General features: G+C 37.7%; 2 protein-coding genes across 3 annotated transcripts; both read left to right on the forward strand.

Moving 5' to 3' along the window:
- The first annotated feature begins 749 nt into the window (after nt 1-749).
- On the forward strand, nt 750-6934 carry LOC125157338 (SWI/SNF-related matrix-associated actin-dependent regulator of chromatin subfamily E member 1-like). The gene is given in 3 exon segments (XM_047843947.1): nt 750-1020; nt 1023-2087; nt 6922-6934. Coding segments are annotated over 2 exon segments (1233 nt in total). The 5' UTR covers nt 750-833; the 3' UTR covers nt 2069-2087; nt 6922-6934.
- A 2540-nt stretch (nt 6935-9474) lies between these two features.
- On the forward strand, nt 9475-44398 carry FAM199X (family with sequence similarity 199, X-linked). Of its 2 annotated transcripts, none has more exons than XM_047844499.1 (6): nt 9475-9987; nt 23486-23705; nt 33046-33195; nt 33588-33749; nt 36085-36222; nt 37633-44398. In XM_047844499.1, the coding sequence occupies exons 1-6, from the start codon at nt 9791-9793 to the stop codon at nt 37801-37803; spliced, it is 1038 nt and encodes a 345-aa protein (XP_047700455.1). In that variant the 5' UTR covers nt 9475-9790; the 3' UTR covers nt 37804-44398. The 2 variants fall into 2 exon arrangements, with proteins under 2 accessions (XP_047700455.1, XP_047700454.1); XM_047844498.1 differs by having other exon boundaries at nt 36085-36351; nt 37633-44396.
- Nucleotides 44399-72089: the final 27691 nt, after the last annotated feature.

Here is a 72089-nt window from a genome sequence, read left to right on the forward strand (position 1 = left end):
AAAACAACCAGATTAAAAAAAAATAATGTTTATTTATTTTTAGGAGAGAGACAGACAGACAGCATGAGCAGGGAAGGGGCAGAGAGAGAGGGAGACACAGAATTCAAAGCAGGATCCAGGCTCTGAGCTGTCAGCACAGAGCCTGATACAGGGCTCAAACCCACGAACCTCGAGATCATGACCTGAACCAAAGTCGGACACTTAACCGACTGAGCCACCCAGGCGCCCAGAAAATGACCAGATTTTTAAAATTTACATTTGCAAAGATTCAGATTCCATAACCTCTGGCATCTCGTCCAGTGTTTATCCTCCAATATGTATGTCCTATTATATATCCCTTGTATAGCCACCCATAGCCAATCTCAGTTGACTAAATCCACTGTTCTGGCTTACAATAAAAGTGCCAAGACAATAATTTTCACTGAGATTATCTTCTCAATTAACTTCCACCTAAATTAGGACACAAATGTACCTGAAAATCTATTTCTATCTATATTTGAATACTTTCCTTTTGGTGTGACTTCTCATAATTAGTTTCCTTTTTACTTATTTTTTATTGATTTACATATATCTATTTACATGTAATTTTTTATTTTAATTCGTTTCATTTGTTATTTTGCAAAATATGTTGATCATCTCTTCCCTCGAAAAAAATCTAAAGTATGGAGGAACTTTTAAGTGATTGCTTTTGATTTGGCAACTAAAATAAACATTGTCTATTTCATAAGAAGAAAATATCATTGAAAGGAAAACGAGGCCGGAGCTACGGGCGCTTTTTCTGCCCGCGGTGTCTCAGATTCATTCTTAAGGAACTGAGAACTTAACCTCCCAAAATGTCAAAAAGACCATCTTATGCCCCACCTCCCACCCCAGCTCCTGCAACACAAATGCCCAGCACACCAGGGTTTGTGGGATACAATCCATACAGTCATCTCGCCTACAACAACTACAGGCTGGGAGGGAACCCGGGCACCAACAGCCGGGTCACGGCCTCCTCTGGTATTACGATTCCAAAACCCCCAAGCCACCAGATAAGCCGCTGATGCCCTACATGAGGTACAGCAGAAAGGTCTGGGACCAAGTAAAAGCTTCCAACCCCGACCTAAAGTTGTGGGAGATTGGCAAGATTATTGGTGGCATGTGGCGATATCTCACTGATGAAGAAAAACAAGAATATTTAAACGAATACGAAGCAGAAAAGATAGAGTACAATGAATCTATGAAGGCCTATCATAATTCCCCCGCATACCGTGCTTATATAAATGCAAAAAGTCATGCGGAAGCTGCTTTAGAGGAAGAAAGTCGACAGAGACAATCTCGCATGGAGAAAGGAGAACCTTACATGAGCATTCAGCCTGCTGAAGATCCAGATGGTTATGATGATGGCTTTTCAATGAAGCATACAGCCACTGCCCGTTTCCAGAGAAACCACCGCCTCATCAGTGAAATCCTTAGTGAGAGTGTGGTGCCAGACGTTCGGTCAGTTGTCACAACAGCTAGAATGCAGGTCCTCAAACGACAGGTCCAGTCCTTAATGGTTCATCAGCGAAAACTAGAAGCTGAACTTCTTCAAATAGAGGAGAGATACCAGGAAAAGAAGAGGAAATTCGTGGAAAGCACAGATTCATTTAACAATGAGTTTAAAACGTTGTGCAGTTTGAAAGTGGAAGTGGACATGGAAAAAATCGCCGCTGAAATTGTACAGGCAGACGAATAGGCTCGCAAAAAGCAGGAGGAAAGAGAAAAAGAGGCAGCGGAGCAAGCTGAACGCAGTCAGAGCAGCATGGTTCCTGAGGAAGAGCAAGCTGCCAGTAAGACCGAGGACAAGAAGGACGACGAGAGCGTCCCAATGGAGACAGAGGAGACACACCTTGAAGAAGCGACGGAGAGCCAACAGAATGGTGAAGAAGGCACATCTACTCCTGAGGACAAGGAGAGCGGGCAAGAGGGGGTAGACAGTATGGCTGAGGAAGGGACCAGTGATAGTAACACTGGCTCAGAGAGCAACAGTGCAACCGTGGAGGAACCACCAGCAGACCCCACACTGGAAGACGAGAAGAAAGAATAAATGTTGCCTTGTTTTATGTGTTCTAAACACTTTTTTAAATGAAAAAAAGATGTTTTTTGAGTTAAAAAAAAAGAAAATATCATTAATTGAAAATGTGTACTGATCTGAGAAATGTCTGTTGTTTCCAAAAAGTACTTTATACATTAGTCAAATAAATCTCAGTATTTGTAGGACTTATATAGTATTTTAGTTGTGTGCAAGATTTGCAATATAGCATAGGAAAGAATACTACACTTACGTGCTTATCAGAGACATATACTGAAGAGGAGATATGAGTTTCCTAACTTATCTGTAACAATGGTTAAATGAAAGTTTGTTAAGAGCAATTGAAGAATGCAGAATTATCCACTCATTAAAAATTTTAAAGCACTTGAACATTAGGATGTACACAATTATAAAAGAAGATTATAAATTATTTCCTTTTCAAAAATAAGAAGAAAAGTGTATGAGGGAAAATATGTAAATTTTATTGTAATAGTCCCCTTTGTTGGTATTTCTCAAAATATTTCTGGCCATCAACCCTTAAACGTTTCCATGATTATATATGACTAATATCACATCATCCATTTCTAATCAGAAATGTTTTCTAAGTCCGTAATCTCTTTCAAAATTCACCAGTTTCACCACAGAAATGATAGTGAATTTCAGTGCCACATTCTTTCATCTAAAATGTCCATCTTTCCTAGCCTAGTGGGCAGCTACTCATATTCTAAAAGCCCAGGCCAAATGTTATTCCCCCTGCAAAATCCTTACCAATCTTTCTCCCAGACAGAATTCATCCTTTCCTTAAACGTGCATTCATAGGTCTTTTTAGATACCTCTTTTAGACTTTACATCCCAGTGTATTATAATTATGTGTTGCATCAGTTAGGAATTGTTTCGGCTGTCATTAAGAAACCCATGATTTTTCTATCCCGTAAGAGAAATCCAAAGGTAGGCAGTTCAATATTGGTATGGTGGCTGGATGCTTTCATCTTTCTGCTATATTTTCCAAGCTCAAGCTCTGCCTTTGTAGCTTGAAGTTTCCTTAATGTAACAATATGGTTGCTCTATCTCCAGCCATCACATCCATGTCCTAGGCAAGGATAAATAAGAAGGTGATGCAAAATGGCCTCCCACCTTAGCAGCCTCATAAGCACCATCAATCTTCCTCTTCCCACCCCAGTGCATACATGTGCACACACACATATGCATGGACTCAATTATGAAGTTTCCTAGGAAGCCCAACCAATTTCTTCCACCTCCATACAATTGGCCTATATATAGTCACATGGGCTCCTCTATCTGGAAGGAAGGCTGAGAAATTACATTTCGCCCTATTTGAGTGTATAGCCACCCCCCAAAAAATCAGGTTTTGTCACTTAGAATGAGGAGATAGGATATGTGATAGACAACTAGCAATCTGCCACATTTTTCACTTTTTTTTTCTTTTTTACCATATCTGTTTCCTTATCTAGAATGTAAAATTTTGGAAGGTATAGAGTATGTCACATTCACTTTGTATTTCTAGAGTCTAGCACAGTACAAGACATTCAAGACAGTGGTTTACTGTTTATTTCCTTTACCTACAATATGAAGGGTTATTCTGTGTAATTTGCCTAGATAAAAAAAGATTCCATGTTTTATCACAATAATTTTTTGTGCTTTATGTTGACTTCATTGTGTCCTCAGTTATTTAAGAAAACAAAGCTTCTTCACCTATGTAAGGCTAAGGTTCTTGACAATCATGTTACCTTCTATGTTTATCTTTAAATGTTTTATTGTTCCCTTCATACGAATAGCCAAATAATGTTTCTTGGCACTAACTATTCTATTTTAAGTGCTCAAATCTCCTGATAAATTTTCATTTTTTTCTTTCCTAAAATTTAATCCTTAATGTTAAATGAAATAAAATAAATTTCAGGATATCTTTTGCATCTATAGTTATCCTTTGGCATTTCCCCAAGGGTCCCTGGACAATCAAAAACTTGTTCTTTCACCTTGTAAAAAGAGAGGTGCTAGAAACTGTTATGTTTATTCAGTGTTACTACTGATGATTCCATGGGAAAAGTTGTACAATTTGAAGAGATTCTCAGACTTCCCCAAGTTAAGTTTGCATGGGAAAAACATTATATTAATATAAAAATTTCAGAAATTATATGCTATATGGGAAATACATAGAGATTTCTCAATGCCCTCAGTCTCCATGATGTTTCTATTTATCAGAGTACTGGTAGTGCTTTGCCTGAGAATATTAAGCAACAGCAATATAGTGTTATCAGTTATAATTTCAGTTAGTGTTATAAACTTTTACTGGACCACAACTTACATCTTATGAATTTGAATCTAGCATCTCAAGGCCAGTGCTTTTTAATTGAGGATGCACATCAAACTTAATTATGGAGTTCCATTAAAATATAGTTTTTTGTACCTCTTCTAGCCTTAATGAATCTCTTTATTTGATATTGTTCATATTCTATCAACATGTTTCTCCCTGAATGTTTGATATATTCATAGTATAGAATGTACATTGTATCTCTGTATTACTATATGCTATATCTTAAGTTTTTTTCTTTATAAAAGTTATTTTCATTAATTTTTTTGTAAATCAGATGTAATATTCACTATCTTTGCTGAAAATAGGCTCAATAATTATCCTTACAGATATTTCGTCTATAACTTTGGGAATTGGCTTTGTTATTGGGACTGTCTCTGATATCATACATTTGGGCCCATTGGTTTGTCATCTAGCAAAAAGGATCAGCAGATAATTAAATTCAAGAAAGAAAAAAATTTAGGGGTCTCTGACTCAAGAACTGAAACCCTAAGTACTTTAGATGACTTCTGGATTTCTTTTTTCTCCCCTCAGCCCTCCTAAGTTCATGCTTTATAGGAGGTCTAGAAAGTAGAGCAAATCCTACATGCTGTGGTTCAGAGAATAGCAAGTAGTTTTGACAATGCTACTGCAACTGGCTGAATTGTATCCCCCTAATGATATTATTTCCACGTCATCATCCCTGGAACATGTGACTATTACTTAATATGGCAAAAGAGTGAATGTTACTGTAAATGGCAAACAAAAAAACATGTGAGTAAGAATTTTGAGAGAAGGACCTGATCCTGGATTATCTAGGTGGGCCCTAAATCCAAAGACAGGTGTCCTTATAAAAGTGAGGCAGAGGGAGATTTGACAGAGACAGAAGGTAATGTGAAGATGAAGGCTGAGATTGGAGTGATGGAGCTACAAGCCCAGTGCATCACCCAGAAGCTGGAAGAAGCAAGGAACATTTCATCTCTAGAGTTCCCAGAGCAAGTGTGGTCCTGACAGATTTTAGATTTCTAGACTCCAGAACTGTTGTGAGAATAAATGTCTTTCATTTTAAGCCACCATATTTACAGCAATTTGTTACAGCAGCCTTAGGAAACTAACATAGCCACCAAGACTATAGAACTTTTTTTTGAGTTTATTTATTTATTTTTTTGAGAGAGAGAGAGTGGGGGAGGGGCAGAGATAGAGAGGAAGAGAGACTATCCCAAGCAAGCTCCACACTGTCAGTGCAGGGCCTGATGCAGGGCTCGAACCCACAAACTGTGAGATTATGACCTGAGCTGAAATCAGGAATCAGATGCTTATTTGACTGAGCCATCCAGGCACTCCAAGACTATAGAACTTTTTGATCCAAAAGTTCATGAAATTGAACAGGTGGTGGTTCAGAATAGAGCTGCTTAGATATAAGACTGGTTTCTTGAGGAAGAGTGTGGGCAATTTTAACAGTAGAATTTTGTGTTTATATCCCTGAAGACCTCTCTGAGATATTTGATACTACTAAAAATACAGGAAATAAACCAAAAAGTCAGAAATTGCATAATTTGGAGAACAATCTCATACCTGCTTTGACAGACTCTTTCAATTGGGGCCGAGATCTATTCACTTGGTGTAATATGGGCACTTGGCTTTCCTAGCTGAGAAGTAGACCACAAATTGAACTGTGACAAATAATACATTCAAATTTCATTTTATCCGCAGGTTGTGTTGGTGATATTTGGGGAGCTGATTATTTATTTGTATGTGTGTGTGTATATATATATATATATATATATATGTGTGTATAATGTATATACACACACACACACAACTTTATATATCTAGATGTACATGTAGATACAGATACAAATATAGACATAGATACACACATACACATACATATACATCAATCACATGAAAAAATTACAAGGGTTAGACTATAGATCATTGGGTCAAGTCCAATATATTTCTATCCAAAAGTAACCAAAATGATAAAAATTGGTTGACAATTCTCAATCTTGTTCAGTCTCTCCACAACCCTCTTGGAGCCCATCAGCTCTCTGGGAGGTAAATTATGCATCTGAAGAAGGCAGATCACCTTGGAGTTTCTTTGCAGGCCCAAACCCTCACAGAAGGTAGGGAACTACTATATCTATGTTTTCAGAGAAACAGGAATTAGGAAAGATATTGGTGGAGAAAGGAAGGGAGAGATGAACTGGGTAAATTCGTTCAGACTAGATACACCCAAGGGACAATACAAATAAATTAAAGTGGGGCAAGGAGGGAGGATGCACAACAGTCATGAGCTCTTAATGGTTAAGAGCTTGGTAAAGATGTATTAATACATTATTACCATATATTTAAGTAAAAGTTATATACACAAGTGCACATACTCTGTTTACTGCTCTCAATATCTAATTAGTATTTCTCTACTGAGAAATATACTGGAGGGACTTCTTTTAAAGGAAAAACATTCTCTTAGACTCAAGCATTTATGTAAATTCTTTTAATAATATTTCTTAAATGTAAACAAATATAAAACTAAATAGAGACTCTGCTGTTCATAAAGCTCTTATACAAATTTAACACCAAAGGAAATTTAAAAGTTGTGCACAAATAAAAAATATTAATTCACTGTGGTACATGATATTTACTGAGACAAAACTGCTCTTAGAAACCTGAACATACTACTGAGTGGCCAGCGTGCGTTCTTGGCCTTTAACAGGCTTGTATGTGAGTCTTGTGAGGACTCAGCTTTCCCATCACTTTCCTTTTCCAAACTACCAGAAAATCTTCATCTGTATAGTCAGCCATGAAGTAAGAGGTACACCTAATTTATTTTCTCACTAGGCCATGACAATTAAAGTAGTATTGTTGCCAACTTGATTTTGAAAACAGGCTCAAATACATGTCCTAATTATGTGGCAGCTGTTAGTTACCATTCATCATCCAGACTCCAGGAAATGCTTAAAATTAAATGTAAAAGTAAAACATATTTGTAAAAACTTCACAGCTCTGTCATTAGACTCCAGTTTGAAAAACACTGTGCTATTATTACAGTATGTGTAAAAAATATATATGTTTAGACTATTTTGCTAGCTTCTTATTAATAGCTTCTGGTGCTATTACCTGAGTACCTACATTATTTTTTTAAGTTTATTTATTTTTGAGAACGAGAGAGTGGGGGAGGGGCAGAGAGAGAGAGAGAGAGAGAGAGAGAGAGAGAAAGAAAGAATCCCAGGCAGGCTCCACACTGTCAGCACAGAGCCCAACTCAGGGCTCAAACTCAACATCCCTGAGGTTATGACCTGAGCTGAAATCAAGAGTTGGATGCTCAATGGACTGAGCCACCCAGTTGCCCCTTGAGTACCTACATTATTATGCAGCTCTTGACTCCTGCTTCATTTGGACAATTAAGTCTCTTGTTTGTGGGGACTAAGCCATGGCCCATTCAGGCTCACTGGGAATGGTGCTTTGGAGACCACAAGTCAACCCATTATCACCCTCACATGCATGATTTTTAAATTAAATGAAAGAAGACAGGCACACTCAACAGTCAGGTAACCAAATAACTGAAGCAAGACAATATAAAATTTTAAAGGAGTGGTTCAGTTGTTTTCATTTTAAGTTGCATTGGTGGACGTGGCACAAGAAAGACTGTTTGGGGCTTGTGTGTGACAACTACCTATTTCCCCAACTTCTTTTCTCCTTTCCTTCTTTTTGGGTTCTTTCACCTTTCCTCTTTCTTCCACCTACTTTAGTTTTACTTTTCCCCCAGAGTTCAATGTAATGAGTTTTTCCATAAAGCTAAATATATTTAATGTTTTTTTTCAATATATGAAATTTATTGTCTAATTGGTTTCCATACAACACCCAGTGCTCATCCCCAAAGGTGCCCTCCTCAATACCCATCACCCACCCTCCCCTCCCTCCTACCCCCCATCAACCCTCAGTGTTTTTTTTATTAAGAGATTATGCCTTTATCATTTTTATATGAAAATGTGCTTCCTTTTATAAAATAGAGTTTAGGGGCGCCTGGGTGGCTCAGTCGGTTGAGCATCTGACTTGGCTGGGGTCATGATCTCCCGGTTCGTGAGTTCGTGAGCGTTGGGCTGTGTCTGAGCTAACAGCTCAGAGCCTGGAGACTGCTTCAGATTCTATGGCTCCTTCTCTCTGCCCCACCCCTGCTTGCTCTCTCTCTCTTTCAAAATTGAATACACATAAATAAAATAAAATAAAATAAAATAAAATAAAATAAAATAAAATAAAAATGTCTTCATTTGGCAAAATAAGAAATTGGCAATCTTGTGTTTTCCACTGAATATTAAAAAAAAAAATGTTAACATGTCCAAGATCAGCACCCACTTGTCTGGAAAACAGAGAAAAGAGACAGGGAGAAAGAATGGTATGTGATATCTAATAAGTTGACTTAAGTTGAACAAGTTAAGCGCCATAATATACTTTCTACTGGAGCAGGAATATGTAAGACTCATTTGGGAGTCAGGGAAGGCTTCACAGAGGAGGTAACATTTGAGCTGGGGCTTTAAGGATTAGCAGGGGGAGAAAAGGCAGGGCATTCCAAGCAGCATGCATAATGCAAGCAAGAGCACAGAGCACAAAAGAGCACTACGTGTCCAGCAGCTCTGAGTAGCCTGGTGACTGTTGTGTAGAGTTCTCAGGGTTAGAAGATCAGGGGTGAGGCAGGGACTATTTTTTCCTTCTTGGCCCATTTTCCCTATAGCTCATTGCACAGTGCTGGGCACACACTGCAGGGACTCACTATAAATACTTATTGAATTGGGACAGGGTGGTCAAGTACGCTGGGAACCAGGACATCTGGATTCTTTCTCACGCACTCTCAGTGTGACCTTGGCCAAGTCCGTTTTCTCAGGGCCGCTGCTTGCTGCTTAGTAATCAGCCCTGGGTGAGAAAACGGAGGTGGTTGGCCTGAAGTGCCGGGCCTTTCCAGCGCCTGGAATCCCTGATTCCACGCGTCGAGGGCGGGGCGGGCGGAGGTTCAGTTCCTCCTCCGCTCCAGCAGGGGGCGCAGGAAGCGACTTCCCGCCGCCCCTCTCTTCCCGGCGGGCGCCAGGCGGATAGCAGGAGTAGCGAGCTGCGAGCGCAGTGGGCGGGACGGACGGCGGTGGCTCTGTGCTGCGCTACGCTTACTGGGCTGGGCCGGGCAACGGCGGTGACGGAGACGGCTGCAGAGGCCGAGGCGCTGACCGGGTCGTCAGCCGCTTGCTGTGGTCTCTAGCAGCCTCTTCGCGCGGCCAGCATTCCCCGGGCGGCGTGTGGCCGTGGCGCTCAGCCTGCTAGTGAGCTGCGGTGGGCACACCCTGGCGCAGCGGCGGCAGACAGGTTAGAGTGGGGGAAGGGGCAGGCGCGGGAGACGCTTGGGGCTAGAAAGGGAGCCCGAAGTCAGGCAGTCTCCAGCCATGTCCGACGAGACGTCGGCCACCACTTCGTATGAGAAGTTTCTAACCCCCGAGGAACCCTTCCCCCTTCTGGGACCCCCTCGCGGGGTGGGCACCTGCCCGAGCGAGGAGCCAGGTTGCCTGGACATCAGCGACTTTGGCTGCCAGCTGTCCTCTTGTCATCGCACCGATCCACTCCACCGCTTTCACACCAACAGGTACGAACTGCCGCTGAGGGCAGGGGCGAACTGCTCACACCCCTGCCTTAAGCTGGAGAACGCCAGGTCCCTCCGGTGCCTGGATGTCCACCTCGGGTCTGCGCTTCCTTTCCTCCCCTCCCCCACCTTCCTCCGACCAGCGCTCATTCCCTGGCTCCTTCCCTCTCCCCCTCCCTATGTTCACCCCCTGCCCTCCGATTTTCCTTTCTGCTGGCATTTTACTCGCTCTCTTTTCCGATTCTTCTGACCACAGCGACTCCTCCCTTTCCCTTCTTGCCTCATCTGTACCTTGAGAATTCCAAATCCCCACCCACGATTTTAAGATGCATCCCTGTTTCCATCCACCTGAAAAAGTTTAACCCCTTCCATCTCCCATACACTCTAGAGTAGATTTCGGATGACTCAAAGTCAATCTATGGATCTTTTGAAAAATGGCACTTTTAAAACTAGAATCTTCCCTTTCCCGATTTTTAGCCTGTCTCACAGCCCAGTTCCCACCCCCCCCCCCCATTTTTTTGGTGAAGCTCTAGAAAACCAGGCCATTCTTTTTTTCCTGTCCTTATGAACTTTTGCTTTACCACTTTAGGCCCTGCCAAAATGTATAAGCTTAGATCTGGAAGGTTCCTTCATGTAGCCTATCCCTTGGTTTGCTCCCCCAGTGGAGGGATGGAGCTACGCTTAGGATGGGCTTGCTTTTACAAATTTATTTAGAGGGTGCATCTCCTAACTGATTTTATTGGAAGGAAGATTGTTCTGGAGAATTCCATCACACAGGCATTTAAGTATTATACCAAATGTGGGGATTTAAAGATGTTGTACACAGAGGTCCAACCTTTAATAAAGGTGGATATTGGGAGATACATACCAAAGCCTGGGAGGGTGTGTGGGGAACAAGGGAGATGGAGAAGCGTTCAGCTATGGAAAATATTGGAGCTGACTTAAGAAGTCTAGTTCTGATTTCTGACCCACAACATGAGCATGAACATCCTCCCACATTTTGATGTCTTTTGCATACCCCATGCTTCTTAAATCAGTCTGCAGATTTACTGAGTACAAAGAGTGTATAAAACATGAGAAATGTATAGTCTGGAAACGTGTTACATTTGAAGAGTATCATCAGTATAACACATTTGAAAAGGAAGTGGTAGTAAATTTGTTACATCTTTTCCAAATCCTCATTACAAAACTGAGGAAACTGAGGCCCAGGAGGAAAGACTGAGTTCAAGGTCATAAAACTGAGTTAGGCAAAGCCAAGATTATTTCTTTGAAGTCAGTGATGAAACTTGGAACAGAACTAATGGCTCAAATGTTATAAATGGTTGTTACAGTTTCTTAGACGAACTCACAGAAGCCTATTTAACCCAAGATGTGATTATAACATGAATGTAATCTGTTTATGAAATCAAGTGTCTTAGGATTGTTTGCACTGGAAAATGATATAAAAGAATACTTTTGCACATATTTGGTATTTAAGTTTTTGCAGCATTGGAGCAAGTCATATACACAGGAAGTGAAATGATTTTAGAATTGGCCTGCTCTGATGATGAGGGAAAGGGAGTGGAGAAAGAGGCTGAGGGTAAGCACTGCCAAAACGGGTGGGGTGATGAGGAGTGAAACCAGGAGAATAATATATTTCTTACAGCTTGTTCTGTTCTTTCGCCTCCTCCCCATTTTTGTTCTTGTGTTTTTCTATTCCTTTTCTTAGAGACGGAAGTAAGGTCAAGGTTGTTTTCCAGAATGGGGCAGTTATGATAGAGGGAGAGGTTATGGTTCAGCCCCGTTTTTCTAAGTCAGACATTTTTCCTAGTTACTGCCTACTTTTCAGAAATCTCCATCTCATACCCTACTTTTCCAAAGGCTTGGAATGGCAGTACAGGTCTAATGTATTTTGCTCTGTACCCTTTCCAACAGAGATTAGGGCAAGCAGAATTAGCAATGTTTACATCCGATGATGTTTCTGCCCTAGGCTACCATTTATTTATTTATTTATTTATTTATTTATTTATTTATTTCTTAAATCTGTCTTCAGAAAGCCTTCTCTCCATTTATCCTCAACAAAACTGCCAAAGCATTATGTTTTATTTTTTTTTATTTTTTCAATATATGAAATTTATTGTCAAATTGGTTTCCACACAACACCCAGTGCTCATCCCAAAAGATACCCTCCTCAATACCCATCACCCACCCTCCCCTCCCTCCCACCCCCCATCAACCCTCAGTTTGTTCTCAGTTTTTAAGAGTCTCTTATGCTTTGGCTCTCTCCCACTCTAACCTCTTTTTTTCTTTTCCTTCCCCTCCCCCATGGGTTTCTGTTAAGTTTCTCAGGATCCATATAAGAGTGAAAACATATGGTATCTGTCTTTCTCTGTATGGCTTATTTCACTTAGCATCACACTCTCCAGTTCCATCCACGTTGCTACAAAGGGACATATTTCATTCTTTCTCATTGCCATGTAGTACTCCATTGTGTATATAAACCACAATTTCTTTATCCATTCATCAGTTGATGGACATTTAGGCTCTTTCCACAATTTGGCTATTGTTAAGAGTGCTGCTATAAACACTGGGGTACAAGTGCCCCTATGCATCAGTACTCCTTTATCCCTTGGGTAAATTCCTAGCAGTGCTATTGCTGGGTCATAGGGTAGTCTATTTTTAATTTTCTGAGGAACCTCCACACTGCTTTCCAGAGTGGCTGCACTAGTTTGCATTCCCACCAACAGTGCAAGAGGGTTCCCGTTTCTCCACATCCTCTCCAGCATCTATAGTCTCCTGATTTGTTCATTTTGGCCACTCTGAGTGGCGTGAGGTGATATCTGAGTGTGGTTTTGATTTGTATTTCCCTGATGAGGAGCGACGTTGAGCATCTTTTCATGTGCCTGTTGGCCATCCGGATGTCTTCTTAAATTTTTTTTTTTTTTTTTTTTTTTTTTAACGTTTATTTATTTTTGGGACAGAGAGACACAGAGCATGAACGGGGGAGGGGCAGAGAGAGAGGGAGACACAGAATCGGAAACAGGCTCCAGGCTCTGAGCCATCAGCCCAGAGCCTGATGCGGGGCTCAAACTCACGGACCGCGAGATCGTGACCTGGCTGAAGTCGGACGCTTAACCGACTGCGCCACCCAGGCGCCCCATGATTCGGATGTCTTCTTTAGAGAAGTGTCTATTCATGTTTTCTGCCCATTTCTTCACTGGGTTATTTGTTTTTCGGGTGTGGAGTTTGGTGAGTTCTTTATAGATTTTGGATACTAGCCCTTTGTCTGATATGTCATTTGCAAATATCTTTTCCCATTCCGTCGGTTGCTTTATAGTTTTGTTGGTTGTTTCCTTTGTTGTGCAGAAGCTTTTTATCTTCATAAGGACCCAATAGTTCATTTTTGCTGTTAATTCCCTTGCCTTTGGGGATGTGTCAAGTAAGAAATTGCTACAGCTGAGGTCAGAGAGGTCTTTTCCTGCTTTCTCCTCTAGGGTTTTGATGGTTTCCTGTCTCACATTCAGGTCCTTTATCCACTTTGAGTTTACTTTTGTGAATGGTGTGAGAAAGTGGTCTAGTTTCAACCTTCTGCATGTTGCTGTCCAGTTCTCCCAGCACCATTTGTTAAAGAGACTGTCTTTTTTCCATTGGATGTTCTTTCCTGCTTTGTCAGAGATGAGTTGGCCATACGTTTGTGGGTCTAGTTCTGGGGTTTCTATTCTATTCCATTGGTCTATGTGTCTGTTTTTGTGCCAATACCATGCTGTCTTGATGATGACAGCTTTGTAGTAGAGGCTAAAGTCTGGGATTGTGATGCCTCCCGCTTTGGTCTTCTTCTTCAAAATTCCTTTGGCTATTCGGGGCCTTTTGTGTTTCCATATGAATTTTAGGATTGCTTGTTCTAGCTTCGAGAAGAATGCTGGTGCAATGTTGATTGGGATTGCATTGAATGTGTAGATAGCCTTGGGTAGTATTGACATTTTGACAATATTTATTCTTCCAATCCATGAGCAGGGAATGTCTTTACATTTCTTTATATCTTCTTCAATTACCTTCATAAGTTTTCTATAGTTTTAAGCATACAGATCTTTGACATCTTTGGTTAGATTTATTCCTAGGTATTTTATGCTTCTTGGTGCAATTGTGAATGGGATCAGTTTCCTTATTTCTCTTTCTGTTGCTTCATTGTTAGTGTATAAGAATGCAACTGATTTCTGTACATTGATTTTGTATCCTGCAACTTTGCTAAATTCATGTATCAGTTCTAGGAGACTTTTGGTGGAGTCTATCGGATTTTCCATGTATAGTATCATGTCATCTGCAAAAAGCGAAAGCCTGACTTCATCTTTGCCAATTTTGATGCCTTTGATTTCCTTTTGTTGTCTGATTGATGATGCTAGAACTTCCAACACTATGTTAAACAACAGCAGTGAGAGTGGGTACCCCTGTCGTATTCCTGACCTCAGGGAAAAAGCTCTCAGTTTTTCCCCATTGAGGATGATGTTAGCTGTGGGCTTTTCATAAATGGCTTTTATGATGTTTAAGTATGTTCCTTCTATCCCGACTTTCTCAAGGGTTTTTATTAAGAAACGGTGCTGGATTTTGTCGAAGGCCTTTTCTGCATCGATTGACAGGATCATATGGTTCTTCTCTTTTCTTTTATTAATGTGATGTATCACGTTGATTGATTTGCGAATGTTGAACCAGCCCTGCATCCCAGGAATGAATCCCACTTGATCATGGTGAGTCATTCTTTTTATATGCTGTTGAATTCGATTTGCTAGTATCTTATTGAGAATTTTTGCATCCATATTCATCAGGGATATTGGCCTGTAGTTCTCTCTTTTTACTGGGTCTCTGTCTGGTTTAGGAATCAAAGTAATACTGGCTTCATAGAATGAGTCTGGAAGTTTTCCTTCCCTTTCTATTTCTTGGAATAGCTTGAGAAGGATAGGTATTATCTCTGCTTTAAATGTCTGGTAGAACTCCCCTGGGAAGCCATCTGGTCCTGGACTCTTATTTGTTGTGAGATTTTTGATAACCGATTCAATTTCTTCGTTGGTTATGGGTCTGTTCAAGCTTTCTATTTCCTCCTGATTGAGTTTTGGAAGCGTGTGGGTGTTTAGGAATTTGTCCATTTATTCCAGGTTGTCCAGTTTGTTGGCATATAATTTTTCATAGTATTCCCTGATAATTGTTTGTATCTCTGAGGGATTGGTTGTAATAATTCCATTTTCATTCATGATTTTATCTATTTGGGTCATCTCCCTTTTCTTTTTGAGAAGCCCGGCTAGAGGTTTGTCAATTTTGTTTATTTTTTCAAAAAACCAACTCTTGGTTTCGTTGATCTGCTCTACAGTTTTTTTAGATTCTATATTGTTTATTTCTGCTCTGATCTTTATTATTTCTCTTCTTCTGCTGGGTTTAGGCTGCCTTTGCTGTTCTGCTTCTATTTCCTTTAGGTGTGCTGTTAGATTTTGTATTTGGGATTTTTCTTGTTTGTTGAGATAGGCCTGGATTGCAATGTATTTTCCTCTCAGGACTGCCTTCGCTGCATCCCAAAGCGTTTGGATTGTTGTATTTTCATTTTCATTTGTTTCCATATATTTTTTAATTTCTTCTGTAATTGCCTGGTTGACCCATTCATTCTTCAGTAGGGTGTTCTTTAACCTCCATGCTTTTGGAGGTTTTCCAGACTTTTTCCTGTGGTTGATTTCAAGCTTCATGGCATTGTGGTCTGAAAGTATGCATGGTATAATTTCAATTCTTGTATACTTATGAAGGGCTGTTTTGTGACCCAGTATATGATCTATCTTGGAGAATGTTCCATGTGCACTCGAGAAGAAAGTATATTCTCTTGCCTTGGGGTGCAGAGTTCTAAATATATCTGTCAAGTCCATCTGATCCAATGTGTCATTCAGGGCCCTTGTTTCTTTATTGACCGTGTATCTAGATGATCTATCCATTTCTGTAAGTGGGGTGTTAAAGTCCCCTGCAATTACCACATTCTTATCAATAAGGTTGCTTATGTTTATGAGTAATTGTTTTATATATTTGGGGGCTCCGGTATTCGGCGCATAGACATTTATAATTGTTAGCTCTTCCTGATGGATAGACCCTGTAACTATTATATAATGCCCTTCTTCATCTCTTGTTACAGCCTTTAATTTAAAGTCTAGTTTGTCTGATATAAGTGTGGCTACTCCAGCTTTCTTTTGGATTCCAGTAGCATGATAAATAGTTCTCCATCCCCTCACTCTCAATCTAAAGGTGTCCTCAGATCTAAAATGAGTCTCTTGTAGACAGCAAATAGATGGGTCTTGTTTTTTTATCCATTCTGATACCCTATGTCTTTTGGTTGGCGCATTTAATCCATTTACATTCAGTGTTATTATAGAAAGATACGGGTTTAGAGTCATGGTGATGTCTGTATGTTTTATGCTTGTAGCGATGTCTCTGGTACTTTGTCTCACAGGATCCCCCTTAGGATCTCTTGTAGGGCTGGTTTAGTGGTGACAAATTCCTTCAGTTTTTGTTTGGGAAGACCTTTATCTCTCCTTCTATTCTAAATGACAGACCTGCTGGATAAAGGATTCTTGGCTGCATATTTTTTCTGTTCAATTCATTGAAGATTTCGTGCCAATCCTTTCTGGCCTGCCAAGTTTCAAAAGAGAGATCAGTCACGAGTCTTATAGGTCTCCCTTTATAAGTTAGGGCACATTTATCCCTTGCTGCTTTCGGAATTTTCTCTTTATCCTTGTATTTTGCCAGTTTGACTATGATATGTCGTGCAGAAGATCAATTCAAGTTACGTCTGAAGGGAGTTCTCTGTGCCTCATGGATTTCAATGCCTTTTTCCTTCCCCATATCCGGGAAGTTCTCAGCTATTATTTCTTCAAGTACACCTTCAGCACCTTTCCTTCTCTCTTCCTCCTCTGGGATACCAATTATGCGTATATTTTTTCTTTTTAGTGTGTCACTTAGTTCTCTAATTTTCCCCTCATACTCCTGGATTTTTTTTATCTCTCTTTTTCTCAGCTTCCTCTTTTTCCATAACTTTATCTTCTAGTTCACTTATTCTCTCCTCTGCCTCTTCAGTCCGAGCTGTCGTGGTTTCCATTTTGTTTTGCATTTCGTTTAAAGCATTTTTCAGCTCCTCCTGACTGTTCCTTAGTCCCTTGATCTCTGTAGCAAGAGATTCTCTGCTGTCCTCTATACTGTTTTCAAGCCCAGCGATTAATTTTATGACTATTATTCTAAATTCACTTTCTGTTATATTATTTAAATCTTTTTTGATCAGTTCATTAGCTGTTGTTATTTCCTGGAGATTCTTCTGAGGGGAATTCTTCCGTTAGTTAGTTAGTTAGGCAGGTGTAGGTGGAATCTAAGTGATCAGCAGGATGCGGCGTGAACCCAGCGTCCTCCTAAGCCACCATCTTCCCCACACACCCCCCTGGCTACCTTTTAAATCTTTTCTCATTTTGGACTCTTCTGCCTTCCTACCCCTCCTCAAGATGGCATTTGAGAGGACCATATACTTCCAGTCAGTTCTTCTCAGAGAGAAGCAAACAGCTAAGTCATGTATGTAGGCAAAGTTTAGTTTACAGAATTCTTTTATTTTGAATTTGCATGTGTCACTTTTTTTCTTCACATCACCAGTTCAAGCAGCAATTCAAAACAGATATGAATAGTTGAGTACTGATGTTCTGCTTTGGGTTTAGTCATTATAAAACACATTTTATTGGAAATAAAAAGCTTGTCAGTTGTCAGATACTTCATTTACGTTTATTTTGCTTCTTCCTTGTTACCTGATGAGAAAACTGTGGAGATTGTTTGATATCGTTGATAGTATCTGATGATGACAGTTTTGTGCCTGCTCATTTACCTGACTCTGGGCTATATTTGAAATCTTTGTTAGCCAAGGGATTCAAGGCACTATTATTTATTATCCCTAAGTTTGAATGTTTGTAGTGTTCATATTAGAGTCACCTGAGACTTCAAATGGCATGTCACTACTCTACATTCAGTGGAAAATTAAATGAACACAGCCACTTTCCTAAGAAATCACACTTTCCTGGGAGTATCTTTTAGGATTTTATGACTAAGTTGGGTTTGTCTGGAATTTTGCTTAGAATAAAATAAATTTTAAGAAACTTAATTATTAAGTTTAAATGTTAATACAGAATATATGTGGTGTTTATGACATTTTTCCTTGGTTTTGAGACAGTATTTTTCTGATGTAATTGTTGGCATTTGTCCATGGCACTCTCCACCATTATCAAAAAAGGATGTCATTTACAAAACTGAAAAAAAATTAAGATGATATTGGTTGGTCCTGGAATTAAATTGAAGGAGATTAATATGAACTACTCGATGTGTTATTCTCTTCATCTTTTAGTAGTACATCAGTACTTAGACATTGCACAATTGTGAAAAGCATGTGGGAGGACGGTGCCCCACTTTTGTACACCCTATTGGCAGAACAGGAAATGAACTATCGTATAAAGCAATTATTTGGTTATGTGATTACCCAGAAGAACCCCAATACTATTGTGTACATTTTGTACTCCCCACAGTTTCCCTATCTCAATATAGAATTAACAGTTGCAAAACAGCTGTAAGTTGCAGGTGGGAGAACCACACTCCGTGAAGTAACAGATTATAGAGGCAGGAGGGATTCAGTTTGGGGGCTTCTTGAGACAAGTTGAGAATGGGGATCGGGCTTGGGAGAACTATCCAGGCTAGAAGTGTGGATTTGGGAGCATTCAGAACAGAAATTCCAGTAGCGTCTTAGGAGTAGAACTGTGGGTTACAAAGGTTGAAAGAAGAAGGAACTTTTCAATTAATTTAGCAGGGAAGGGAAAGAGAGGAGATATAATAATTTGAAAAAAAGGTGAAGGTTTCTTCATTGTTGTTGTTTGCTTTGTTTAGTTTTTCTTTTCCAAGAATAGAGCTTTTAGCTCTTTAGGAGCAGCCCACAGGAAAGGGAGAAATTGAAAATGCAAGAGTGTGGGATGACAAGAGATGGATGGGTTGAACTCAGAAGCCCAAATGGAATAATTAACCTTAGACATGACATGGAATGTTTTTTGCTTCCGAGGCTGTGAAGAGGGTACCAAGACAGTTGAGATTGCTAGGAGGAGAGTTAGGAATTTGAGTGAGTAGAGTAGCTAGCAGGGTTGTATCACCTGCTCTTACTTGGGACCTTAATGGCCTGTGCTGCTCCAAAGGTGTAGCAGAGGTCAGGAGTGGCTGTATGGGGTTTTTGGCAGATAAGCCTTGCAGATAAATGTACTTGGCTTTACTTTTTTTTAATTAAAATTTGGACAGCAAGCCTTGTTATTAATCCATTGGGATTAATAAACTCCCAATAAACTTCATTGGGATTCTTTTCAACATTTTTCTTTTAAGATAGAAAGTCTCCTTTGTGAATAATTTTATGATTATAGCTAGGATCTTAGTATTAGGTAGCTTTCTCTTAGTGGAATAAGATGTAGGGGCTTTGCAGGTTTGAATAGTTCAGTGCTGACTGAGCACATGCACACAGTGGTCATTCATTACATATTTGAAATCACACTTAAATTTTTATTATAAAATCTCATTTTAGAAAATTGGCATATGCAAAACTGTAGGGATCACCTATGATCCCTTTCAGTAAAGAAAACAACTATCAACATTTTGATGTTGTTACTTTTAATATTCTTTTTATGTTCATATGTAATTTTTAAAAATCAGGATCAGGTTATATAAAATTTGTGACCGGGTTTTTGCACTTACATTGTGACTGTTTTCCTTTTTAAAAAATAGTCTGAAATATAAATTTATTGATTATAAAACACCATTATTTAGATATGTTATTTAATTATTCCCCATATTTGGGGACCATGTCTTTTCCCTTTATTGGCTATTATAAATGATATTGTTTGGACATGTTTGTACATACATTTTTTTCCAAATTTCTATTTGAGGAAGTGATAGATTCCTAGAGGGGCAATTACTGAGTCCAAAGGAATGAACTTCTTTGAAGCTCTTGATATATGTACAGTACCAAATTGCTTTTTAGGAAGATTATGCCAATTTAACACTCCCACCAGCAGTGGATAAAAAAGTACTATCTAGTTTGTTTTTGTTCACATTGCCTTAAAGTAATAATAAAGATAATATTTGGAAATTAGAAGATAATAGAATTTTTAAAAAATCTCTAGTAGTAAAAATACTAATTTTCTGTTTTGTAAATGATTGGTTTCAAGTATGAACCCACTTTTATTGCCACTGTTAATTACAAGAAAAAAGAGAAAAGGCTTCTAAGAATACCCAGAATCCTGTTAAATCTGTTATAAAGTCATGGACCTGGAAAATTGAGAAACATACTGATTTTGTCCTACGGTTAGAACACAAAACCAAGCAAATTCCTGACTGCCTTGTCAGTGATCCAAACATTAGATTATTAAATCTAGCATAGTTTTTTTAAAAAAGGAAAGCCATTATTACTCATGGAAGGAAACACATTTCTGCAGAATTTTTGCAAGCTCAAAAGGAATTCTCATTAAAAACAATTACCTAACAGCTTTTCCTACCACATAACACAGTACGTGGCACATAGAAGATGCTAGCTAAATGTTTGTTGAGTGGGTGAATGAAGGTTTTAAAAAGTCACATGCAATTTGAAGACACAAAAGAAAAAATAATTTGCCCAGAATACAGTATAGGTACTGGTTTACTAGGTCTAGGACAAATCTTGTGATTGCCATTTTATAGCTTTTATATTGCCTTATAAACTATATTAACTTGGTTAATTCTGCTAGGTTTGTTGATTTTTTGAAAAATGAGGATACTGCCTGCCTAGGAGGCGTGTGATGAATCTATGTAACATTACAGGGTATTCTAAGATTGTTAGATGAATTAGATTTTTGCCTATTTATAAAAGCTTGATGACATCTGTGTTTATATTTACTGAACTATAACAGTTTAGAGACTGTGTGTCTGTGTCTGTTTTGATGCTATAAAATTGTCAGATTGCCCAAATTTTGTAAATCAAGAACTTTGAAATTAAGATTAGTCGTACAAAGTGGGGAGGTAAAAAATGAAAAACACAATTCAAGAAATAATGGATTTAATGAGGGATGAGAAACAATCTTAAGTAAGTAACAGGCTTTTCTTCAGGAGGTAATTATTTCAGTATCTTATTGGTATCGGATGTACTAAATCATTATCTTAAGAATTAATTCCCTAGGCTACTGCCAAAGCAATGAAGATTACCTCCTTAATAGTATAAAGCTAGTGGAAATTTACAAAAGAAAGCAGACTTGTAGATTTTGAGACAAAAAAAAGTAACCCTGCAATAAATACCACAGACAAAATGTTAATGTTGCTAATGTATTAAGAACTCATAAAATCAATAAGGAAAACATTAACACATACAAAAACACTAGAGCAAAATAGTTAATAAATGTTTTAGAATTTGATCTTGCCAGTAATTAAAGAAATAAAAATTGATATAAAAATGTGTTTTTTTTCTATCATATAGGTAAAAATTTTGAAAATTCCACTGCTGTTAAGTTTGTGGTGAAATGAGCACTTTTTGTATACTGCTTTGGGGATTGTAAATTGGTGCAGCTTTTCAGAAAGGTCTTTGGCTAAGTATGATATGACCTTCAGAAATGTTCATATTCTTTGACTCAGTACTTTCAAGTAATCTATCTTTAGAGATTAAATATTTTGATAAATAGTTATAACCAAAAAAGAGTTAACCCCCCAAATGGAAACAGCCTAAGTATTACTGAAGGAATAAGATTCAATAAATTATGATACTTTTTAATCAGTGGAATATTATATAGGCATTAAAATGTTTTCAAGATAGGGGAGCCTGGGTGGCTCAATCGTTTAAGCCTCCGACTTCGACTCAGGTCATGGTCTCATAGTTTGTGAGTTTAAGCCCTGCATTGGGCTCTGCGCTGACAGCTCAGAGCCTGGAGCCTGTTTTGGGTTCTGTGTCTCCCTCTCTCTCTATTCCCTGCTCATGCTCTGCCTCTCAAAAATAAATAAACATTCAAAAAAATAAAAAAAAATGTTTTCAAGTTATATATAATAGTATCCTGCTTTCTATACTTAACATATATGATTCTCTCTCTCTCTTTCTCTCTCTCTCTCTCTCTCTCTCTCCCTACCCCACTGATGTGCGTGTGCTCTCTCTCCCAAAATAAATTAATTAAAAAATAATAATAGCTACCATGTATTGAGCACTTTTTATGTCTGCTAAGTGTTCCATATGCATTCTTATATAATGTTGCTAATAACTGTTTCTTAAAGATGAGAACACAGACTTGAGGAGGGTATATTTTGCTTAAGATCAAGTAGTAGTAGTAGTAATCAAATGATAGAGCAAGAATTTGAACTCAGTCTGACTTCAAAGTGTATTCATAACTACTATGCTAGAAGTTTTGATTATAGATGAAGGTTTTACTGTATTCTTAATTTAAATACAATCTTTAATATAAATACATATATTTATTTATTTTAGAGAGAGCATGAAAGTGAGAGTGGCAGAGGAAGAGAGAGAATCTTAAGTAGACTCCAAGCTCAGTGTGGAGCCCGATGTAGGGCTCGATCCTAGGACCCTGGGGTCATGACCTGAGCCGAAATCAAGAGTGAAACTCTTAACTGACTGAACCACCCAGGCTCCCCTAAATACAATTTTCTTTTAAAATGTTTTATTATAAAAATTTTCAAATACAAAAATTAAAGGGACTAGTGTAATGAACCTTATACCCAGCTTCAACAATTATTTGCTATGACAGTGTGCTTCATACCACTACTCATTCCTCAAACCCTTCTTATAATTTCGAGACAAATTCCAGATATATTTCATTCATAAATGTTTTAGTGTACATCCTTAAAAGAGAAGGGCTCTTTTGAAAATAATCACAATAACATTGTCATACCTAAAAATATACATACAGTCTTTTTTTTAGGATGGTTCTTAATTTTTTTTTAATTTTATTTTTTATGCTTTAAATTTACATCCAAATTAGCATATAGTGCAACAATGATTTCAGGAGTAGATTCCTTAGTGCTCCTTACCCATTTAGCCCATCCCTTCCACAACCCCTCCAGTAACCCTGTTTGTTCTCCATGTTTAAGAGTCTCTTATGTTTTGTCCCCCTCTTTGTTTTTATATTATTTTTGCTACCCTTCCCTTATGTTCATCTGTTCTGTGTCTTAAGGGCCTCATATGAGTGAAGTCATATGATTTTTGTCTTTCTCTGACTAATTTCACTTAAAATAATACCCTCCAGTTCCATCCATGTAGTTGCAAATGGCAAGATTTCATTCTTTTTGATTGCCAAGTAGTACTCCATTGTATATATACACCACATCTTCTTTATCCATTCATCCATCGATGGACATTTGGGCTCTTTTCAGTACAGTCATCATAAATGTCATAAATGTATCCTATTAATATCTTAAAATTGTGTGGATTTTGTAGTTCCTATTGTAATTTCTTTTGTGTTGTGTTTTTAAGGTGGAACTTAACTTCTTGTGGAACAAGCGTTGCCAGCTCAGAATGCAGTGAGGAGCTATTTTCATCAGTTTCTGTTGGAGATCAAGATGACTGCTTTTCCCTGTTAGATGATCAAGACTTCACTTCTTTTGATTTATTCCCCGAGGGAAGTGTCTGCAGTGATGTCTCTTCTTCTATTAGCACATACTGGGATTGGTCAGATAGCGAGTTTGAATGGCAGGTAGGTTTTGTTTGTCTTTGTATTACCATCATTATTCCATAAATAGAAGAATGAATTTCTATTTTGATATTTTCATCTCTACCTCAAAGTAAATTTTCTTCAGTGTTTATCCAGTCCTGGAAATTCTCTGACAACATTAAGAATTAGATGGAATATGTATCCTTTATTTTTGCTAATGTACCATTTAGGTATCTGATGCTGCAGATATCCTTATTTAGATTTTCGTGTAATTTAATACTTGTATAATGTTCCCATTATTATATATAATCAGTACTTTTCTATGCATTAATCCAAGCAAATGTATTCTTCCTGCTATAGTAAAAAGCCTTCGTGTCCTTATAGGCACAATATCTTTGCATCAGGGTTATGTTCTATATATCTGGGCTCTGAAACCATTATTATCATAAAAACAATTTTTGGCTCTGTTATCAGCAACACAATACAATTACTCATTTTGTATTCTCTTCATATGTAGAGATGTTTTTTGTCCTACAGTTTTTTTTTTCTTATGGCATATATACCATGTAAAATGGCTTTGTACAAATTGCTTGGAAATTCTGCCGTATAATGAATGCAGTCTGTCAGAAAATGTAAATCATGTTATTGCAACATCCATTGTCTGATTGTAAAAAACAGTAACATTTGAAGAAGCTTTCCTTGCATATAGCAAATGTTAGGTTCAACAGATATTTGAATGCCTACTATGTTTGAAAGCCATCCAAAACTTTGAAGTTGTGTTCTAAAAGAGGAATCAAATATTATTTTATTTTAAACATTTTCTTATTAAAATATGAAAACAGGCTGGCATGAAGTTAAAAATAAGTCTCCAAGTCCCACTCTGCTGTGGTTACCACTGTTAAGAGTTTGTGCAGATCCAATTATGTTTGCACAGTGTTAAAAACACACAAATGGGATCATATGTTGGCCACTGTTTGGCCCTTTGATTTTTTTCAACTAATATCTCATTCTTTTCGATACCTATATCATAATTTATTTAACCTGTTCCCTAATAATGGATATTTAGATTGGTTTCAGTTTTTTCTTGTTATAAAAATGCTACACTGAAAGTTAAATTTTTATTTCATTTTTTAAAGTTTATTTATTTTTGAGAGAGAGAACATAAGGACAAGTCGGGGAGGGGCAGAGAGAGAGATAGAGAGAGGGAGACAGAATCCCAAGCAGGCTCCATGCTGTCAGCGCAGAGCCCAACGTGGGGCCTGAACTCCCCAACCATGACCCAAGTGAAAGTCCCATGCTCAACTGACTGAACCACTCAGGTGCCCCTGTGGGTTATCTTTTTACTTGATGCTGTCCTTTGACACACAAAATTTTTTTAATTTTAAAGAAGTTCAATTTATTTTTTCTTCAAATTCTGTGCTTATGATGTTATATTTAAAAAACCATTGTTTAATCTAAGGTCATGCAGATTTTCACCTGTTTCCTTCTTAGAGTTTCAGTTTTTACATTTAGGTTTTTGATGTAAGATAGGGATCCAAATTCATTTTTTTGCATGTAGATATTCAGTTGTCCCAACACCATTTGTTGAAAAGACTATATTCTTTTCTTATTGAATGGTCTTTGTACCCTTGTGGAAATGAATTGGTCATAGATGTGGGTTTAGTTCTGGACTGTCAGTTATATTCCATTAATATATATATGTCTATCCTTATGCCGGTGCCACAGTTTTAATTGCTCTAGCTTTGTAATGAGGTTTGAAATCAGGAAGTATGAGTTCTCCTACTTTGTTCTTCTTTATTAAGCCTGTTTTGGCTATTGGGGATCCCTTCTGAAATTCCGTATGAATTGTAGGATTAAGTGATCCATTTCTACAAAAAGGGCAGTTGGAGTTTTGATAAGGATTGTATCGAATCTGTTGTAGTTTTTAGTGTCTAAGCCTTGTACTTCTTTGGTTCAATTTATTCCTACATATTTTATTCCTTTGATACTGTTGTAAATGGAATTGTTTTTTTAATTTCATTTTTGTGTTCATTGCTGGTGTATAGAAATAAAACTGTTTATATTGATTGTGTATCCTACCACTTTGCTGAACTAATTTTTTTAGCTTAAATGATTCTTCTCTGTGTGGATTCTTTAGAGTTTTTATGTTTAAGATCTTATTTATCATCTATAAATAGAGATAGTTTTTCTTCTTCATTTCCAATCTGGATAGCTTTTTTTTTCTCTTGCCTAATTGCTCTGGCTAGATCACCAGTGCAGTGTTGAATAGAAGTGGCAAGAATTGGCATCCTTGTCTTTTCTGATCTTAAGAGAGAAGCTTTCAGTCTTTCACCATGGAGCATAATGGTAGCTGTAGGTTTTTCATATATGCCCTTTATCATATTGAGGAATTTCTCTTCTATTCCTAGTTTGTTGAGTGTTTTTATCTGGAAGAGTATTTAGATTTTGTCAAAATGCTTTTACTGCATTTATTGAGATGACCATGCAATTTCTTCCCTTCATTCTATTAGTAGGATGTACTACGTTGATTTTTGTATGTTGACCCACCTTTGCATTCCTGGAAAAAAATCCTAATTGGTCATGGTATATATTCCTTTTAATATGCTGCTGGATTTCTTTGTTAGTATTTTGTTTAGGATTTTTATGTCTGCATTCGTAAGGGGTATGGGTCTGTAGTTTTTTTGTGATACCTTCGTGTTGCTTTGGCCTCATGGAATGAGTTAGGAAGTATTCTCTTCTAGATAAAGTATTGTAATAATTTTTTTTCATTTAGCATATAAACTTTTTCATGATCTTCATTATAACTCTTTTAATGACTTTATAATATTCCTGGTGCTAGATATGCCAGAGTTTGTGAAACCATGCCCCTATTTATATCCATTTCAGAATTTTTTCTGTTTTAGATAGCACAGCAGTGAGCATCTTTGTGTCGGTACCTTTTTATTTTATGCCTCAGTTTTAAGTGCACACTTTGTATTTAAAATCAAACTACTACTTGGCAATGAGAAAGAATAAAATCATGCCATTTGCAGCAACGTGGATGGAACTGGAGGGTATTATGCTAAGTGAAATAAGTCAGTCGGAGAAAGACAGATACATGTTTTCACTCATATGTGGATCTTGAGAAACTTAACAGAAGACCATGGGGGAAGGGAAGGGGAAAAAATAGTTACAAACAGAGAGGGAGGGGGCAAACCACAAGAGACTCTTAAATACAGAGAACAAACTGAGGGCTGAGGGGGGGTGGGGGAGAGGGGAAAGTGGGTGATGGGCATTGAGGAGGGCACTTGTTGGGATGAGCACTGGGTGTTATATGGAAGCCAATTTGACAATAAATTATATTTTTAAAAATTACATACATACATACATACATACATAGTAGACTACAAGGATTCTTTAAAATATAGTCAGATGGAGTCCTGATAATTCTGAGAATTATTTTTTCTGATTATTTTATTTGAATTAAAGTTCTTACTATCCAGGGGCTCCTGGGTGGCTTGGTTGATTAAGTGTCCCACTTCAGATAATATCATGATCTCACAGTTCGTGGGTTCGTGGGTTTGAGCCCCGCCTCGGGCTCTGTGCTGACAGCTCAGAACCTGGAGCCTGCTTCAGACTGTCTCTGGCTCTCTCTGCCCCTCCCCTGCTTGTACTCTGTCTCTCTGTGTCTAAAATAAATAAACATTAAAAAAATAAAGTTCTTACCATCCATAATGTTGCAACACAGTAGTCGTTTTTTAATTTTAATTGCTGACTTCTTCATTCATTTCATGAGTAGAGTGGAAAACTATCCCCAGCCACTCACTGTTAATGTACATGACTGACTCTAACATTGGAGCAAAAATAAAGCTTGCCTTAGTAATGTGTTTTCTGAACTGGACTTCTGAAACTGGAGTGCGGGTACTCTGTCACCATGGGTATTTGTTTTTAAGTATTATTCTGAAAGGCTTAAAATGCTCTCTGTGGCTGCCTGCCAGGGCATACAATGCACCAAACTCATAAGACAGACTCAATAAATATCAGTTGAAATCTGTTAAAAAGAAAACTACAGGCCCAATATGGTGTCACTTAGGCCAAGTCTGGCAAACTAAGACTTAATACCTAACCTAACTGCAGTTTCAACGTCCTGGGAATGTAACCTTTAAGTAGTCAATATGGGATGTCTTGGTCAATACTAGGAAATTTACCGATAGAATTCTTTTGCTCTCCTTAGGAGGACAGCAACCTTGCCAAACAATGCATTCCTTGTTAATAAATTCCTTTTTTTAAGGCCCTCTCTCTGCAGTTAAAAAACTTTTTATTTGTTTGTTTAGTTTTGTGAATAATCTCTTTATTTGCTATATGAGATACTGCCTGATTCATGAATGGGTTAATAAAGCCAATTTTATCTTCAGTTTAAAAAAAAGTGCTCTTTGTGGGACCACATAATGATTAGCAGTACATTATCCAAGAAGATGATTGCAATAATTTATCCAAGAAGACGATTACAAATTATATGTTAGGATTAATATAGACTAGAAATTGTTGACTGTAATTTAAAAATTCATATTACCTTTGTTGTGATTAAAAACCATATCTGTTTAAATCTTTCTTTTTAACAGATGTTTCAATTACTACCAAAGTAAATATAAAGGATTCATAGATTCTTTGGGACGAGAAATACTAACTACTTGATAAGGCAGGATTTTAAGCTTAGAATCAAGTAGAATCAAAGCATTTTGCTTTGCTGACAGTTTTCTTTGCTTGCAGTCCTTTTGTTATTAAAGATATACTTGACTAGTCTTAGAGCTTGAAAAATTATTTTACTGTTGAGCAGGGAACCATAGAAAATTTAGAGTGAGTAATTCAGCTGTCACACTTGAAACCTAAAGGTACAATTTGAAATTACGCATCGACTGTTACAGAAATGAGCTGTTGTCCATGAAAAATATGGAATAAGAATTATTAAACATTTTTAGCTTGAAATATATTATCAGTTATAAAATGGAAAAAGAATGGTCTGATAAATATACAGGAGCCCACACAGTTAATTCTGATGTACATCTGCAGCTCTAATCCCGTATCTCCAATTGACTACTTGACATTTCCACTTGGATGACCTTATTATTTAATGTACCTGTTATTTGATGCTGATTCCTTGGTCAGTAATGTAACTTCCAATTACAGTGTTTCCATGGGAAAAAAATAGACTCCACTCTGTGACATGTCTTATGGTGTAGTGAATAAAAACTATTATCATTTCGAAGGACATTTGTACTTGCTTCTTTCATTATCAGTACAAACTCTCCATATCCGAAATTGCATTCTTCTCTCATTCCAAACTCCCTGCAAGGCAGAACAGTTGGGCATAGTTGAAAGCACTGGACTTTTGTCCTACTTTGGATACTGCCACTAGCCGTATGACCCTCCTTAGACATCATTTTTCCTTATTTGTAAAATGACGGTGTTGTAGTGGAAGATCTGTAACATTGCTTCAGGTCTCTTGCTATAAAAGTTGGAAGTCATCAAGTGCATACCCTGGATGGGTTGGTTGTATGACTGAAATGTGGCCAGTTTTCTTCCGGTTTCAACAAATGGTCATCTCTTATCCATTCAGTTATCAAAGAGCCTTGTAGGGGCACCTGGCTGGCTCAGTCGTTAGAGCATGCGACTCTTGATCTCAGGGTTGTAAGTTGGAGCCCCACATTGGGTGTAGAGATTACTTAAAAATAAAATCTTAAAAAAAAAACAGTCCTGTAAATTGTTTTGTATTTTCCCTATTTATTCCCATTTTCTTTGCATTTTTGTTAATCTTAGTCCAAGTGTAGATCAAATAAGAACTTCCTGTGTAATTCCATTCTTTCGTCATTCTAATTTATCCCCATACTGCTTTTTAGCTCATCTTCCCTCAAGACCAGTTACATCAAGTTACTGCTATGTAGAAAATGTTACTGGCCTACTTCTCTGTATCATATAACAGCTTGTTCATCCATTGAGCTTTCACATCCCTAGCACTGATTTTCTGTTTTAATTATATTGGTCTCATTAATCTCATCCTTTTTTTTTTAATTTGTGTATTTACCAGGTTATTCTCCTTACCTGAATGCCTTCTCCTTTTCCCCATTCTGCCATTCTGAGACTACCTTGTGAAACTTCACCCACTTTAGCAACAGGTGTCATTCTGTGATGGCTTGTTGTCCTTTTCTAAGGGTACAAAACCATGGCAAGAAATGGAAAAAGGAAAACACATCTGTGTATGGAGTATTGCTGTGTGCCAGGCTTATTACCTCATTTGAATTTCTTAGCAGTCTTTTGAGATGGGTGGCCTTAATCATAACTCTGGGGCTCTAAGAAGCGAACTAACCTCTACAAGATCACATGGCTAGTGAGCAGTTATAGCCGGGATTTGAACTCTGGCATCTGTTTACTTCTCCCTGACAAAAAAAAATGCCAGAGAACCATTAGTTGTCTTTTTTTACAGCCCCCCTGCAAACAAACACATAAACAGTAGTAAAGGCACAAATTTAAGTGTTTAACATAGTCTGCTACCTAGCAGAAGTTCGCTAAAGATTTAGATGAAAATTCTTCTTAAATTTTGAGGGTATACATATTTTGTTAGTTCCTTTACATAGTTTATCAAAGGAGCTTGAAGTAAGGGAAGGCTTTCATATGATAAGGACTGTCTCTTTTTGTTTTAGAAACCCCAGGGAGATCTTTAATGTAGTAGTATTGTGATTTGAACTCTTTCAAAGGGAAAATAGCAAGATATTTTCTTTTTTAAATGTTTGCTTATTTAGGGAAAGACAGCATTTACCAGTGGGGAAGGGACAGAGAGAGAGAGAGAGAGAGAGAGAATATCCCTTTGTGCTGTCAGCACAGAGCCTGACGCGGGACTCAATCTCAATTAACTGTAGGATCGTGACGTGAGCCAAAATCAAGAGTTGGACACTTAACTGATTGGGCCACCCAGAAGCCCCAAAACATTTTCTTTTTTGACATTAAAGGCTGAAAGATGGCCTTCATGTGTGCATTCAGCAGTTATTCTTTCATGACATTGACTAGATAACATCAGGGCTAAAGGTGAATGAACAAGTCAAGCAGTGTTAATTAATGAGGGCTTTTAATGTTTATTTTTCAGAGAAAGAGAGCATGCGTACCTGAGGGTGGGAGGGGCAGAGAGAGAGGGAGACAGAGGAGCCAAAGCAGGCTCTGCGGTGTCAGTGCAGAGCCTGATATGGGGCTTGAACTCACAAACTGAGATCATGACCTGAACCGAAGTTGAATGTTCAACTGACTAAGCCACCCAAGCATCCCAATTAATGAGTTTTTAATGGAAGTCATACAAATTGTTGGTAGTCATTTATGCACTTGGATTCATCAGCGACTGTTAAAATGAAAATGTGTTTTTTTGACAGTAGTAGCTTAGATAATTTCATTCTAAGCTTTATGGTCACTTTGCATACTGATCTCAACCCCATATTTGTGTCTTCATTAGGTTATTCTATGCATCTCACTCCCCATGCCTGCCCTCTTGTAGCTCTCCTAAGCTTTAATCTTGTAGCTTTAACTCACTGCTATATATTTCCACTGATGATCTGTCATTTCATACCTAGCATTTGTCATTTGATATTTTGTATAATTGTATGTTTGTGTTATTATATTCTCTTCCCCAGTGTAGAATAAAGTTTTAGTGTAAGGACCATGACAAAAAAATTCTTTGAGTCCTCTGTACTTAACAGAGTGCTATGGGTGAGTAGGAGGCCAAATGTGTGTGATTGCAGTAATCTTCATGGCTAAACTAGCTTTTCCCTTTTGGTAACTTCAAAAGTCTAGTTATCATCCAGAGTTCATATATCATTGCAAAGGACAACAACAACCAAAAGGTGTTATTTTGTACCTTGTAAAAATGAAAGCATTGTCTTTGAAAGCGACGTATTCCTGAGGGCGCCTGGGTGGCGCAGTCGGTTAAGCGTCCGACTTCAGCCAGGTCACGATCTCGCGGTCCGTGAGTTCGAGCCCCACGTCGGGCTCTGGGCTGATGGCTCAGAGCCTGGAGCCTGCTTCCGATTCTGTGTCTCCCTCTCTCTCTGCGCCTCCCCCGTTCATGCTCTGTCTCTCTCTGTCCCAAAAATAAACGTTGAAAAAAAAAATTAAAAAAAAAAAGCTACGTATTCCTTGTAGAAGAAATTATCTTTTTGATGAATGACTTAAACTTACTTATTTTAGAGAGAGAGAGCAAGAGAGAGAGAGCACATAAGTGTGAGCTTGGGAGAAGGGCAGAGGGAGAGAGAGAAAGAATTTTAAGCAGGCTCCATGCTCAGCATGGAGCCCAGTGTGGGGGCTTGATCCCACAATCCTGAGATCATGATCTGAGCCAAAATCAGAGTCAGATGCTCAACCTACTAAGCCACCCAGACATCCCTTTATTTATTTATTTTTAGAAGTTTATTTATTTAAGTAATCTTTACACGCAACATGGGGCTCAAACTTGTGACCCCAAGATCAAGAGTCACATGCTCCTCTGAGCCAGCCAGGTGCCCCTAAACACATTTATTTAAAATTAAATCCATTTTGACTTTTGAAGGTGATAGATCTATTACCTTGATTGTGGTGATGGTTTCATGGGTATATGCATATGTCCAAAGTCCTCAAATTGTCTATATTAGTTATGTACAGTTCTTTGTATCACTTATAATTCAATAAAGCTGGTAAAAAATTAAATCCATTCTAACTGGCTTTTAACAGGCAGTATAAAATTATAGCACATAATTCTGGTGTTCATCTCACTTCAAAGTAATTTTCTGTGTATTAGGCTTGCTTGCTTTTCTCCTTTGTCTACACATTGTCTCAACATTTTTTCTGATTTTTATAATACTTCTGATCTTTAAAATGTTTTGTTACATATTAACAGCATATTTTAAATACTTTTAATTGCCTTGAGATTATTAATACTAATTTGAGCACAAGGACCATGGCTTATCTGTCTTCATATTGGCAGTATGTCTAGCATAGTGTTGGGCAAAGAGCCAGGTAGTAGCAGATCACTCAAGTCTCCTGAGATGGAGACCAGTGTTACTTATTCATCATGCTGTGTGTGCCCTAGCCTACATTCACATTGTGAACTAAAAACCCTAATGATGCTTGACTCTTAAATTAGCAATTATTAACAAGTCTTGATTATGATTTTAAACTTTTGGAAAATACCTTTCATTGAATAAGTTACTATCTACAAAGAATATGTTGATATTGCTGCTTTGTGTAATATTGGAGGGATCAGAAATAATGTCTTCTCATTCTGTATTTGTCATTAAAAATAATTTTTAATCAGTATGAAGTGCGTTGTAATATTTAAAATGTATTTTTGAAAAATTTTGCTTTTCCTACCCCCTTCTTATTTTTATAGTTACCGGGCAGTGACATTGCCAGTGGGAGTGATGTACTTTCTGATGTCATACCCAGTATTCCGAGTTCACCTTGCCTGCTTCCTAAAAAGAAAAACAAGCACCAGAATTTAGACGAACTTCCTTGGAGTGCAATGACAAATGATGAGCAGGTAGGGATCTTGCCATTTCTTTATATAAAGTAGGCTTCACACCCAGCACAGAGCCCAGTGTGGGGCTTGAACTCAACGACCCCAGGATCAAGACCTGAGCTGAGATCAAGAGTCAGATGCTTAGCTGACTGCACCACCCAGGCATCCCAGGATCTTAACATTCTTAATTGAAAGCATATATATAGAGAATATGTGAAATTCAATGTATTGCCTATTTAAAGTTACTGGGTAAATGTGGATTGCTTAGTAAAATCTGAATTCGAGTTTTAACTGTTTTCAGGGAACAAATATAATATTTAAGTGCTTTTGATATTTGAAACACATTATAAATGACACACTAAAATATCAGGTTTTGGCATTGATCTTGTTTATTATAATTTTTTATCACATAGGTGGAATATATTGAGTATTTGAGTCGTAAAGTCAGTACGGAGATGGGTCTTCGGGAGCAACTTGATATTATTAAAATAATTGATCCTTCTGCTCAAATCTCCCCTACAGACAGTGAATTTATTATTGAACTTAACTGTCTCACAGATGAAAAACTGAAGCAGGTATGTAAAGAAAATACAGATTATACAAGTATTAAGAAAACTGTTATTTTATAACATGTAGACTGGAATAATCATGTTAAAATACACAAATAATTAAGGTCCAGATCACTGCTGTGAAATGTAATATTAGAAAAAATGATGGCAGTATTTGAGAGCACATGGTTGTAAGGTTTTAGGTACATCTCACCTGGCAGTACCTTTCTGGGTTCATGTGGATCTAGAAACTGCTGTTTAGTTGTGTAGGCTTTGAAACTTGATTTCACCACTTAAGGGGTGGTTATGCTATTTGCTTCTTCTAATTCACCTTAAAAAAGAACGATCGACAGAATCAGAATACTGATTATTGAGGGCTGTCTATACTTCAGTGAACATCGGAGTTGAGGGATTTGAGTAGTCCTGTGAAGTAATTGATCCTGGCTAGGGTAAAACGTAAATTTCCTTCTGCTATTCTGAAATATGCATTTCTGGCATCTTCTAAATATAGTCTTTACTGCTCTATTTTTCTCTGGTACATAGCTGAATGAATACTTACGTTCTACTTTCATTTTTTAAAGAATTTTTTTTGCATTTATCATTACTTACAAAAATTTTTTATTTCATTTCTCTCAACAGACATATTATTATTTTCTATATTCCAGCTCATTTTTCATTAGTGTTGAAATTGATGCCTTGCATTTGAAGACAGGTACCATGGGCCCCTAGCCAAGATTTAGGAAACACCCTAATCTTCAATATATTCAGCAACTTAAATCATATTAAGTGGAGATCTTTAAAACATGCCTAATCTGATCTATTTTATTGTTAATTTCTCTGAGTGTTATTTTCTTATAATCCTAAATTCTGGAGGCCAGTAGCCTTCCATTGACTGATTATATTATATGTTTTTAAAATATAACTCCATGATCAATATTCTAGAATTTTGACATTGTCAATTTTTCTGGTACTTGTTTCTACATTGAGAAATTTCTTTTGTCCTTATAGTCTACTTATGTACATCTGTAGCACTTTTTTATTTGATTTATCTATCTAACAATATTAAGTGTCTATCATGTATTAAGCTGTAGGATAAAAAACACTTTAACAAATGATCGTTGTCTTTATAGAGCCTACAACTCAAGAAAGAGTCAAACAAATCAACCTGGATTACAGTCCAAGTTCATAAATCATTATTCAATAAATGTTAATTTTATTTCTTCATAATTACTATCTTTCCCTTTCTATTTGTTAAGCATCTAGTTCCAAGTTTTGTTTTTTTTTTTTTTTTGGTATACTCATCAAAAGCAAGAAATGAACATAGTTACAGTATTATTAAATAATCTACAGACTGTATTCAGGTTACACCAGTTTTTCTACTAATATCTTGTTTTATCCCAGGATCCAATCCAATCTTTTTTATAAAGTTTTTATTTAAATTCTAGCTAACATATTAACTTCAGGTGAAATACTAATTTCAGGTGTACAATTTAGTAATTCAACACTTACATACAACACCCAGTGCTCATCATAACAAGTGCACTCCTTAATCCCCATCACCTGTTTAACCCATCCCCCCACCCCACTCCCCTCTGGTAGCCATCTGGTTGTTCTCTATGGTTAAGAGTCTATTTCTTGGTTTGCCTCTTTTTTCCCTTAGCCCATTTTGGTTTTTTAAGTTACACATATGAGTAAAATCATATGGTATTTGTCTTTCTCTGACTGACTTGTTTTGCTTAGCATAATACTCTCTAGCTCCATCCATGTTGCACATAGCAAGATTTCATTCTTTTTTATGGGCCAGTAATATTCCTCTGTGTGTGTGTGTGTGTGTGTGTGTGTGTGTGTGTGTGTGTGTGTACATATACCATATCATCTTTATCCATTCATCAGTCAGTGGACATTAGGGCTGTTTCCATAATTTGGCTGTTGTAGACAATGCTGCAGTAAACATTGGGGTGCATCGTATCCCTTTGAATTAGTAGTTTTGTATTCTTTGGGTAAGTACGTAGTACTGCAATTGCTGGATCATAGGACAGTTCTATTTTTAATTTTGGGGGGACCCTCCATACTGTTTTCCATAGTGGCTGCACCAGTTTGCAGTCCCATAAAGAGTACAGGAGGGTTTACTTTTCTCCACATCCTCACCAACACTTGTTGTTTCTTATGTTGTTGATTTTAGCTGTTTTGACAGGGGTGAGGTGACATCTCCTTGTAGTTTTGACTTGCATTTCCTTGATGAGGAGTACATCTGTAGCACTTTGGATAATCTTTTACTTTATGTACAATATTCTTCTTTTCTCCAGTATTTTGAGGGAGAATGTCAAGGAACACTAACCAGATTTTGTCTGTGTGTTCCAAGGTCAGAAACTATATCAAGGAGCATAGCCCTCGCCAACGGCCTGCAAGAGAGGCCTGGAAGAGAAGCAACTTTAGTTGTGCGAGCACCAGTGGAGTGAGCGGTGCCAGCGCCAGCGCCAGCAGCAGCAGTGCCAGCATGGTCAGTTCTGCAAGCAGCAGTGGGTCCAGTGTTGGAAACTCTGCTTCAAACTCCAGTGCCAACATGAGTCGAGCACACAGTGACAGCAACTTGTCTGCAAGTGCAGCAGAGCGGATTCGGGATTCAAAAGTAAAATGTCTAATCAATACAAAACTTTACCTTTCAATATTAATATTAGTACTCCTTCATATAAATTTCTTGAAGAGTTAAAATTATCTTGCTCTCTGGATGCCGGTGGATTTTGGCTTTAATTGAACAAGCAGGCTACTCTGCTGTTGAGTAAAGCCCTTTAGGCTGAGTACTTTGAAATACCGTTTTGACCCACAACCATATCACATTCAATTTTATCTGATTTTTGTGTCTGTTTTTAAGTAAGATAAATTGGTGGAAATAGTGAGTGAGTCTCAAGATTGCAACATTGACTGCAAGTCACTACTGAGCAGATCTCACTATGTTGCTGATGTTGCTGTCTATTAGCTCCTAAGAATGTTCTGCATGTCTTTTGTGTGTGTGTGAAATGTTCTGTTAACCTTGAGTGTTTGTTCTTAGATCTTTTAAAAATGTAATAACACCTTCTCTAACTTCTGCCTATTCACAGTTGAGAAATTCTTGGTAATATTATTGGGCATGTAAAAAATAGGGAAGTATTAGTGCATATAGAATGGTTTTGTGATACTGAGGGGAGTTCAGTTCCTTGCAGTGGGTACAGTTTGGAGCCAACTTAACAATAATAAGAGTATCTCTGTAACTCTTTGGGAACCCAGTGGTGACTAGAAGATACACAGTGATTCCTTCCCTGGCTTTTACCAAAGTAGCAGAAACATAGCCAGCTTTGTTGGTTGCCAGGGGATTCCTCTGGATATGTGGTCATTCCTTTTTTGCATCACTTCACCAGTGACAAGGAATAGAGTACCCACTGGGTTTCTAATGGGTTTTTAAGATGGTATTTGCCTAAAATGGAAAAGACATGATTCTTTCCCAGCTGTTGTAAAATTGCTAGTGCTTTCAGATGAAAGACACCTTAAAAGCATAAGCATTAGAGATTTTGGCATTGTTCTCTACATTTATATTTAGTATTGTTCACTGTGTATTCACTCCGCAGTGACACCAATGTACCTTAATTTGGTAAAAACAAAAAAAAAAGGCTTTGAAATGATTATCTGTAACTAGATAAAATGATCAGATGTCCACCCTTCCTAAGATTCACTGGTCAAATACCATAAAAATAGAATCTTGAAGAATCATTTTCAAGTCTAAGCCAGTGGCTCACTTACTGGAACCAGGATCATACTGCAGAGGAATTTGAACATCTCTAAGAATTCTGAAAATACAGAATTTGATCCATAAAATACTCTGAGGTGGATATGGCAAAACTGAACCCTACTGATTGAGAAATTTTTATTTTGGCAGAAGCGATCCAAGCAGCGGAAGTTACAGCAGAAGGCCTTACGCAAGAGGCAGCTGAAAGAGCAGAGGCAGGCTCGGAAGGAGAGGCTCAGTGGGCTCTTCCTCAATGAAGAAGTGCTGTCCTTGAAAGTGACTGAGGAAGACCATGAAGCAGATGTAGATGTTTTGATGTAATAAGGGTGAATTTGTCAGCATTCTTTCTAAGCATTAAAGTATTCTCCTTTTATTTGTTTACATGCATCTTTACCAAACTTTTGGTTAGGGCTGTGCTGATATACCATTAATAATTTAGGCCAGTGGTTCTCAGCAGGTGGTCCCTAGACCAGCAGCCTCAGCATCACCTGAGAAGTTGTTAGAAAGGCATACTACCAGGCTCCATCCCAGATGCAGTGAATCATAAACTCTGGGTGAGGGTCCCAGCATTGTGTTTTAACAAGCACCAGGTTCTTCTGCTGCACGCTCTACTTTTAAGAATCACTAATTTAGTAAATGTTTTCACTATTTAGACTTTAGGGTGGCTAAGTAGGCTTTTTCAAGAACTAGTACTTTTACAGTTTAGAAGATTTCAAGGTACTGCTGACAAGTAGCTTATTATGTCAGTATAGGTACATATGTCCAGATCATAATTCAGTTTTCCTTCCTAATGTTACAATTTTTTAGTTTGCTTTTTATAAGGGCCATAGCATAAGTCTCAATTCCTAGTGGAAATCTTGTTTTGAGGTTGTGGGTGTGGGGTGTAGATTGCTGTTTACAATAGTGCCTTCATTAGGTTTAGTTTTATTTTCATTTATTATTAACTCAAAGGTGTAAAAATAGGCCCTAATGTCTTTCCTGTTAGGTTTGTTTCTGTTTTTCACTTTATGTAAATTCAGAATCCTTTCTGTAAGTGATGACTACTGAGGAAATAATGTTAGTAGTAGCTGAACTTCAGACTTGATGCTATATCGATTAATATTCAAATAGAGAAGGCAATTAAGCAAAACAGCCAATTCTGCTTTTCCATGGCTTTCTGAAATTTTAGTCTGTGAAACTGTCTCTCTTAAGTTCTTTTTGAAAGTCACTTTTTTTTTCCAGCACTGCTCTAATTTTTAAATATTTGGTATAACAGCTTCTGGCATGTGAACAGGCTAATGTTCAAAGTTAACTAAAGAAAACCCTTACAGTTCTAAACTTCTCTATAAATCTCTAGAAATACACGGAGCAGTGGGATATAGAAAAAAAAACCTTCACTTGTTGGCTATTGATAGAAGTCTAATTTTAGATGTGAAATCATGGGTTTTCTTTAAATGTTTTCATGAAGAGTTTGTTATCATGAACATTAGAAGTAGTATTATTTCTTTTCTTCTACCACATGTCTAAACATTCACATGGGTTAAAGAAGATGGAAACTGATACTACTGACAAGCTGCTTTCTGACTTTCATAATTTTTATTATGGATAACTTTTGGGAGGTAATCATGATTCTGTAGGAGGAACTGTAATCAATATTTTTTTAACTCTAGAGTCAGAGGTTATGTGATAGGATCTAACTATCATATCAAGTGGCTCATTAAGAAGAAGATTAATGACTTAAATTTTTAATTCTCAGTTGATATAAAGGCTTTTAACCTTTGCTTACAATCATGTGTTTTGAAATTTTGATTTTACTCTAGTTCCTTGAAGGTTAAAGAATTGAAACTGAGGATAAAAATTGATGTATTGCAGCTTTGCTGAGGTCTGTGGTATGGTTTTAAGATTTTGAAGACTACTAAGTTCATACTTTAAATTTTACTAAAATATAAAAGTATATGTATATGGTTTTCAGTTGGAGTACTCCCTTTGACTTTCCTCTTACCCTTTCTTTGATGCTCCTAACTTGTTTAGAGGGCCCAAAAAGAGCTTAGGGATAGACCCCAGAATACTTTGAGGAAGGTGGAAAGGGTCAACCTCATTGTGTCTTCCTTCCAAGTCTAGGAAGAGCAAATGGAGAGAAGAGCAAATGCAGCTGAATTCTCTGCCTGCTCTTAGCAAAAGCAGAATTCCAGAGAATGACTTGTCTGTTCTCTACCTATTCTTCCCAGGAAAGTAGGCCACTTCTGGAGACCATAGAGCAACATTTATCTGTTAAATACTTGGAAACAATTGACAATGACCAGTAAAAGAAAATCCTAACAGGGTCATGATATAATACGACCATTTTTTTCACTCTCCCAACAATTACATAGTCTTATTACCTTAGATTTAACTTAAGTCACTATTAAACAAGTTTACCAAAGCACCACAAAGCCAGTTTTAAAAGTTTATAAAGATTTGAATGTTTATAGTAAAGTATGCCATGAGATTTTGCGTAAATTTGGATGTCACGTCTTTACTATAAACTAGAGATTGCCTATAAAGTTGGTTTGAAGGAGACTGAAAATAATTCTTCTGATTAAAGGGAAAAAAAAAATAAAACAACTTGGCTTGCTTGTGTTATGGAAGAGGGAGATTACAAAATCTCTCTCCATCTCCTCCCCCCCCAAAAAAACAGCATAAAAAGATAAAAAAGTTCTTGTTTTTGTTAATGTGCTGTACTGTACTTTTTTTCTGTTTTAATGTCTCATGTAGATAATTCAAGTTTGAATTACTTCTTTCCTGGAATAAGTCATAATTTATTCAGTCTGACATATCTCTGAGTTTAAGACAAATCCAACTCAGTATTTTTCCTGTTTATAAATCCAAACTAACAAATTAATAAAAATGTGAGACTTATTTGCTCTAGTGTCAGTGTTATCTGTAGAGAATTGATACTGGAGTAAATAAGTGTCTCCCCTTTAAACATAACCTTTGTTAACTTAGGGCATGATAAAGTACCCTCAAGTTTTTCAAAAACATTTTATTAGAGACCTTGTATGTATGTTAATTGTACCTCAATAAAACTGGAGGAAAAAAAAGAGTTTTTGTAGAAGTCTATGAGACCCCAGCACAGCTTTTCAAAGTATGGACCTTGAATTAAACAAAATGGCATATCTTTTTCTATAGTTTTGCAACTGAATCAAAGTAAGGCAATGTAGTATAACGTTTAGTGGAATTTAAAGGGCTAATTCATTCTGCCCTAACAAGAACTTACAATAAAATAGCACTTTTTTTTCATGAGACTTGTCTCACTTTTTTGTTAGGCTGTGGCAGTTTTGTCCATTTCCTCAGCCCTTCGGGTTGACCAGATATTGCTGAATTAATCCCAGAAACTGACTTGTAATTTAATGACTCTACAGATTGAACAGACATCTCATTTATTTAGCTCCTTAAAAGTGCTAATTGCCACTTAAAGGAGAAATTCCAAGAAACTTCTGTATAAAGGTATCCAGATTCTGGTGAGCTTTAAAAATTGTGAAACTAATGAAATGTCTTCATATTTAAGCCAAAAGTGTTAGTATATGACAAATATAGAAGTCTTGTTTCCACATTCTTTAGCAGAGATTTTTGTTCATGGCTTACTTTATAGCCTCATGTGCCTTAAAGGTTAACTCTGTACTTTTTCTCAATATCAGGCTTTTTCAATCTCAAAAGTAATCTAAAAATTATAATTTGTTTTATAAAATGTCCATACTATTGGATATCAGTAAGCAAAAACATTAAATTGAATCTGATTAATCAATGGTGATAGAGTGTGTAATAAAACAAGAACCTTTCAGGTCTTAAATTTCATTTATATAACATTATTTTTGGCCCAGCTAGGTCATTGAAGGACACTGAAAGTTATCTGAAGTATAGCTTAATGTATTCTCTCATTTTTTCCCATGAAAAAGGTCATAAGCCAGAATGCTTTTTTAAAACCAGATAATTCTTAGTATCTGGGAAGATCATTTTAAAGGCAAAAGTAGTTCAAGAACATAGATTATAGAACAACTTGATTCTCTCATTATAACTTTAGGCATTCTTTGCATTCATTTCTGTAATAGCTGGAACACTCCCCTCCCCTTTAACAAATTACTTTTTAGCTCAAGAAAATGTTTGCTTAGAATGGGAGGAGTTACTTAAAGTCAGTATATAGTTTGAGACAGTTGATAGGAAAATTCCCAGTTGCATTCAAATATAGTATTGATATTGAGCACACTGACATTGAACATGTCTAAACTTAGAGATAAATCTAATCCTTAAAAGGACTATTAGTTAGAAAATAAGTATCTGTATACACATGTACTGTGGTAACTTTGGATTCGTTTTAAGTCTGACAAAGTAAGATAAATTCTATCTTTACAAAGAAATTATGCTAAGTGAGTGAGAGAGAAATATTTAGACCTAGACATTTCTGTCAGCATAGTATCTAGAACATAGCTCCTTAGAATTTTAGCTTAATTCTCATTTCTTTGGAAAATAATTTACTTTTTCCAAAGGCTTAGAAGGAACTCTAAAAATTTCTCTAATTAACTGGCAATTAATAGAGTACAGAAGTTGCATGCTATAGCTGCAGATCTCAGTTGACTCACTAAAATTTTATTTTCACATTTTCTCTAATATTAAAATTATTTTGAGCCCCTCTCACAGTTTATATTTTCAATTCAGGTTATTAATATTTTAACCTAGATCACATGATGCTAAGTTAATTTTTAATTTGACATTCATACTGAACTCTGAAAAACTGGTTTGTTCTTGTCTTATTTCAGAATACAGTATTTTTCCTTTATCGTCAAGTTTGTTACATCTTTGTGGTCAATGGAACCTGTGGAAATCTGTGTTCGTTTTTTTGTGGTGAGGGATATGGGTAGAAAAGAGAATTGCTCTAATCATACGTACGCATTTTAAAGGTAGTTGTAGAATTAATATGTATAAATGACATGTTAACACTTACCTACTCTGGATTGTTCTAAGGAACAGTGGCCTGAAGCCATGGCTTGTTTTCTGGAGCTGCTTGCTCTTCAACAGTAGCTGACCAATTGGATTTAAGTTTAGACTTTGGAGTTAGGTTATCTAGCTGAGGCTTTTAGGAATGAAGCAGACTATGTCTTCCTGTAGTGAATCAATTTAATTTCCACTTTGAGTACTCTAATTTGGGTATAAGTATTATCCATTCTAAATCTTTGTGTTGGGAGTTTAATTGGACTGTTGTCAAAAGCTATTAAAAAAGCTAAACACAAATATATGTAAAACACTTCACAAATGTTTAAAATTTTCACTTTTTTTTAGTTTCAAAGGTTAGTTATGTAGCATCAATATCATAACCAAAGCAAGTAGGAAGTTGACTGGTTTGGAGATTCTTCAAGTAGTCTTCAATACTGTAACACTTCAGATTGTTAACCAGGATTTTTGTCCTGTATTTCTGCTAAATGTATTACTATATTAATGCACTTTTGTATATATAACTGTCTCTGTACATTCTGTACTTACTGCAGTGTATATAAAAGCTGTTTTTCCTGAAGCTGTAGGGGAAAAACAATAGCTGTAACATAAGTTGTTTCTATTTTGAGTTCCTTCTTGTACTTGAAAGTAGTGGTTCTGTAGTTAATTCTAAATGTGTATGTATGGTTGTAATTAAAGCTGGCAATGTGGCAGACCTGTCTTTTGAAGCTGAATATCAGACTGAACAGTGTTGTTTTGGCTATTGAAAACTCTTGTAGTATTTTAATTGTTTCTTTTGATGTACCATGGGTTTCTACAAAACCCACTGCTGCTTACTTACTACTTTATACTTTTGAATCTACTTTACATATTCCATCCCAGAACATTTATCAACAGAGAAAATTAGGTCTCCTCTCTTTTGCTTACAGTTCGGTTAAGATTCCATAAACTTGTTTTGTGAAAGCCCCAATTTCCCAAATGTCATTGACAAATCATTTTTTTTTCTGGGGAGATAAGATTTCTAGGGAGATTAGCATTCATAGTAAGTTGAAAATTAGGTCTAAATTTTGTTTATAGAAAATCAGATTTATTTTCCTTATATATTAATCTAGAAAATTTTTAGGTTATAATTATATGAAAGAAATGTCTGAGCAGTTTTACATAGTTTCAGAAGCAATTCAACTTTCAGCAGCAACTTTATCTCTTGCCACTAGAGGGAGGTCTGTGTTTGCTTTCCTTTGGAAAATCTCTTAGCTGCTTTTCTTTTGTTTTTAATTTCAGAGGTTGGAATCCACCTCATTTTCAAAATCCCTTTTGTGATATTACTTTCATTTGTTAGTGAAAGGTAAGTTAATTGAGCTTGTTTAATAAAGCAAATCTAACGCTTTTCTGTAATCTTCAATTTTTAATAAATGTGAGTTAGATATTAAGTGAAACTGTGTGTGTGTGTGTGTGTGTGTGTGTGTGTGTATGTTTTTCTTAGATACTTTAGAACTATACTGTCCATTATAACCACTATCCATGTGTGGCTATTTAAATAAATTAAATAAAATTTAGTTCCTTGGTCCCATTAGCAACACTTCAAGTGTCCAGTAACCACGTATGGCAAAAGACTACTGTGTTGGTAACTCCAGTGTACAGAACATCTTCACTATCATGGGAAGTTCTGCTGGACAGTACAGTCTAGAGATTTGATGGTTTATGTAGCGACCACTGTCATCATTTTACCACTGAACCATACTCAGTGATTCAAAACTGCTTCACACAGTTAACTGTTGTAGGTGATTGGTGTGGGAGGGAGAGTAAGCTGTGTTTCACTTTTCTGCTTCATTAAATCTACTACCAAAGTTGAGACTTCGGTGATTTAGTGGAGAAATTTCTCAAATATCGAGAATTTCACTTGAACTCTGAATAAGATTTCTTAAAGACTCCATTTTAAAAAATTGCTTAGAGGGTTTCTTTATTCTTGTGATGTAAGAGTCTTAATAGAGTAATGGAGCCACTGTTACTTGGGACTGACAATCCTCTACCCTCTCCCCATCATTCTGAATCTTATGGTTAAGTGGTATTTTTATATTACATTATCTGTGTTTCTTAGTAATAGATGGATGGATATTAGATTTAGGTACAATGTTATTTCCCTTCGTAATGGGTAAGTAACATTTTTAACATTCCAGTTTATGCATTTGGTCACCAGGATCCCATTATATTCCTTTTTTTCAGATTTGTCTTATAAAAATTGTCAAGTAAGACAGCAAAATGAATCCCCACATACCCATATTTACTTCCACTCTTGCCTTATGCCAATCTTGTTTCTTTTGACCTCCACCCCCAGAAACTCCCCTTACCTCAACTCCCAATGATACTAAAGTTAACCCCAGGTGATAATTTCATTTTTAAATGTTTCAGTATCAGATGTTTAAAAGATAAGGACACTCCTACTTTATACATAAATATGACCATATACCTTCATAAATAAAAATTCCTTGATATCAAATGTGTAGTTTACTTGCTTGAAATAAAAACCATAACCATTAGTCTTTTTCATTTAAAAATCATTCTACATTTTGTTAGCACTAAGGAAGAATTACTTTTATTATGGCTTTAGTCAGTGTTGACAGTATGTCTTGAGTGCATTTTAAGATGAGATATCTGTTGCTTTTAGATAAAAACAAAATCCAGCTGTTTTCCTTACTACTTTGTTAATGAAGGCATGAAATAATTTGGGTAGCAGGAAAGAAGGAGGGAATTAATTTTTCAAGATGAGTTGAACAGATATTTTCTGTCTCACCTAACTTTGAGTTCAAGAATGATCTTTTTTAGCCCAAATTGGCACACATGGTAAAGATCTGAATACCTATTATTTATTTATAAAGAGTTTTGCAAGGGTACTCAAGGAGATATAAGAAAAAATAGAGATTATTTGACCCCCTCAAAATTCATTTCAGGAAACCTTTTTATGTATTTATTTTTTTTTTAATTTTTTTTTAACGTTTATTTATTTTTGGGACAGAGAGAGACAAAGCATGAACGGGGGAGGGGCAGAGAGAGAGGGAGACACAGAATCGGAAACAGGCTCCAGGCTCTGAGTCATCAGCCCAGAGCCCGACGAGGGGCTCGAACTCACGGACTGCGAGATCGTGACCTGGCTGAAGTCGGACGCTTAACCGACTGCGCCACCCAGGCGCCCCAGGAAACCTTTTTAATAGCTGTGACTGAGGCTATTGATTTTGGTTTTGCATTTTAACTTACTGAAACTTAGACTTCCCAAATTGTAGAATTTCAGAGCTTGAAGGGACTTTGGAGATCATTTATTTAGCTTGGTGGTTCTTAAACTTGATTGGGCATCAAAATCCCCTGCAGGACTTGTTTTAAACACAGGTGGCCAGCCCCCACTCCTCAGTTTCTGATTCAGTAGGTACCGGGTGGGGCCTGAGGATTTGCATTTTTAATAAGTCCCTAAGTGATGCTGATGCTGCTGGTTTTATGAACCCATCGAGAACCATTGCGATGCAGCTCAATCCCTTTTTCTCTTGCCTGTATTTTTGCAAATAAAATTTACACTAAATGGAACGTGACTTCTTTGCCCAAACTGGTTAGTGACATTCCATACCTTGAGGTGCCTTATTCACACTGGAAAAGTGGAGTGCTTTTCCTATTGTGCATTTGTTTTCTTTATAGTAGTTGCTTCCAAATGATTCCTTCCAAGTTTTTTCTTAACATTTGGATTTTCTTGATACTGGTCAATCTTTATCTCCCTAGATTGGGAGTTCCTAAATTGGAGTCAGGATTAAAATTGCTGGCAATTCTGGGGCGCCTGGGTGGCTCAGTCGGTTAAGCATCCAACTTCAGCTCAGGTCATGATCTCCCAGTTTGTGAGTTTGAGCCCCACGTCGAGCTCTTTGCTGACAGCTCGGAGCCTGGAGCCTGCTTCTGATTCTGTGTCTCCCTGTCTCTCTGCCCCTAACCCACTTGCATTCTGTCTCTGTCTCTCTCAAAAACAAGTAAACATTAAAAAAAATACAAAATTGCTGGTGATTCTTTTTTACATGCCAATGTATTTTTCTGAGGAAGGCTCCATATCTTTTATTAAGTTCTCAGATGACTTTTCTTCCCCTTAATGGCTAAGATTCTGTCCTTTTAGGGCAATTTTGGTTTTTGGCAATAACCAAGGGTCATTTGGGAAGCTGTCTGGTGGTTAATGTGCATGAGAAACCTGGAAATTGCTACATTTGGTCAATAAAGTATGATTTTAAAAGTAGTAAGACTGGTTTTCTCATGTGGTAAAAACTGGCTTTAATGTATATTAAAGAAAAGAGTTCTAGAAATATTTTGGGCAGTGACAGGATTACTGGATTAGGTGTATGGTGATGACTTGGAATGGGGATGTTACTAATTTGGATGTATTAGCTCTGGCTTGTTGATTAAAATAGTCATTTCTTTATAATCATAACTTTTATTCTAGAGCAAAATTCTCCAGTAATGTTTTAGAAATGTTGGGTTAGACTTCATAGATTTGTTCATCAGATCTGAGATAACAGAACTAGATGGTAATCTGAAAACTTGAAACAGATACAGACTTTCTGATATAATGGTCATTAAAACAGTCTATTTTTCAAGTGAGAAAAATGAAGTGATTCATTCAGGTCCTATATGATGACATATTAAGGACTAGAATCCAAGGCTCTTGAGTGCTTTTCCCACTATATCACACTGCTTTATATCATGCTACTACTTTTCACAGTGTTTTGGGGAAAACACCTTAGGATTTTGGTATAGAGCAGTGGTTAAAGTGTGGACCCCACTTTGCTGGACACCAGCAAAATAAGTATCACCTGAGAACTTGTAAGAGGTGCAAATCTTTAGGCCCCACCCCAGAACTAGGGAATCAGAAACTGGGTAAAGCCCAGTAATCTGTGTTTTAGCAAGCCTCCCAGAGGATTCTGATGCACACTCAAGTTTGAGAACCACTAGTATAGAGTAATGATTCTCTACTCTGGCCAAACATCAGAATTGTCTGTGGGAAACTTAAAAAAATACCATACCACCTTCCCTACTCACCCAGACAAATCAATCTCAGAGGTGACACCTGGGCATCTATTGTTTTGTAATAAACATTATATTTTGGAATAATTTTATGTTTATAGAAAAATTGTGAAGACAGTATAGAGAGTTCCTGTGTACCTGTTGCTCAATCCTCTACTGTTAAAATTAGTTTTAAAAACTAAGAAATTAACATTGGCACATTACTGTTAACTACAGGTTTATTCAGATTTCCTTATTTATTCTTAATTAAGATTTCACTAATTTTACCATTAATGTTGTTTTTCTATTCCAAAATCCAATCCAGGATTCCTCATTGTGTTTAATCATCATGTGTCCTTAGCCTCCTCTGGTTTGTGACAATTTTTCAGTCTCTCCTTGTTTTTCATGATCTTGACAAATATAAGGAGAATTGGTCCGTTATTTTGTGGAATGTCATCCTCAATTTGGGCTTGCCCAATGTTTTTCTCACAGTTAGACTGGGGTTTTGGGATGACTCAAGATCAACATGACTCAACCCTAGGTACATTAACTTTGATCACCTGGCTAGTGTTCACCAGGCTCTTCACTGCAAAGCTACTATTTTTCCCTTTCAATACTCTGTTTTTTGCGAGTAAGTCATGCAGTCCAGCTCACACTCAAGGAGGGGAGACAAAATAGGCTCTGCCTCCTGGAGAGAGAAGGATCTGTACATGTTTTGGGGATTTCTCTTTGGGAGATTTGCCTCTTCTCTGTATTTATCTACTTGATCACTGATATCAGTATGGATTCATGGATATTTATTTTATACATTGGCCTATAACCTAATAGTAAGTTATTTTATAGCTCAAAAATTTCCAGATTTGGACATTGGGAACTCTTAAAGGTTGCTTCTAGTGCCCCTTCAACCTACCCATATCCTTTTGTATTTTGAGTGCTTTATTTTCTGGCACTATACAATGCTCCAGCACTAGAATCAGCATTTAATCAAGGAACTGGACACCTTTTTTTTCCTTCAAATTTTAATTTAAATTACAGTGTAATTTTTGGAAGTGTTTTGGACACTTCTTTTTTAAAAGCTTCTCAGGTGTGGGGCACCTGGGTGGCTCATTCGGTTGAACATCCAACTTTGGCTCAGGTCATAATCTCATGGTCATAAGTTCAAGCCCAGCTTTCTGGTTGACTGGGATCCTCTGTCCCCACCCTCTCTTTGCCCCTCCCCCACTCACGCTCTCTCTCAAAAATAAATAAACGTTTTAAAAACTCTTCAGGTGATTCTAGTGCAAAATAAGTGTGGGAACCACTGATATTGAGGGTGAACCACATTCTTCTGTAAATCTAATGCTATGATCAGACCAGATCCTATCTTCCATCCTCATAAAGCATAGTCATCTTTGATTCATTCCTCCTCCTTTTCTTTTCATGTTCACTGTTCACTAAAGCTGTTTTCTCCTCAGCAACCAGAACAGCACTATTTAAACTTTATATAAGATCTTGTTAAAATGCAGATTCTTGGGGGCGCTTGGGTAGTTCAGTCGGTAAAGCATCCGACTTTGGCTCAGGTCATGCTCTCATGGTTCAGGAGTTCGAGCCCTGTTTCAGGCTCTGAGAGCCTGGAGCCTACTTCAGATTCTGTATCTCCATCTCTCTCTGCCCCTCCCCCACTTGTGCTCTGTCTCTCTGTCTCTCTCAAAAATAAACATTAAAAAAAAAATTTAATGCAGATTCTGATTCAATTGGTCTGGGGTAGAGGCTCGAATTTTTGTATTTCTAGTAGGTATCTAGGTGATATAAATCCTTCCCATCCATGAACTACATTTTGAGTAGTGAATATCAGAACAAAATCCAGATAACTTAGAACATTTCGAGAGCCTCCATGGTTTGCCTGACCCCAGTGTGCTTTTCAGCTTGATCTTCCATGAATTTTTACACTCAAACCAACCAGTCTACTCAGTATTTGTAGTATTCACCTTCTGACATGGCCCCAAAGATTGTGGCGATTCATTTCTTTGTTTAATTCCTTTTCCTTGGGTGTAGGCTGGACCTAGTGACTTAGTTCTGATAGCATACAGAAAAACTGATGGGATGTCACTTCTGTGCTTAGGTTACAAAAGATTGTGACTTCTGTCTCACTTGTACTCTTGTTGGTTGCTTACTCTGGTGAAGCAAGCTGCAAGGCTGTGACATGCTCTGTGAAGAGGCCCACATGGCAAGGAACAGAGGGACTGAGTCCTTAGTATATAACAGCCCATGAGGAACTGAATTTTGCCAGCAATTGTGAGTTAGTTGGGAAGTGTATCTTTCCCAGTGGAGCCTTGAGATGACTGCAACCTTGTGACAGACTCAAGGCTGAGCTCAAGTATCCATCTAAGTCATGTCCAGGTTCCTGCCCACAGAAACTGTGAAATAATAGACATGTTGTTTTAAGCTGATAATTTTTGGGATAATTTGTTGAGCAGCAATAGATAACTAATACATTATGTATATAATATGGAATGAAATGACTTCCTGTTGCACCCTTCTTATCCTCAGATGCTCCTGCCTCCATTTATTCAACAATATTTGCCAGATGCTATTATATGCTAGGCACTGTGTTAAGCACTAGGGTATAAGTGGTAAATAAGCAGACACAGTGTCTGCCCTTACATCGCTTGTATTCTTTTGTATTGATTTTTGGAGTCTCACAAAAGAGGAAACCAAGATACATTTGTTCAAGCAACGCTATTTTTAATGCCAAGAAAGTAGGAAGGAAATAACCTAAAGGAGCTTCATGAAAAACTTTCCTACAGTGTCATTTTTGTCATTTTGCTATAGAACAGTTAACACTTCATTATGGAATAGTATGGGCTGCATTTACGCGAAGTCCTGGTTCTAGTGCATTTTAAGTCAACCCTAATTCCTCCCAAGTTGGGTGTATTACTTTTTCTAAGCACCATTAAATATTTATTGTACCCTTATTTTGCTTGTATGCTATTCTGCCTTACAATTAGGTTTATTTGTTTTCTCTACTAGTCCTCATTTTCATTTGTACAACTCCATGGTTGTTTGCACATGTGCAAAGAGCTTTGTTAATTTAATATTAATAATAGCTTTGTTAACCTGAGATTAATGGAGCTTTCAATTCAAACAGTTATTTTAAAATTCCAAGTGCCATTTTTCTTCATTTTCTTCTTTTTAAAAAAATGTTTGTTTATTTTTGAGAGAGACAGAGCACAAATGGGGCAGGGGCAGAGAGAGAGGGAGACACAGAATCCAAAGCAGGCTCCAGGCTCTGAGCTGTCAGCACAGAGCCTGATGTAGGGCTCGAACTCACAAGCTGTGAGATCATGACCTGAGCCAAAGTTGGATGCTTAACCAACTGAGCCACCCAGGCGCCTCTCATTTTCTCCTGTTTTAAGAGAGTATTTATTGAAAGCACAAATATATCATCATTTGTAGCAAAAGAGTTTGACAATTTTTCCCAAATTTTTGAAAGAAATACGTTTTTCAGTTAAAAATTTCAAATTCTCCTTCTATCCTTCCCCATGTTAATGCACATGTTTGTTTAAAAATTTGATGTTATTCTCACTTTTAGAATTATCTACCAGTTTTATCTGGTATCTTATCTTTTGTTTAAATTTTGTTGGCTTTTTCCAAAAGCAAAACATATCAGTAAATCTAAAATATTAACAGTATAAGATTAGAATGATATAGTCTACTTTGGGGTTAAAAATAGCAAAAACTCAAACAGATTAAAAATAGCGTATATGCAATGGTGGGTGAGACAGTGGAAGAACCAGAACTCTGTAAAACTGTTTGGTTTTACAGAAGGTAAACTGAAGGTATACATTCCTTAATCCTCAGCAATTTAACTCTCAGATATGTATTCTATGGAAGATGTATATTTGCCAAAAGATGTACTGGAATATTTACAGCAACACTATAATATCCCCAAACTGGAAACTACCCAAATGACCAATAGGTGAGTGCATAAATAAAATGAGGTATATTCACGCAATGAAATACTATGCAATCTTAATCATGAATATGGTTGAATATTGGATGAATATGGATGAATCTCACAAACATAATGCTAAGCAAAATAAACCAAATACAAAGGAGTATGTACTTCAAAAAATACAGGGGAAACTAATCTATGTTACTAGGATTAGGATAGTCTGGGGTGCCTGTAATGACTAGAAAGTTATTTGAGGGGACCATCTGAGGCACTGGTAATATTCTATTTCTTGACATGGCTAGTGGTTGGTTAAATAATGTGTTCAGTTTATAGAAATTCAGTGAGCTGTTCACTAATCTGCAATGTTTTAGGTATGTTAAATTTCAACAAAATACTTTAAAATTAGCACTTAAGCCATCAGGAGATGACTGGAGTCAAAATATTCTAAGAAAGCTTTATAGAATATAAATTTGAACTTCAAGGATAAATCCTAAAGACATAGAGGCTGCAACTTACAAGTATGTAAAGGGAGAAATGGTGTAAGAACAAAGAATCTTTCATTCAAAACAAGGCAAGGAAAAAGAAACAGGACAATTGGAAAGCACAGAATGACTGAAAGAAATCTAAATATATTTTTAAAAATTACAACACATGTAAAACAACTATGGTTAAAAGATGAACAAATGTATGACTAGGTGTTTTGTGTTTTGGTTTTTTTTTTTTTTTTTGAGTCAAATGCTCTGTACCAAAAACACCTCTATGACATGAAGACCCAACACTAACCAAAAGAAAGATGGCATAGATGTATTAATATTAAACAAAATATAATGGAGGACAAATGACATTATTACAAATAAAGAATGTTGTCACTATGTAAATGATACAAGTTTCAAGCTACCAGAAGAATAATACAATTCTAAACTTGAATATGTCTAACAACATAGCTTCAAAGTGTATAAGGCAGCGGCGCCTGGGTGGCTCAGTTGGTTAAGCATCCAACTTCAGCTCACATCATTTTCTCACGGTTCATGAGTTCCAGCCCTATGTTGGGCTCTGTGCTGACAGCTCAAGCCCGAGGCCTGCTTCAGATTCTGTGTGTGTCTCTCTGCCCCTCCTCTGCTCACACTCTGTATCTCTCTCTCAAAAATAGACATTAAAAAAAATTACAAAACAAAGATAATGAAAATTCTATGTATCGAAACTATGGCATGCAGCTAAATATTGCTCACTGGAAATTTATATCTTTACAAGCTTATATTAAGGAAGAGGGGCAAAGATGGTGGTGCAGAACACTGGGCTCACCTTGTCCTGCTGATTGTTTAGATTCCACCCACATCAGCCTAAGTAACCCAGAAAACTGCCAGAAGACTGGCAGAATGGACTCTGGAGCCAAACATAAACAAGAGGCCCACGGAAGAGGGTAGGAATGGTGGGGAGGCGGTGTGAGCTACACGGACAGGCGGACTGGTGGGAGGGAGCCGGGGTGGTGGATGGGCAGCCCGCCAGGCAAGGCAGAGCCCTCGAAGTCTGGCTTGAAAAAGCTGGACTGTGAAAGTTCTGACAGCCAGTGGGCCTTAACATCTGGAATGTTAAAAGTCAACAGCTCTGCTCTTGGATAGCGGGGAGGGCCAGAAGATGCAGGGAGGGAGAGTTGTTGAGTCCAGGAATGACAGAGCTTGGTGGGGGAAACAAAGGCTCAGGCAAGTGCCATTTCCCTCTCCCATCCCCCAGCTGAAATTCCAAAGGGAACCAGTTCCCCTCACCAAACTTGCACCGTGGAAATGCCCAATGCTGTGTTTCTGTGGATCCATCCCTCCAAGGGGCCTGCCTCCCTCCTGGTGCTGCCTGGCCCCTCCAACAGGGGACCACCCACTGTAAAGCCAGCTGAGCCTGCCCCTCCCGCCCCTGTGCACCTTGTGGATCCTCCCCAGCTAATACACCAGATCCCGTCGAAGCAGCACCACAAGCCTGGCAGTGTGCAAGTAGCCCAGACAGGGACCGTGAAAGTTGGCAGGCCAGAAAGGAATGGCAGGAAATCTTCAATGTGATGAACAGAAAAAAATATGCAGCTGAGAATCCTTTATCCAGCAAGTCTGTCATTCAGAATAGAAGGAGAGATAAAGGTTTTCCCAAACAAAAACTAAAGGAATTCATCACCACTAAACCAGCCCTACAAGAGATCCTAAGGGGGACTCTGTGAGTGAAATGTTGCAAGGACCACAAGTACCAGAGACATCACTACAAGCATGAAACCTACATACATCACAATGACTCTAAACCCATATCTTTCCATAATAACACTGAATGTAAATGGACTAAATGCTCGAACCAAAAAACATAAGGTATCAGAATGGATAAAAAAACAAGATCCATCTATTTGCTGTCTACAAAAGACTCATCTTAGACCTGAGAACACCTTCAGACTGAAAGTGAGGGGATGGAGAACTATCTATCATGCTACTGGAAGTCACAAGAAAGCTGGAGTAGCCATACTTATATCAGACAAACTAGACTTTACCTTATTGATAAGAATTTGATAACTTCAGGGGACTTTAACACCCCACTTACAGTGATGAATAGATCATCTAGACACAGTATCAATAAAGAAACAGGGGCCCTGAATGATACATTGGATCAGATGGACTTGACAGATATATTTAGAACTCTGCATCCCAAAGTGACAGAGTATACGTTCTTCTCAAGTGCACACGGAACATTCTCCAAGACAGATCACATACTGGGTCACCAAACAACCCTTCATAAGTATAAAGGAATTTAGTTCATACCATGCACACTTTCAGGCCACAATGCTATGAAACTTGAAATCAACCACAGGAAAAAGTCTAGAAAACCTCCAAAAGCATGGAGGTTAAAGAACACCCAACTAAAGAATGAATGAGTCAACCAGGCAATTAGAGAAGAAATTAAGAAATATATGGAAACAAGTGAAAACGAAATGCCAGAATCCAAATGTTTTGGAATGCAGCAAAGGCAGTCTTGAGAGGAAAATACATTGCGATCCAGGCCTGTGTCAAGAAACAAGAAAAATCCCAAATACAAAATCTAACAGCACACGTAAAGGAAATAGAAACAGAATAGCAAAGACACCCCAAACCCAGAAGAATAAGAGAAATAATAAAGATCAGAGCAGAAATAAACAATATAGAATCTAAAAAAAACTGTAGAGCAGATCAATGAAACCAAGAGTTGTTTTTTTGAAAAAAATAAACAAACTTGATAAACCTCTAGCCAGGCTTCTCAAACGGAAAAAGGAGATGACCCAAATATATAAAATCATGAATGAAATTGGAATTATTACAACCAATCCCTCAGAAATACAAGCAGTTATCAGGGAATGCTATGGAAAATTATGTGCCAACAAACTGGACAACCTGGAAGAAATGGACAAATTCCTAAACACTCACAAACTTCCAAAACTCAAAGAGGAAGAAATAGAAAATTTGAACAGACCCATAACCAGCAAAGAAATTGAACCAGTTATCAACAATCTCCCAACAAATAAGAGTCCAGGACCAGATGGATTCCCTGGGAAATTCCACCAGACATTTAAAGCAGAGATAATACCTAACATTCTCAAGCTTTTCCAAAAAAATAGAAAGGGAAGGAAAACTTCCAGACTCATTCTATGAAGCCAGCATTACTTTGATTCCCAAACCAGACAGAGACGCAGAAAAGAGAGAGAGAGAGAGAGAGAGAGAGAGAGAGAGAGAGAACTACAGGCCAATATCCCTGATGAATATGGATGCAAAAATTCTCAACAAGATACTAGCAAATCTAACTTGGCAGCATATAAAAAGAATTAGTCAACAAGATCAAGTGGGATTCATTCCTGGGATGCAGAGCTGGTTCAACATTCACAAATCAATCAATGTGGTACATCACATTAATAAAAGAAAAGAGCCATATGATCCTGTAAATGGATGCAGAAAAAGCATTTGACAAAATTCAGCATTCTTTCTTAATAAAAACCCTCGAGAAAGTCGGGATAGAAGGAACATACTTAAACATCATAAAAGCCATTTATGAAAAGCCCACAGCTAATACCATCCTCAATGGGGAAAAACTGACAGCTTTCCCCTGAGATCAGGAACACGACAGGGATGCCCACTCTGACCACTATTGTTTAACATAGTGTTGGAAGTTCTAACATCAGCAATCAGACAACAAAAGGAAATCAAAGGCATCCAAATTGGCAAAGATGAAATCAAGCTTTCACTTTTTGCGGATGACATGATTCTATACATGGAAAACCTGATAGACTCCACCAAAAGTCTGCTAGAACTGATACATGAACTCAGCCATGTTGCAGGATACAAAATTAATGTACAGAAATCAGTTGCATTATTCTACACTAATAATGAAGCAACAAAAAGACAAATAAAGAAACGGGTCCCATTCACAATTGCACCAAGAAGCATTAAATACCTAGGCATAAACCTAACCAAAGATGTAAAGGATCTGTATGCTGAAAACTATAGAAAACTTATGAAGAGAATCGAAGAAGATACAAAGAAATGGAAAAACATTCCATGCTCATGGATTAGAAGGATAAATATTGTTAAAATATCAATAATACCCATAACAGCCTACACATTCAGTGCAATCTCAATCAATATTGCACCAGCATTCTCCTTGAATCTAGAACAAGCAATCCTAAAATTTGTATGGAACCACAAAAGACCTCGAATAGCCAAAGTAATATTGAAGAAGAAGACCAAAGCGGGAGGCATCACAATCCCAGACTTTAGCCTCTACTACAAAGCTGTAATCATCAACACAGCATGGTATTGGCACAAAAACAGACATAGAGACCAATGGAATAGAATAGAAACTCCAGAATTGGACCCACAAAAGTATGGCCAACTAATCTTTGACAAAGCAGGAAGGAATAGCCAATGAAAAAAGACAGTCTCTTTAACAAATGGTGCTGGGAAAACTGGACAGCAACATGCAGAAGAATGAAACTAGACCACTTTCTTACACCATTCACCAAAATAAACTCAAAATGGATGCAAGACCTGAATGTGAGACAGGAAACCATCAAAACCCTAGAGGAGAAAGCAGGAAAAAAACCTCTCTGACCTCAGCTGAAGCAAATTTCTTACTTGACACATCTCCAAAGGCAAGGGAATTAACAGCAAAAATGAACTATTGGGACCTCGTGAAGATAAAAACCTTGTGCACTGCAAAGGAAACAATCAACAAAACTAAAACTTTTCCTATATGTCTTACTAGATATATATGCATCATTACAGATGTAGTCATTTCAAGGTCAAAATTATCTGAACATAATTACCCATGGCTATCTACAAAGAGGGGACAAGGAACAACCAACGGAATGGGAAAAGATATTTGCAAATGACATATGGGACAAAGGGCTAGTATCCAAAATCTATAAAGAGCTCACCAAACTCCACACCCGAAAAACAAATAATCCAGTAAAGAAATGGGCAGAAAACATGAATAGACAGTTTTCTAAAGAAGGCATCCAGATGACCAACAGGCACATGAAAAGATACCCAATGTCACTCCTCATCAGGGAAATACAAATCAAAACCACACTGTGATATCACCTCACACCAGTCAGAGTGGCTAAAATGAACAAATCAGGAGACTATAGATGCTGGAGAGGATGTGGAGAAATGGGAACCCTCTTGCACTGTTGGTGGGAATGCAAACTGGTACAGACGCTCTAGAAAACGGTGTGGCGGTTCCTCCAAAAATTAAAAATAGATCTACCCTATGACCCAGCAATAGCACTGCTAGGAATTTACCCAAGGGATACAGGAGTACTGATGCATAGGGGCACTTATACCTCAATGTTTATAGCAGCACTTTCAACAATAGCTAAATTACGGAAAGAGCCTAAATGTCCATCAGCTGATGAATGGATAAAGAAGTTGTGGTTTATATACACATGGAATACTATGTGGCAATGAGAAAAAAATGAAATATGGCCTTTTGTAGCCACGTGGATGGAACTGGAGAGTGCTATGCTAAGTGAAATAAATCATACAGAGAAAGACAGATACTATATGTTTTCACTCTTATGTGGATCCTGAGAAAGTTAACAGAAGACCATAGGGGAGGGAAAGGGGAAAAAAAGTTAGAGAGGGAAGCAGGCAAAACATAAGAGACTCGTAAAAACTGAGAATAAACTGAGGGTTGATGGGGCTGGGAGGGAGGGGAAAGTGAGTGATGGGCATTGAGGAGGGTACCTGCTGGGATGAGCACTGGGTGTTGTATGGAAACCAATTTGACAATAAATTTCATACTAAAAAAAATAAAAAATAAAAGTAAATAAAATAAAAATGAAGAAATGCTTAAAAATTAATTCATTAAGGGTATAAGTTAAGAATTCCGAAACATAACTTTTTGGTTTTTTTCCACTGTTTTGTTTCTTAAATTCCACATATGAGTGAAATCATATGGTATTTGCCTTTCTCTGACTTATTTCACTTAGCATTATAACCTGTAGGTCCATCCATGTTGTTGCAAATGGCAAGATTTCATTCTTACTTATGGTGGAGTAATATTCCATTGTGTGTGTGTATGTATATATATATCCATTCACCCATTCACCCATAAATGGATACTTGGGTTGCTTCAGTATCTTGGCTATTGTAATTAATACTGCAAGAAACATAGGGGTACGTGTATCTTTTTGAATTAGTGTATTTGTTTCCTTTGGATAAATACCCAGTAGTGGAATTACTGGGTCATATGGTAATTCTATTTTTAATTTTTCAAGGAACTTCCATACTGTTTTCCATAGTGGCTGTACGATTTGCAATCCTACCAACAGCACATAGAGTTCCTTTTTCTCCACATCCTTGCCAACATCTGTTATTTCTTGTTTTTATTTTAGCCATTCTGACAGGTATTAAAGTGATACCTCATTGTGGTTTAGATTTGCATTTACTTGATGGTTAGTGATGTTGAGCATCTTTTATGTGTCTTTAGGCCATCTGTTATGTTTTCATTGGAAAAACATCTATTCAGTTTCTCTGCCCATTTTAATTACATTAGTTTTTGGTGTTGAGTTGTATAAATTCTTTATATATTTTGGATATTAACTCCTTATTGGATATATAATTTGCAAATATCTTCTCCCATTCAGTAGTTGCCTTTCTGTTTTGCTGATGGTTTCCATCACTGTGCAAAAGTTTTGAGGGAGGTGAGTGGGGGGATGGGTGAAATACATAAAGGGGATCAAGAGTACACTTACCTTAATGAGCACTGAGTAATGTACAGAATTGTTGAATAATTATATTGTACACCTGAAACTAATATAACACTGTATATTTTACTTAAATAAAAAAAGAGAATGAAAAAGAATTCATAGCCAGAACAACAGAATAAAGCTAAAGAGAATAGAAGGCAAGTAATAAAAATAGCAGAAATGGATGAACTAGAAAACAAAGATATACTAGACAGAATTATCTACGGTATCATACCTGAAACCTTTCTTTAGCTCACAACTTATACTCAATCTATCCATGAACCCTGTTGTCTCTACCTGCAAAATATTTTCAGAAACTGACCACTTCTCACTACCACCATTACTACTACTGAGGCCAACGCTGCCATCACGTCACTTGTCTTTAAACTATAATGCAGGTCTGACACCTGTGGAAGCAAGGAGGGAAGGAAGGAAGATTGGGGAGGAAGAGTTTCAGATTGCAGTGCAGCTTTGAAAAAATCTTGACCAGCTGGATGTGCAGTTCTGCAAAGATTATCCTGTGCTGGCCGTAACATGCTCAGTCATAGGCTGAAAGCTGCCTGGGAAGCACATGGCCTCAACTCAGAAACAGCAGGCCCTATAGGAGCCTGCAGCTGGAAGCTGTCAGATAATTGCACTCCTTGAGGCAGATTCTCTGGAATCTGGAAGTGGAATATGGAATCTCTGGAAGTGAGATCTGAATGGTGTCCTTTCATGTCTACCACAGTATCCATTTCTCTTTGATGTTGTCAGGATGAGATTTAGGACACAGTACAGGGCTCAGCAAACTATGACCCAGGGGCCAAACTGAGCCTGCCACCTTGTTTTGTAAATAAAGTTTTATCGGTCCTTAACCACACACATTTATTTCTTGTTCATGGCTGCTTTTAGGCTACAATGGCAGAGATGAGTAGTTATGATAAGACTATATTGCTTATAAAGCCTAACAAATAGCCCTTTACAGAAAAAGTTTGCAGACCCCTGAGTTAGTATATATTTAGTAAGATGCAAGGCACAATGGAGTCTTTGAGGTTTTTTTTTTTAATGTTGATTTATTTATATATTTTCATCAAGAGAGAGTGTGCACACAGGGGAGGGAAAGAGAGAGGAGAGAGTCTTTGAAGTTTTATATGTTGGCCATCTTTTAGGAAGAGTAAGACATGCACAAATACTTGTGATGTCTCACAATTTCTATTCCTCATACTACATATAAAATCTTTGGGTGTATAAAAGAAGGAGGGATTTAAGAAAGGCAGTTCTGTGTTCTTATTTAGGCTTTTAAAGGCTTATTCTAGCTGCTCTGTGTGGACTGTATTATAGAAACACAAAGATAAAAGCAGGGATACCTGTCAGGAAGCAACTGGTCTAGTCTAGGCAAGAAACAATAGTAGTTTGGGTTAGGATGATGGTGAAAGAAAGGGAAAGAATATTTTCTGAGATGAAAACTGTAGAGGGATTGAGTAGTATGACAATCAAAGTTTTGTTTTTGGCATGTTGAATTTGAGGTACCTAGGTGGAAATAGCAAATAAAATGTTAAGATATATGAAGCTCAAGTTCAGAAATGATCAGGTTGATGATGTAAATTTGGGAAATAGTATATAAGTGGTACTCCAAGCTAGGACTAGATGGAATCATATAGGGAAAGAATATAGATAAAGAGGTGTTTCTTACAATGAATATTTGAGACGCCAACATTCAGATATTGGGGAGGGGGAAAGAAGCCAGAAGAGGAGTCTGGTATAGTGTCTCCACAAACAGGCAGTGGACAACAATGTGGAATGCTGCTGAGACGAAGATGAGGTAGGAAAATGGTCCATTGAATTTGGCAACATGGAGATACCGGTGACCTAAAAAATAAGCGGGATTTTTTTTTTTGATGTTCAGGAGCAGAAGCTAGAGCGAAATGGGTATAAGAGAGAATGGAAGTAAGGAAATGAAGATAAGGTAGAGGTAACTGTTTTGAGACACTTTACTGTGAAAGGGAGCAGAGAAACTGGGGTTAGTTGGAGGAGCTGTGGGGTCTAAAAAAATACCAGAGCCTCTCTGAAGGTTTTAAAGCAGGGTAGTGACCCCATTAGTGCTTTAGGAAGACTGATCCTCCTTATCTTCCGCTGCAGAGTAGAAATTACAGGGAGAGATCCAGATGAGAGACAATTAGTCTCAACTAAGGTAATGGTAATGAGAATGGAAAGTGGGAGGCAAATGCATTCCTCACTGTGTAGAATTTTTACCTCAGCTTATTTCTTCAGAAGTTTATATGTATTAGCCACCCTTATCTTGATATATTTCTTTCTGAAATGTATAACTCAAAGAGATTTTTGTCTTTTCCTATAATACTTGAATTAGCACTAAATGTTTAGAGATGGAATGATTAATAAAAATAATTAGCTCTAATCCCGTGCCATGCAGGCTGCTATATTGCCCTTTGTCTTGTTACTTATAGGTTGGAATCAGAGAGGCTGGGCTACCATTGTTATCTCTCCTAATTTTTAGCTGTGTGATGCTGAGAAAACCATCTGGATTATTGTGAGGAATATTTGAGGTAATATTAAAAAAAAATGTTTCAAGCAGGATTTCCACTCTGGCAATGGTGAATTAGAACAATCTTCCCATTGAGGAAAATTATGAAAAGTGTGTGTGTGTGTGTGTGTGTGTGTGTGTAATTATTCATTGCTTCAAAGCAATCAAGAGTTTTGGATGTCAAGATCCAAAGAGCCAAGAAAAGGCAGAAACTCAGAAAGGTAAGTAGGGCATTTGGGGGCAACTTTTCCTATAAGGCTTTTGTTGATTCCAGAATATACTGCTGAATGACTGAGAAGCCAAGCAGTGCTTTAATAGCTTCAAGGGACAAGGGGGTACAAAATCTGCAGACTACAGATCGCCAAGGAGAAGAGGGCCTGGAAAGTCCACCCAAAACTCTTAGGTGGCACTTCAAAAAGGCTACATCATAGTAATAATGGAAAACTGGAAATAGACTGATGTTTACAAGATTTGAAGCCCAGCTTCCAAAAATCTCAGTCTCTGAAGTTGGATTAAGATAATACTAGATGGCTAGGGACTCTAGCCACTTGCAAGAAGGCTCTCTTGGCTGAGCAACTTCATTCTAGGCCTCAAATTATCTTTTGTAGTTGTTCATGTACAGTGTTTACCATTCATTCAAAAATAACCATGTATAGGAGAAAATGAAATGTGAACAAAAACCAAGAAAACAACAGACGAGAGAAACAGAAACATTCCATATATGTATATTTCATATAATGGAGTTAACAAGCAAAGATTTTGCAATAACTATCCTTGGGCACCTGGCTAGCTCAATCAGTGGAGCATGTGACTCTGGATCTAGGAGTTGTAAGTTCAAGCCCTGTGTTGGGTATAAAGATTACATAAAAATAAAATCTTTAAAAAATAACTATCCTTAATATGTTAAAGAAGATACATGGCAAGATTCAGAATTTAGAAAAAAGACTTGGAATTGAGCAAGACTCTTGAACAGGTGCTTCACAAGATCTCCACATGGCCAGTGAGCATATAAAAAGGTGGTCTACATCATTTGTAAATAGGAAAATGTAAATTAAAATGATGAGATACTACTATGTACTCTTCCAAATAGGTAAAATTAAAAAGACTGACAGAGGCACCTGGGTGGCTCAGTGGCTTAAGCATCTGACTCTTTTTTAGTTTTTATTTATTTATTTTTTAAATTTACATTCAAGTTAGTGAATGTAACATTCAAGAATGATTTCAGGGGTAGATTCCTTGATGGAATTTACCCATTTAGCCCATCACCCCTCCCACAACCCCTCCAGTAACCCTCAGTTTGTTCTCCATATTTAAGAGTCTTTTATGTTTTGTCCCCCCATATGTCCTCATATGAGTGAAGTCATATATTTGCGTTTCTCCGACTGACTAATTTCAGTTAGCACAACACCCTCTAGTTCCATCCACATAGTTGCAAATGGCAAGATTTCATTCTTTTTGATTGCCAAGTAATACTCCATTGTATATATGTACCACATCTTCTTTATTCATTCATCCATTGATGGACATTTGGGCTCTTACCATACTTTGGAAAGCTGATAGTGCTGCTATAAACGTTGGGGTGCATGTGTCCCTTCAAAAGAGCATACCTGTATCCCTTGGATAAATACCTAGGGCCAGATGGCTTTCCAGGGGAATTTTCCCAAACATTTAAGGAAGAGTTAACACCTATTCTTTTGAAGGTGTTCCAAAAATAGAAATGGAAGGAAAACTTCCAAACTCTTTCTATGAAGCCAGCATTACTTTGATTCCAAAACCATACAAAGACCCCACTAAAAAGGAGAACTATAGACCAATTTCCCTGATGAACATGGATGCAAAAATCCTCAACAACCGGATCCAACAATATATTAAAAAAATTATTCACCACAAACAAGTGGGATTTATACCTGGGATGCAGGACTGGTTCAATATCCACAAAACAATCAATGTGATTCATCACATCAATAAAAGAAAGAACAAGAACCATATGATCCTGTCAATAGATGCAGAGAAAGCATTTGACAAAATACAGCATCCTTTCTTGATAAAAAGCCCTCAAGAAAGTAGGGATAGAAGGATCATACCTCAAGATCATAAAAGTCATATATGAAAGACCCAATGTTAATATCATCCTCAATGGGGAAAAACTGAGAGCTTTCCCCCTAAGGTCAGGAACAAGACAGGGATGTCCACTCCCACCACTGTTATTCAACATAGCATTGGAAGTTTCAGCCTCAGCAATCAGACAACACAAAGAAATAAAAGGCATCCAGATAGGCTGGGAGGAGGTCAAACTTTCACTCTTCGCAGATGACATGATACTCTATGTGGAAGACCCAAAAGACTCCACCAAAAAACTGCTAGAACTTATCCATGAATTCAGCAAAGTTGCAGGATATAAAATCAATGCACAGAAATCGGCTGCATTCCTATACACCAACAATGAAACAACAGAAAGAGAAATGAAGGAATCAATCTCATTTACAATTGCATCACAAACCATAAAATACCTAGGAATAAACCTAACCAAAGAGGTGAAAAATCTATACACTGAAAACTATAGAAAGCTTATGAAAGAAATTGAAGAAGACACAAAATATGGAAAGAGATTCCATTCTCTTGGATAGGAAGAACAAATATTGTTAAAATGTCAATACTACCCAAAGCAATCTACATATTCAATGCAATCTCTATCAAAATAACACCAGCATTCTTTACAGAGCTAGAACAAACAATCCTAAAATTTGTATGGGACCAGAAAAGACCCCGAATAGCCAAAGCAATCTTGAAAAAGAAAACCAAAGCTGGAGGTATCACAATCGCAGACTTCAAGCTGTGTTACAAAGCTGTAATCATCAAGACAGTATGGTACTGGCACAAGAACAGACACTCATATCAATGGGAAAGAATAGAGAACCCAGAAATGGATGCACAAACGTATGGCCAACTAATCTTTGACAAAGCAGGAAAGAATATTCAGTGGAATAAAGACAGTCTCTTTAGCAAGTGGTGCTGGGAAAACTGGACAGTGACATGCAGAAAAATGAACCTGGACCACTTTCTTACACCATACACAAAAATAAACTCAAAATGGATGAAAGACCTCAATGTAAGACAGGAAGCCATCAAAATCCTGGAGGAGAAAACAGGCAACGACATCTTTGATCTTGGCCACAGCAACTTCTTACTCAACACGTCTCCGGAGGCAAGGCAAACAAAAGCAAAAATGTACTACTGTGGGACCTCATCAAAATAAAATCTTCTGCACAGTGAAGGAAACAATCAGCAAAACTAAAAGGCAACTGATGGAATAGGAGAAGATATTTTCATAGACATATCAGATAAAAGGTTAGTCTCCAAAATGTATAAAGAACTTATCAAACTCAACACCCAAAAACAAATAATCCAGTGAATAAATGGGCAAAAGACATGAATAGACACTTCTCCAAAGAAGACATCCAGATGGCCAACCGACACATGAAAAAAATGCTCAACATCACTCATCATCAGGGAAATACAAATCAGAACTACAATGAGATACCACCTCACACCTGTCTCAATGGCTAAAATTAACAACTCAGGCAACAACAGATGTTGGCAAGGATGCTGAGAAAGAGGATCTCTTTTGGACTGCTGGTGGGAATGCAAACTGACGCGGCCAGTATGGAAAACAATATGGAGGTTCCTCAAAAAATTAAAAATAGAACTACCCTACAACCCAGTAATTGCACTACTAGGTATTTATCCAAGCGTCTGACTCTTGATTTCAGCTCAGGTCATGATCTCAGGTTTTGGGCTCTGTGCTGACATTGAGGAGCCTGCCCAGGATTCTCTCTCTCTCTCTCTCTGTCCCTCCCCCAATTTATCTCTCTAAATAAATAAATAAATAAATAAATAAAATAATAAAATAAAAAACTGCTAATACCAAGTATTGGTGAAGGATGTGGAGCAATAGGAACTCCCACACGCTGTTTGTGAAACTGTATTTTGCGCAACCATTTTAGAGAAGAGCTTGGCATTATCTACTAAGGGTGAAAACATACATGCCCTGTGACACAGCAACTTTACCTGTGGGTATATACCGACAGGTATGTATGCATATGTGTACCAAGAATCTTCAGAACCACATTATTTGCAACATCCCCAATTGGACACAGTCCAAATCTCCATTAATGGCATAATGGAAAAATTAAAAATGTGTTCTCTTCAAATAATAATATACTATACCATGCAGTATGTACACAGCTACATGGATCAATCTCACATTTACGATGTGGAAGAAAAGAATCAAACACAAGAGCACTTTATTGTATGGTTCCCTTAACATGAAGTTCAAAAACAGGCAAAACTAATCTCTGGTGTTAAAAGTGAAGGTGGTGGGGGCGCCTAGGTGGCTCAGTTGGTTGTCTGACTTAGGTACGGGTCATGATCTCAGGGTTCATGGGTTTGAGCCCCGTGTCAGGCTCTGTGTTGACAGCTCGGCGTCTGGAGCCTGCTTCGGATTCTATGTCTCCCTCTCTCTCTGCCTCTCTGCTGTTCGTGCTGGGTCTCTCTGTCTCTCAAGAAAAAATAAACATTAATTTTTTTTTAAAGTGAAAGTGTTGGTAGCCTTTGGAGAAGAAGAAAATAATAGGGAGTGGGCATAGAGGAGCAACTGAGTGCTGGTGAAATGCTATTTCTTCACTTAGGTGGTAGTTATACATTTATAGTGACTTTGTGAAATTACATTGAGTTGTACATTTACTCCCTGTGTGTGTTTCTGTGTTATACTTTATAATGAAATTAAATCTCTATACATCATTTTCCATTTCTAATCTTTCACTCACTATTCTTTTTGACACTCTAGAACATATCCAATTCAGATCTCTGTACTTGCTTAGCTCCTCTATGAAGCGTTTCCTAACCCCTCCACATAGAATTGTAGACTCTTTTCTTTGGGTCCATACTGTAACATAATACTTGTAATAATATATTATTCTTATGTGTTTGTTGTCTCCTATTATGAAGTTGTAAATCTCTTAAGGGCAAAGATTATTCATCTTTTTATCTCCAAACTGAGTAGAGCACCTAGTACCACAGGCATTTAATACATATTTGTTGGAAGAATGAGTTGTAAATATCTTTTTCATTTTACACACATGGAAACCAGTACTCGTAAAGGTGAAGTATTCTGCCCAAGGTCACACAGTTACTAGATTGATGGACTAGGTTTGGACCCAGATCTATCTTATTCTAAAGCTGGTGCTTCTGTTTTCTGCACTGCCAGATCACCTGTGTTAGCTTACTTAATCTTTTTAAAATTTTTTTTCAACTTTTTTATTCATTTTTGGGACAGAGAGAGACAGAGCATGAACGGGGGAGGGGCAGAGAGAGAGGGAGACACAGAGTCGGAAACAGGCTCCAGGCTCCGAGCCATCAGCCCAGAGCCTGACGCGGGGCTCGAACTCACGGACCGCGAGATCGTGACCTGGCTGAAGTCGGACGCATAACCGACTGCGCCACCCAGGCGCCCCAGCTTACTTAATCTTTACCACATCCCCATGACCTCAGTACTAGTATCATCCCCATCTTATATATGAGGGAGCTGAGGCTCAGAGGGGCTCAGTAACCTGTTCAGGATCACACCCTTCGGAAGTAGTCAAGCTGTGATTCAAATTTAGGTGTCCCCAAGTTTCAAAGCCCTTGCTTTTAACACTATATCACATTTGTGATGTACCTCATAATACATTTAGAGTACACAGTACTTCATAACCATGTAGATTACCTCCTGTCAGAGCAGAGTATAAATACAGCATTGTCATTTCAGGGTTTGGTGTCCAAAAAGGTCTTATTCTAATATTATTCTGCTTTTTTAAGGGGGTTTCTTTTCCCAATAAGTATACACATGGAATTTTTTTATCCTTAAAACCGCTATGTTACAGATGGTGGTTAATAGAACTCTGGACAAGATCTGAGTTTCAATTTGGGCTAATTATGTAATCTCCTCTCCAAAACTGTATTTATTCATCTCTAAAAGGGGGTATTAATAGTACTTACCTTGGGGCGCCTGGGTGGCTTAGTCGGTTAGGCATCTGACTCTTGATTTCAGCTCAGGTCATGATCTCAAGGTTCATAGGTTTGAGCCCCATGTCGGGCTCTGTGCTGACAGCTCAGAGCCTGGAGCCTGCTTCAGATTCTGTCTCTGCCCCTCCCCAATCATTCTCTGTCTCTCTCTCTCTCTCTCAAAAGTAAATAAATAAAATTAAAAAAAATACACACCTGGTTTCAAAGAGTTAGCATGAAAGAAGAATATAAAATATCTCAATATTTCTATATTGTTACATGTTGAAATGCTAATATTTTGATATGAATTAAACTATATGATTATAATTAATTTTACTTGTGTTTTTTACTTTTTAAATATGGCTCTTAGAGAATAAAAATCATACATGTGGCTCACATTGTATTTTCATTGCAAAGACCTGCTCTGGTGGCTGCATGCTTAACCATGTCTTTTGCTTGAACCAGAGATTAAGCCGATGTTTACCACTGGCAAGAAGCTTGCAGTTTGAGTAAGAAGGATGTAAGAATTAAATATTTCTTTCTAAAAGTATATTGTAATTAATTGCTATGAAAGAGAATGGAGACTTTCTAGTGTGTTCTGTAGCAAGGGGAACATTTAAACTGGTCCTGAGAAGGGTTAGTAGTGAGGTGAGAAAAAGGGAAAACATGGGTACATTTGGAAGAAGGCTAGTTGTCTAGTTTGGGGACTATGATAACAGCAAGGAGAGTAGAAGTGGCTGAATAATTAAGTGAAGACCAATTCTAATAGGCCTTGTCCTGGGCCAAGGAGTTGGGACTCTATGTTGTTAATTCTAGGGAGCCATTGACAGGTTTCAAGCAAAGATGTAATAAGATGACTTGGTTTTAGGAATGTTAGCCTTCCAGCTATATGGAATGGAGTGGAGGTTGGAGAGGGGATGAGGGTGGAGACAGAAAAACTACCAGACTTGGGAGGCTTGTGTCAATAATTCAGGTGACAGGCAATGAGCACCTGAGCTTGATTGGTGGCAGTAGGAATTAGGAAGGCATGTGTTCAGTTTGGGAAATACTGCTGAAGTAGAACTACTAGATTTGGCCGTAGGTTGGTGCAAGTGCTGGAGAATGAGTCAAGTATGATTCAGTGAATGCAAACAAGTGGAGTTCCCCAGTTTTAGGGACTGATAAAGCAGGTCAAATGGGTCGGGGTTTCGAGGTTGTAGACATAACATGACTTAAATGGCTAACCTTAGAGTCCAGGCTGGCCCAGAGGCAAGTGAAGTCCAGTGGGAAGAGGAAGAGAAGGAAGAAGAAAGGCAAGGCTTGAATCTTTGGCACCTGGGGAAGCGACTTGCCTTTTTGGCTTCAATTTTCCTACCTGAAAAGGGGAGATTGAACCAGATGATCCTTAAGTGTCCTTCCAAGGTCAATATTCATTCTAAGGTCTGTGTTTATAGTAGAGACATAGTATGCTCTACATCAATAGGACATAAAATTACCTTAGGTACCAGTCCTATTTTGTTCTTGAGATCTGTTTCTATTAGCTGCCTTTCTCCCCCTTGAACTTGTGATCAACTCTTTACAAAGTTTTCTATCATGATAAATTTATAGATTCTAAATTTGATGAAAGGGAGGGGAAGGAAGGGAGAACTTGTGGACTATTTAAAGATCATTTAAATATTTAGTTGCCTGAAAAGGTACAGTGACTAACATACAAGGGAAAAATATATAATTTAACTATAAGGAATTAATGAACCAAAAGTGGTTAGCATCAGCTTAAAGCTTTGAGGCCTTTCCTTCTTATTGATTCCAAACAGAATAAATCTATAAATGATAATAGTGCCTGATTTATTTTTTTAAACTTTTTTAATGTTTACTTATTTTTTAAAAATTTTTTAAATGTTTATTTATTTTTGAGAGAGACAGAGACAGAGTGTGAGTGGGGTAGGAGCAGAGGGAGAGGGAGACATAGAATCCGAAGCAGGCTCCAGGCTCTGAGCCATCAGCACAGAGCCCGATGCGGGGCTCGAACTCACAGAGCTGTGAGACCGTGACCTGAGCCTAAGTCAGACGCTCAACCAACTGAGCCACCCAGGTGCCCCTATTTTTTATTTTCTTAAAGATATTTTAAATGTTCATTTATTTTTGAGAGAGAGAGAGAGAGAGAGAGAGAGCAAGGGAGAGGCAGGGAGAGGGGGAGACACAGAATCCAAAGCAGGCTCCAGTCTCTGAGCTGTCAGCACAAAGCCCGATGCAGGGCTCGAACTCACGAACCGTGAGATCATGACCCGAGCTGAGGTCGGATGCTTAACCAACTGAACCACCCAGGTGCCCCAATAACGCTCAATTTAAATTACTTCCAGCAAGTGCCACTTTTCAGGGCCTGTCAGACATGCTGCTCTGTCAACTGCACTTTGCAGTGTACACAGCAAATCAATGTGGATAGAAACAATTGCAATTTAGGACAATTTGCCATTGTATCTTTTCACTGCATAGAATTGCTTTTGACTGAAGTGATATTAATTACATGTATAACGTGGTCTATGGTTTTCTACACAGATTGCCCTGCTGGAAAAAAAAAAAAAAAAGAAAGAAAGAAAATGATCCCAACAGTAGGTCCCACTATGTCAGACTCCTTCAGAAGTTGAGGAGAGGAGGTACAGGCCAAGAAAGTGAAGCAGAAGCAAAAAAGATTTCAGCAGGGAGTGATCCACAAAATGTCTTTTCCTCTGAGAATTTCACAGGTCTCAATAGAGAAAGTCCTTATCAAAATTGTCAAGTGGGCAGCCAGATAAAGGGGAGGAAGCATAGAATAGAGTGTTGTCTTTGAGGCGGGGGCAGAGACAGTTTGAACAGTGTGTCTTTGTGGCCCAGGATGTTATAAACAAATGACCCTGAAGCTGAAGCACTAGGAGACAGCATAGTCATCCAATGACCTTACAGCAAAATTAGGTTGCCACACTCATGATGTCTTATAACCCTTACTGCAGTATTTATCCAATGGAATCTAGGAACCACCGGTGTCAGTATCAGAGGTTGGGGAAAATTTTTTTCAAAACATGGATTCTCTGACTCGAAGGCTCCACTCCATATCTACTGAATTAGAATTTTTGGAGATGGGGCCCAAGGATGCACTTTAATAAGCTCCCAGGTGACTTGGATGCATACCAAAGTTTCAGAACTATTGCCTCACTACAGCAAAATCCTTAAGGTACATATCATGTTATGTGTAGTGCTTGGCACAGTGATGCTGAATGAATTATTACAGACTAAGCAATGCTAATACGTGATTGGCTTTTACATTATTGGTCCAAAGCCAGGTTTTCTTTTCCTTCTTTTTTAATTCTTCAATATCCCTGAACAATATCGGAGTGACAGGTTGAGAAGACTGGGCATAGGCAGAGAACATTACCTCCTTCACAGAAAAAACTGAGACAATATGTCCAACTCCCTCAACTTCCTTCTTGCCTTGTTCCCATTTTTTTTTTTCATTTAGCTTTTTTTAAATTTTTAACTAATCTCTACACTCAACATGGGGCTTGAACTCACAACCCTAAGATCAAGCGTCACTTGCTTTACCAGTTGAGCCAGCCAGGCACCCCACCTTATTCCTATTCTTAAGTGGAAGGCATTCAGTTTATTACCATTGTGATATTAGCTGCAGATTTTTCATGGCTATTCTTTAAAAGATTAATGAAATTTTTTTTAATGTTTATTTTTAAGAGAGAGAGATAGACAGAGCATGAGTAGGAGAGTGGCAGAGAGAGAGGGAGACACAGAATGAGAAGCAAGCTCCAGGCTCTGAGCTGTCAGCTCAGAGTCAGACACAGGGCTCGAACCCATGGACAGCCGACCACAGAATCATGATCTGAGCTGAAGCTGAACACACAGGTGCTCCATAGATTAATTAAATTTCTATTCCTAGATTACTAAGAGTTTTTTTTTAAATTTTTTTTTTCAACGTTTATTTATTTTTGGGACAGAGAGAGACAGAGCATGAATGGGGGAGGGGCAGAGAGAGAGGGAGACACAGAATCGGAAACAGGCTCCAGGCTCCAAGCCATCAGCCCAGAGCCTGACGCGAGGCTTGAACTCACGGACCGCGAGATCATGACCTGGCTGAAGTCGGACGCTTAACCGACTGCGCCACCCAGGCGCCCCAAGAGTTTTTTTTTTTTAATTCAGAAATGGAGGTTGAGTTTTGTCAAATGCTTTTGCTGTATCTATTGAAATGATAGAATTATTTTTCTTCTTTAGTCTGTTAATATGGTAATTACACTGATTTTTGAATGCTTAAACTTTGTGTTTCAGAAACTCTTGAAAGATTCCAAAAGAGACAATGGCCTTGCTCTGGACCTAACTTATTTGCTGAGATCATCTCAAAAGTTACAGATTTTTTTGTTTGTTCTGTTATTGGTGGTGATTGTTTTTTTCTTAAGTTTATTTAGTTTGAGAGAGAGAGAGAGAACTCACACAAGCAGGGAAGGAGCAGAGAGAGGTGGAGAGGGAGAATCCCGAGCAGACTCCTCACTGTCAGCACAGAGCCCGATGTGAGGCTCCATCCCATGAGCCTTGAGATCATGACCTGGGCTGAAATCAAGTTGGATGCTTAACTGATTGAGCTACCCAGGCACCCCTGTGGTGATTATTTTTAAAGAGTAACATTCCTGGTATTAATAGACTGAAAAGCTAACAGGATTTGGGGCAGTATAAAAACATAAGTGTTTTGTGGAACTGTTTATCGTATATCTTGTAATGTGTGTTTATTGTACTTCTATTTTGTTAATTCTATTGCAAGAGTGATACTGTCATGCCTGTTTTGTGTTAGTCACTTTATTTGTCTGCTACAGGAGGCAGGTGATCTTAGGACCAAAAGAAATTATTTTAGTAAATTAATCCATTAGTAAATTCTAAGTACCATC

This window comes from Prionailurus viverrinus, chromosome X (assembly GCF_022837055.1).
Source record: "Prionailurus viverrinus isolate Anna chromosome X, UM_Priviv_1.0, whole genome shotgun sequence".
Classification (NCBI taxonomy): Eukaryota; Metazoa; Chordata; class Mammalia; order Carnivora; family Felidae; genus Prionailurus; species Prionailurus viverrinus.

Coding starts and splice junctions, on each gene's coding strand:
- FAM199X (XM_047844498.1), top strand. CDS start 9,791: ATGTCCGACGAGACGTCGGCCACCACTTCGTATGAGAAGTTTCTAACC. Junction 9,988..23,485: donor CACCGCTTTCACACCAACAG/GTACGAACTGCC, acceptor TGTGTTTTTAAG/GTGGAACTTAACTTCTTGTG. Junction 33,196..33,587: donor CAATGACAAATGATGAGCAG/GTAGGGATCTTG, acceptor TTTATCACATAG/GTGGAATATATTGAGTATTT.